The sequence below is a fragment of the Salvelinus fontinalis genome, chromosome 2, assembly GCF_029448725.1.
Source record: "Salvelinus fontinalis isolate EN_2023a chromosome 2, ASM2944872v1, whole genome shotgun sequence".
NCBI lineage: Eukaryota > Metazoa > Chordata > Actinopteri > Salmoniformes > Salmonidae > Salvelinus > Salvelinus fontinalis.
The window spans coordinates 95483514-95555602 of record NC_074666.1 but is presented as its reverse complement, the minus strand read 5'-3'; the positions used below and the strand labels follow the sequence as shown (position 1 = coordinate 95555602).

Sequence of the window (72089 nt, the reverse complement as noted above, 5' to 3'; positions counted from 1 at the left end):
GAGAGGATGGCTGAGGCTCGTTCCTTGTTACTAGAGTTCCGTCGGGTAAACGGTACGTAGCCTTGGTAAGATTTTGGTTGAGTAGGGCAGAGGAGAGGTTAGGAGAGGACGGCTGAGGCTCGTTCCTGGTTACTAGAGTTCCGTCTGGTAAACGGTACGTAGCCTTGGTAAGATTTTGGTTGAGTAGGGCAGAGGAGAGGTTAGGAGAGGACGGCTGAGGCTCGTTCCTGGTTACTAGAGTTCCGTCGGGTAAACGGTACGTAGCCTTGGTAAGATTTTGGTTGAGGAGGGCTGAGGAGAGGTTAGGAGAGGACGGCTGAGGAGTTTGTTCAGTCCTGGTTACTAGAGTTCCATCCGGTAATCTGTACGTAGCCTGACGGAGGTTTGGGTTGAGAAGAGCTGAGGAGAGATTCGGAGAGAAGGAGGGAGAGGGAATCGGTTGAGGCTCGTTCTGGGTTACTAGCGTCCCATCTGGTAATTTATACGTAGCCCGTTGCATGTTAGGGTTGAGGAGAGCGGAGGAGAGGTTCGGAGAGAAGGAGGACGGTTGAGGATTGGGTTCAGTCCTGGTGACCAGAGAACCGTCTGGTAGGCGGTAGGTAGCTCGTCTCATGCTGGTGTTCTGCAGAGCATTAGACATCAGAGAGACAGAACCAGGAGGACCACCACCTCCACTGCCCATGTTCCCCTCGGAACCCCCCGACATCATCACGGAACCGTCGGGGAGGCGGAATGCTGACCCCTGTAGGTGGTGGGAGGAGCTAAGAGTGGTGGACAGCGTGGGGGACGAGGGGGGAGGAGGTCTGTGAAGAGCTGGGGAGGCGTACGAAGCGTTGCGGAGCCGAGGGCTGAGCGCGGGGGTGTAGAGGGAGGCATTCCTCTGGAGAGGAGAGGAGGCCAGGGGGGAGGAGTAGGAGGCGTTATGCAGGTTAGTGTTCTGCTGTAGGGCGTTAGACCGCTGGGGGGAGGAACCCTGGCTAACCTGTCCATCATATGACATCATCAGCTGGCCACCAGGTGAGGGGGAGGGGCCTCGCTGTACAGGTGAACTATAGGACATGTTGCGCGGGTAAGAGTTCTGGAGGGGTGAGGAACGAGGATCGTAATGGAGGGAGGGATGGGGGGAGGAACGAGGATCGTAATGGAGGGAGGGATGGGGGGAGGTGGGCCGCTGCTGAGGGGAGGTGTAGTTTACTCCTCTAAGGTGAGCGTTGGTCAGTAAGGGAGAGGCTCCTGGCTCCATAGTGTGGTTGTACTGGGTCACGACCTGGGAGTGATGGGGGAGACTGGGGTGGTGGGGGGGTCTGAAGGAGGCTGGGGAGAAGTGGTGGAAGGGAGAGGGGGTACGGGGAGGCAGGGGGGAAGAGGGTTGCTTGTGTTGTGGGTGGTGGGGGGAGGAAGGGCGTCTAACAGAGTGCTGTGGAGCGAGAGGACCACCCTGCTGCTTCATGGAGGGCTGGGGGGAGAGAGGACGGCTAGGTCCGGGGGGATGGGGAGGGCCTCTGAACGACTGCCTGCCAGGAGGGTTCCTGGGCATGCGGACGAGAGGGTGGCCCCTCCCTACGGGGCGATGGAAACCTCCCTGGGGGGTCCGCTGCGACTCCCTGACACCTCCCGGCCGGGACACTGAGCGTGCCAACATGGGGGGGCCGGGGCCCTGCAGCTGTCCTGCTGGGGGGGGTTGGCCCTCGGGGACGCTGTGAACCGACGACCTGAAGGGAGCCACGTTCTGGGTGAGAGGGGTGCCGTGCCGACTACGTCTCTGCAGGTAGGGGTTACCTGGCGAGGGCTTCACCGCCCCCATGGGCACTTGGCCACGACCCCCTCTGAGGTGCCGTGTGGAGGTGCGGGAAGGGAGGGGGCGGCTGGACATACGGGAGGGGGTGGGGGAGGAGAGTCGGCGTGGGGAGGAGAGGTTAGGGGAGGGGGAGGCAGGACGGAATGTTGGAGACAGGGGTCTGTATTCCCCGAGGGGGGGGTTCCTTCTGAGAGGGGAGGCGGAGGGGGAGGAGGGGCGAGACAAGGTGCTTTGTTGCTTCCTTCCTCCAATCAGACGAGCTCTGGAGAGAGGAGGGGAGGGGGAGGAATGAGGAGGGCTCCTTTTCCTCAGGGATCCTCGGGGGGAGGAGGGGGGACTGGCCAGGGGGGAGCATGGGGGAGGGGGGGGAGACGGGAGTCTCCTGGACGGCTGAGCCCTGAGGGAAGGGCCTCGTCTGGATGGGAGGGGCGAGGAGGGGGGGGAGGTGCGCCTCCTGGAGACCCGAGGGGAGAGGTGGGGGTCCATGGGGTGAGTGGGACGAGGGACGCGGCCCATACCTGGAGAACCAGGCCTTAGAGAGAGTTGAGGGGAGAGGTGGGGGTCCATGGGGTGAGTGGGACGAGGGATGCGCCCCATACCTGGAGAACCAGGCCTTAGAGAGAGTTGAGGGGAGAGGTGGGGGTCCATGGGGTGAGTGGGACGAGGGACGAACCCCATACTTGGAGAACCAGGCCTTAGAGAGAGTTGAGGGGAGAGGTGGGGGTCCATGGGGTGAGTGGGACGAGGGACGAACCCCATACTTGGAGAGCCAGGCCTTAGAGAGAGCTGAGGGGACGGGTGGGGGCCAAGACGACGCACTGGCATTGGGGAAAACATGGGGGGAAATGGGGTGGCCATCTGTGGAGCCATCGATGGATAAGGTGAAGCCATGGGTGGATAGGGTCCCATCCCTGATATCTCGCCCATCTGTGGAGCCATCGATGGATAAGGTGAAGCCATGGGTGGATAGGGTCCCATCCCTGATATCTCGCCCATCTGTGGGGTGTATTGCTGGAACACGGGCTCTAGAGGTATGGGGGAGTGGTGATAGAGGGGGGAGGCATGAGGGTGGAGCTGTGTCACCCCAACAGGGGTGAGGGAGATCCGGCTGGGGGAGGCAGAGAGAGGGGTGCGGCCGTGGGCCTGCTGGATGAGCTTGGCTGTGGGGGTGGGGGAGGGAGGCCGGGGGTGAGATGTGGGGGTGTACTGGGCGAGGGGGAGCGGCTCGTACTGGATCTCTGACATAACGTCCAGGTCTTTGAGGGCCAGGTGACGGGAGGAGGGGGCGTGGCCGACCTCTAATCTCTCCTTGCCAAACAGCCTGACCTGCGGCCGCGGCAGCCGGAACTGGTCTGATCCCGGGACAGCTGCTGGGTAGGACAGCTGGTCAGCCCCGTACACCACCCCCGGCTGCACTGACTCCAGAACAGCTTCCATGGGGAAAGGGTAGGGCTGAGGGTAGGCTTGGTGGAGCGGGTAGTGGGGATAGAGGTTGAACTGATCAATAGCAGCGTAGCCCATAATCCCAGCAGCAGGGTCGGTGTGGTACAGGAGGGACTGGTCTGGCAGATAGAAACCATCGTAACCCGGCAACATCCCATACTGCTCAGACATCCCATAATCCAGGTACTGCGGGTTGTAATACCCCAACTGGTCGTCGTAGTAATCCAACATCTCGTTAGTGTCGTAGTAGTAACCGTATTCCCCCGTCTCCGTCGGATACAGCAGTCCATCATCGCCATAGTAGTACTCCAGACCATCGTCGCCGTAGTAACAATACTCCTCCGGCGTCAGCCCCTGCCTGTGGTCGAGGTAGTAACTGTACGGGTCGTAGTATTCCACCTCATCGTCTTGGTACTCATAGTCGTCCTCGCTGTAGTAGTCGTAGTAGTTGCCCTTGTCGTCGTAGTAACCGTACTTGTCCTCGTAGTATTCTGTGACCTCTCCGTAGGGGTCGTAGGAGGCGTAGGTTAAAGGTCGTCCGTAACGACCTTGGGACCTCTGGTCGTACTCATCTTCATCATAGCTGAATTCTTCCTCTTCCTCATCATCCTCATAGTCCTCGTTGTAGTAGCCCCCCGTCAGCCTGGCACGGGGGTCTCGGGTGGCGAACGACAGCTTCTTAGTTGCCTGTAGCCGCCCCTGGCCCTTAGAGGACAGGAATCTCCCAGTCAGCCAGTTTGTAGCTCCTGCTATCCTCCCCAGCATCCAGCCTTTACTCTTAAACCCAGACTCAAAGCTCTCGTCCTTCTTCTTGACAAACATGCCTTTAAACTTCCCCCCCAGTCCTTTAGCCTGCTCTGAGGCGGCGGGGCCGCGGGCCCCCAGGTTAGACAGCAGCAGACCCTTCTTACCAGGAGGCTCTTTGGGCTTCTCCTCCTTCCTGGTGAACATGGAGAACTTGGAGGCGCTGGGCAGCGCTGGCTTGTCTTTCTCTGGAGGAGGAGATTTGGATTTCCCGAAGCCAGCGAAGAACTTAGTGGTGCCTAGGATCTGCTTGGTGTTGGTGGGAGGCTTGGTCTTCTTATGTCCTGACATCCTGAGGAACAGACGAGACGTGCTCTTCATGTTCCTCTTGGGCTGGGTCTTCACCGGCGGCGGGGGATCTTTAGGTGTGGAGGCAGAGAAGGGCGAGGCCTTACCTGTCAGACCGCTCAGAGCCTTCAGGTGAGACTTGGCTTCCTGTTTCTTCTGGACCTTCTGGGCGGCGACGGCCTTCTTCTGTCCCTCGGCAGAGAACCCCATCATGGCCTTGGTTCCCTTGATGTTCCCCTGCGTCATCTTCTTCAGGTTCAACATTCCCATCTTCTTCATCTGCGGCTTCCTCGCCTCCTCTTCCTCCTCCTCGTCGTCCTCGGGGGGCGGGGGCTGGCCTCGTTTGGGGGGCGGCTTGACCATAGCCTTCATGGCTACGGCTTTAGAGGCTCCCTTCAGAGCGACCTTCCCCTTCCCTTTCTGTGGCGGTGGAGCTTTCTGCTCTTCCTCACTCTGTTCATCCTCCTCTTCCTCCTCGCTTGGCACCTCCTCCTCCTCCTCCTCCTCCTCTGACTTCTTTCCTTTACCTTTCTTCCCATCATCCTTTGCTTTATCTTTAGCCGGCTCCTCTTTCTTCCCCCCTTTCTTGTCCTCCTTCCCTCCTTTCTTGTCCTCTTTTCCTCCTCCTTTCTTGTCCTCTTTTCCTCCTCCTTTCTTGGCTGCTGCTCCTTTCTTAGGTGGCATGTTGTCTCAGGCCAGGGATCATGCTAGAGGGAGATGGAGCCGGTTAGAGGGTTGCTGTCCACCCGGCAGTCAAACACAGCAGCATCTCCTCCTGTCTGTCTCTGTCTGAATGGAGCTACGCCTCAGGCCCACTCTTCTCTGTGAAGACTCTGTAATGTGAACTGAAACAGCCGAACCAAACCAATACCATCCAAAACACCATCTAGTAACGGAGTCTGAATCACAGCGGGTCAGCGGTTGGTCACATTACTTCTCAGAGTCAGACAGTTCTGTAGTCTAGCAGACTGATCCAGACTGGGGCTCCTTACAGTACAGCTCTGTAGTCTAGCAGACTGATCCAGACTGGGGCTCCTTACAGTACACAGCACAGCTCTGTAGTCTAGCAGACTGATCCAGACAGGGGCTCCTTACAGCACAGTTCTGTAGTCTAGCAGACTGATCCAGACTGGGGCACCTTACAGTACACAGCACAGCTCTGTAGTCTAGCAGACTGATCCAGACTGGGGCTCTTTACAGTACAGCTCTGTAGTCTAGCAGACTGATCCAGACTGGGGCTCCTGACAGTACACAGTACAGTTCTGTAGTCTAGCAGACTGATCCAGACTGGGGCTCCTTACAGCACAGCTCCCACCGTTCACTACTGGCCTACTGTACACCAGGCTGATAACATCAGCCACACTTACCACACAGACTCAATAGACAAGTCCCCTTGAAAACAGCCCAAAAGGGACCAGACAGACTAACATAGCAGGAAAGATCATACAGGATATTTCCAAACCCAGGCAGGCAGAACGAATCAAAACGTGTTTCCTCTGTGGTTTAAAAATGCTCCAGATATGTCAGCTGTATCGTCCTCAGACTGTCTCCCATTGTCCCAGTGTTCTGTCTGTGTTCTGTCAGTGTTCTGTCTGTGTTCTGTCTGTGTTCTGTCTGTGTTCTGCCAGTGTTCTGCCAGTGTTCTGTCTGTGTTCTGCCAGTGTTCTGTCTGTGTTCTGTCAGTGTTCTGTCAGTGTTCTGTCAGTGTTCTGCCAGTGTTCTGCCAGTGTTCTGTCTGTGTTCTGTCTGTGTTCTGTCTGTGTTCTGTCTGTGTTCTGCCAGTGTTCTGCCAGTGTTCTGCCAGTGTTCTGTCTGTGTTCTGTCTGTGTTCTGCCAGTGTTCTGTCTGTGTTCTGTCAGTGTTCTGTCAGTGTTCTGTCAGTGTTCTGCCAGTGTTCTGCCAGTGTTCTGCCAGTGTTCTGTCTGTGTTCTGTCTGTGTTCTGTCTGTGTTCTGCCAGTGTTCTGCCAGTGTTCTGCCAGTGTTCTGTCTGTGTTCTGTCTGTGTTCTGCCAGTGTTCTGTCTGTGTTCTGTCAGTGTTCTGTCAGTGTTCTGTCAGTGTTCTGCCAGTGTTCTGTCTGTGTTCTGTCAGTGTTCTGCCAGTGTTCTGACTGTGTTCTGTCTGTGTTCTGTCTGTGTTCTGTCTGTGTTCTGTCTGTGTTCTGTCTGTGTTCTGCCAGTGTTCTGCCAGTGTTCTGCCAGTGTTCTGCCAGTGTTCTGTCAGTGTTCTGTCAGTGTTCTGCCAGTGTTCTGTCAGTGTTCTGCCAGTGTTCTGTCAGTGTTCTGTCTGTGTTCTGTCAATGTTCTGTCAGTGTTCTATCAGTGTTCTGTCAGTGTTCTGCCAGTGTTCTGCCAGTGTTCTGTCACTGTTCTGTCAGTGTTCTGTCAGTGTTCTATCAGTGTTCTGTCAGTGTTCTGTCAGTGTTCTGCCAGTGTTTTGTCAGTATTAATCCAGTGTTCTGTCAGTATTAATCCAGTGTTCTGTCAGTGTTCTGTCAGTGTTCTGCCAGTGTTCTGCCAGTGTTCTGTCAGTGTTCTGCCAGTGTTTTGTCAGTATTAATCCAGTGTTCTGTCAGTATTAATCCAGTGTTCTGTCAGTATTCTGTCAGTGTTCTGCCAGTGTTCTGCCAGTATTAATCCAGTGTTCTGCCAGTGTTCTGTCAGTATTAATCCAGTGTTCTGCCAGTGTTCTGTCAGTGCTCTGCCAGTGTTCTGCCAGTATTAATCCAGTGTTCTGCCAGTGTTCTGTCAGTGTTCTGCCAGTGTTCTGTCAGTATTAATCCAGTGTTCTGCCAGTGTTCTGTCAGTGTTCTGCCAGTGTTCTGCTAGTGTTCTGTCAGAATTAATCCAGTGTTCTGCCAGTGTTCTGTCAGTGTTCTGTCAGTGTTCTGCCAGTGTTCTGTCAGTATTAATCCAGTGTTCTGCCAGTGTTCTGCCAGTGTTCTGTCAGTGTTCTGCCAGTATTAATCCAGTGTTCTGCCAGTGTTCTGCCAGTGTTCTGCCAGTGTTCTGTCAGTGTTCTGCCAGTATTAATCCAGTGTTCTGCCAGTGTTCTGCCAGTGTTCTGCCAGTGTTCTGTCAGTATTAATCCAGTGTTCTGTCAGTGTTCTGCCAGTGTTCTGTCAGTATTAATCCAGTGTTCTGACAGTGTTCTGCCAGTGTTCTGTCAGTATTAATCCAGTGTTCTGCCAGTGTTCTGCCAGTATTAATCCAGTGTTAATCCAGTGTTCTGCCAGTGTTCTGCCAGTATTAATCCAGTGTTCTGCCAGTATTAATCCAGTGTTCTGCCAGTGTTCTGTCAGTATTAATCCAGTGTTCTGCCAGTATTAATCCAGTATTAATCCAGTGTTCTGCCAGTGTTCTGTCGGTGCTCTGCAGCTGTTGGTTGTCTTCTTGGCTGCAGCCTGAGTTTTGTCAGGAGTGTCCCCCCACACAGAGAGAAGTGCGTCTGAGAGACTCCCCGGCTCAGGGGTATCCTCTCCTACACACGGTGTGTCAGGTGTGTCAGGTGTGCGAGAAAGCATATCCCACGTCAGGGTTCCTTTGTGTCCCGCGGCGTTCCTTTGTGTCTCTCCCACTGAGTCGAGACGACACTCTCTCTGGTTATGGAGCCTCCGTCCCCCGTTCACCTCGGCCCTGGGACCTGTCACCGCCTCACAGCGTGTGTGTGTGTGTGCCAGGTGTGTGTAGTGTATGTGGCCCATTATAGTTGCAAAGGGCACCTTAATGTATCAGCTGTACTGCTTGGGGTAACCCTATCCTGGGGCTCAGTTGTGGCTGAATAATGCAGGCGGGCTGAGCTGCTGCTAAACTGTGTCTAAGAGCCCCAGCCTCATAGAGCCAAAACACATACAGCTGGCACACACACCTGATACAAACACAGCTGGCACACACACCTGATACAAACACAGCTGGCACACACACCTGATACAAACACAGCTGGCACACACACCTGATACAAACACAGCTGGCACACACACCTGATACAAACACAGCTGGCACACACACCTGATACAAACACAGCTGGCACACACACCTGATACAAACACAGCTGGCACACACACCTGATACAAACACAGCTTTCACACACCTGATACAAACACAGCTTTCACACACACCTGATACAAACACAGCTTTCACACACCTGATACAAACACAGCTGGCACACACTCCTGATACAAACACAGCTTTCACACTCCTGATACAAACACAGCTTTCATACAAACATGATACAAACACAGCTTTCACACACCTGATACAAACACAGCTGGCACACACACCTGATACAAACACAGCTTTCACACACCTGATACAAACACAGCTGGCACACACACCTGATACAAACACAGCTTTCACACTCCTGATACAAACACAGCTGGCACACACACCTGATACAAACACAGCTTTCACACACCTGATACAAACACAGCTGGCACACACACCTGATACAAACACAGCTTTCACACACCTGATACAAACACAGCTGGCACACACACCTGATACAAACACAGCTGGCACACACACCTGATACAAACACAGCTTTCACACACCTGATACAAACACAGCTTTCACACTCCTGATACAAACACAGCTGGCACACACACCTGATACAAACACAGCTTTCACACTCCTGATACAAACACAGCTTTCACACTCCTGATACAAGCACAGCTGGCACACACACCTGATACAAACACAGCTGGCACACACACCTGATACAAACACAGCTGGCACACACACCTGATACAAACACAGCTGGCACACACACCTGATACAAACACAGCTGGCACACACACCTGATACAAACACAGCTTTCACACACACCTGATACAAACACAGCTTTCACACACCTGATACAAACACAGCTGGCACACACTCCTGATACAAACACAGCTTTCACACTCCTGATACAAACACAGCTTTCATACAAACATGATACAAACACAGCTTTCACACACCTGATACAAACACAGCTGGCACACACACCTGATACAAACACAGCTTTCACACACCTGATACAAACACAGCTGGCACACACACCTGATACAAACACAGCTTTCACACTCCTGATACAAACACAGCTGGCACACACACCTGATACAAACACAGCTTTCACACACCTGATACAAACACAGCTGGCACACACACCTGATACAAACACAGCTTTCACACACCTGATACAAACACAGCTGGCACACACACCTGATACAAACACAGCTTTCACACACCTGATACAAACACAGCTTTCACACTCCTGATACAAACACAGCTGGCACACACACCTGATACAAACACAGCTTTCACACTCCTGATACAAACACAGCTTTCACACTCCTGATACAAGCACAGCTGGCACACACACCTGATACAAACACAGCTTTCACACTCCTGATACAAACACAGCTTTCACACTCCTGATACAAACACAGCTGAACCACGATACAGTGTGGTGAGTCACTGAAGCACGATACACAGTGTGGTGAGTCACTGAACCACGATACACAGTGTGGTGAGTCGCTGAACCACGATACACAGTGTGGTGAGTCACTGAACCACGATACACAGTGTGGTGAGTCACCGAACCACGATACACAGTGTGGTGAGTCGCTGAACCACGATACACTGTGTGGTGAGTCACTGAACCACGATACACAGTGTGGTGAGTCACTGAACCACGATACACAGTGTGGTGAGTCACTGAACCACGATACACAGTGTGGTGAGTCGCTGAACCACGATACACTGTGTGGTGAGTCACTGAACCACGATACACAGTGTGGTGAGTCACTGAACCACGATACACAGTGTGGTGAGTCACTGAACCACGATACACAGTGTGGTGAGTCACTGAACCACGATACACAGTGTGGTGAGTCACTGAACCACGATACACAGTGTGGTGAGTCACTGAACCACGATACACAGTGTGGTGAGTCACTGAACCCCGATACACAGTGTGGTGAGTCACTGAACCACGATACACAGTGTGGTGAGTCACTGAACCACGATACACAGTGTGGTGAGTCACTGAACCACGATACACAGTGTGGTGAGTCACTGAACCACGATACACAGTGTGGTGAGTCACTGAACCACGATACACAGTGTGGTGAGTCACTGAACCACGATACACAGTGTGGTGAGTTACTGAACCACGATACACAGTGTGGTGAGTCACTGAACCACGATACACAGTGTGGTGAGTTACTGAACCACGATACACAGTGTGGTGAGTCACTGAACCACGATACACAGTGTGGTGAGTCACTGAACCACGATACAGCAGATAGCACTAAACCAATACACAGAGGTGGGGTTTCACGCAAATAAGGAAAGATAAAAGGCAGAAAAATCTATTGTTGCAAGACCCAGAACTCTGTGTTGGTGTTGTGTTGTCAGAGAGCATTATGGAAATGAATCATGATAATTCATTGATGAATGGATGATACGCCAGGAGGTCATGACTGTGGCAGATATACATATTTAATAGCTGCCCTGCATTCAGCCCACGCTGCAGGATAAAACATTCATCACAACCAGCTAAATATACCACTTGGTTAACCTACTAAATATATAATATACCACTGGGTTAAACTGCTAAATAAATAATAAATATACCACTGGGTTAACCTGCTAAATATATAATACATATACCAATGGGTTAACCTGCTAAATATATAATAAATATACCACTGGGTTAAACTGCTAAATAAATAATAAATATACCACTGGGTTAACCTGCTAAATATATAATACATATACCAATGGGTTAACCTGCTAAATATATAATAAATATACCACTGGGTTAACCTGCTAAATATATAATACATATACCACTGGGTTAACCTGTTAAATATATAATAAATATACCACTGGGTTAACCTGTTAAATATATAATAAATATACCACTGGGTTAACCTGTTAAATATATAATAAATATACCACTGGGTTAACCTGTTAAATATATAATAAATATACCACTGGGTTAACCTGCTAAATATATAATAAATATACCACTGGGTTAAACTGCTAAATAAATAATAAATATACCACTGGGTTAACCTACTAAATATATAATAAATATACCACTGGGTTAACCTGTTAAATATATAAAAAATATACCACTGGGTTAACCTGCTAAATATATAATAAATATACCACTGGGTTAACCTGCTAAATATATAATAAATATACCACTGGGTTAACCTGTTAAATATATAATAAATATACCACTGGGTTAACCTGCTAAATATATAATAAATATACCACTGGGTTAACCTGCTAAATATATAATAAATATACCACTGGGTTAACCTGCTAAATATATAATAAATATACCACTGGGTTAACCTGCTAAATATATAATAAATATACCACTGGGTTAACCTGCTTGATATATAATAAATATACCACTGGGTTAACCTGCTAAATATATAATAAATATACCACTGGGTTAAACTGCTAAATATATAATAAATATACCACTGTGTTAACCTGCTAAATATATAATAAATATACCACTGGGTTAACCTGATAAATATATAATAAATATACCACTGGGTTAACCTACTAAATTTTTAATAAATATACCACTGGGTTAACCTGCTTGATATATAATAAATATAACCCCGGGGTTAAACTGCTAAATATAAAATAAATATACCACTGGGTTAACCTGTTAAATATATAATAAATATACCACTGGGTTAACCTGCTAAATATATAATAAACATACCACTGGGTTAAACTGCTAAATATATAATAAATATACCACTGGGTTAACCTGTTAAATATATAATAAATATACCACTGGGTTAACCTGTTAAATATATAATAAATATACCACTGGGTTAACCTGCTAAATATATAATAAATATACCACTGGGTTAACCTACTAAATATATAATAAATATACCACTGGATTAACCTGTTAAATATACCACTGGGTTAACCTGCTTGATATATAATAAATATACCACTGGGTTAACCTGCTTGATATATAATAAATATACCACTGGGTTAACCTGTTAAATATATAATAAATATACCACTGGGTTAACCTGTTAAATATATAATAAATATACCACTGGGTTAACCTGCTAAATATATAATAAATATACCACTGGGTTAAACTGTTAAATATATAATAAATATACCACTGGGTTAACCTGCTAAATTTTTAATAAATATACCACTGAGTTAAACTGCTAAATATATAATAAATATACCACTGGGTTAACCTGCTAAATATATAATAAATATACCACTGGGTTAACCTGCTAAATATATAATAAATATACCACTGGGTTAACCTGCTAAATATATAATAAATATACCACTGGGTTAACCTGCTAAATATATAATAAATATACCACTGGGTTAACCCGGTTAAATATACCACTGGGTTAAACTGCTAAATATATAATAAATATACCACTGGGTTAACCTGCAAAATATTTAATAAATATACCACTGTGTTAACCTGCTAAATATACCACTGGGTTAAACTGCTAAATATATAATAAATATACCACTGGGTTAAACTGCTAAATATATAATAAATATACCTTAAACTGATAAATATATAATAAATATACCACTGGGTTAACCTACTAAATTTTTAATAAATATACCACTGGGTTAACCTGCTAAATATATAATAAATATACCACTGGGTTAACCTACTAAATATATAATAAATATACCACTGGGTTAACCCGGTTAAATATACCACTGGGTTAAACTGCTAAATATATAATAAATATACCACTGGGTTAACCTGCAAAATATTTAATAAATATACCACTGTGTTAACCTGCTAAATATACCACTGGGTTAAACTGCTAAATATATAATAAATATACCACTGGGTTAAACTGCTAAATATATAATAAATATACCTTAAACTGCTAAATATATAATAAATATACCACTGGGTTAACCTGCTAAATATATAATAAATATACCACTGGGTTAACCTGCTAAATATATAATAAATATACCACTGGGTTAACCTGCTAAATATATAATAAATATACCACTGGGTTAAACTGCTAAATATATAATAAATATACCACAGTGTTAAACTGCTAAATATAAAATAAGTATACCACTGGGTTAACCTGCTAAATATATAATAAATATACCACTGGGTTAAACTGCTAAATAAATAATAAATATACCACTGGGTTAAACTGCTAAATATATAATAAATATACCACTGGGTTAACCTGCTAAATACACTGCTCAAAAAAATAAAGGGAACACTTAAACAACACAATGTAACTCCAAGTCAATCACACTTCTGTGAAATCAAACTGTCCACTTAGGAAGCAACACCGATTGACAATAAATTTCACATGCTGTTGTCCAAATCGAAAAGACAAAAGGTGGAAATTATAGGCAATTAGCAAGACACCCCCAATAAAAGAGTGATTCTGCAGGTGGTGACCACAGACCACTTCTCAGTTCCTATGCTTCCTGGCTGATGTTTTGGTCACTTTTGAATGCTGGCGGTGCTTTCACTCTAGTGGTAGCATGAGACGGAGTCTACAACCCACACAAGTGGCTCAGGTAGTGCAGCTCATCCAGGATGGCACATCAATGCGAGCTGTGGCAAGAAGTTTTGCTGTGTCTGTCAGCGTAGTGTCCAGAGCATGGAGGCGCTACCAGGAGACAGGCCAGTACATCAGGAGACGTGGAGGAGGCCGTAGGAGGGCAACAACCCAGCAGCAGGACCGCTACCTCCGCCTTTGTGCAAGGAGGAGCACTGCCAGAGCCCTGCAAAATGACCTCCAGCAGGCCACAAATGTGCATGTGTCTGCTCAAACGGTCAGAAACAGACTCCATGAGGGTGGTATGAGGGCCCAACGTCCACAGGTGGGGGTTGTGCTTACAGCCCAACACCGTGCAGGACGTTTGGCATTTGCCAGAGAACACCAAGATTGGCAAATTCGCCACTGGCGCCCTGTGCTCTTCACAGATGAAAGCAGGTTCACACTGAGCACATGAGCACATGTGACAGACGTGACAGAGTCTGGAGACGCCGTGGAGAACGTTCTGCTGCCTGCAACATCCTCCAGCATGACCGGTTTGGCGGTGGGTCAGTCATGGTGTGGGGTGGCATTTCTTTGTGGGGCCGCACAGCCCTCCATGTGCTCGCCAGAGGTAGCCTGACTGCCATTAGGTACCCGAGATGAGATCCTCAGAGCCCTTGTGAGACCATATGCTGACACATGCACATTTGTGGCCTGCTGGAGGTCATTTTGCAGGGCTCTGGCAGTGCTCCTCCTTGCACAAAGGCGGAGGTAGCGGTCCTGCTGCTGGGTTGTTGCCCTCCTACGGCCTCCTCCACGTCTCCTGATGTACTGGCCTGTCTCCTGGTAGCGCCTCCATGCTCTGGACACTACGCTGACAGACACAGCAAAACTTCTTGCCACAGCTCGCATTGATGTGCCATCCTGGATGAGCTGCACTACCTGAGCCACTTGTGTGGGTTGTAGACTCCGTCTCATGCTACCACTAGAGTGAGAGCACCGCCAGCATTCAAAAGTGACCAAAACATCAGCCAGGAAGCATAGGAACTGAGAAGTGGTCTGTGGTCACCACCTGCAGAATCACTCTTTTATTGGGGGTGTCTTGCTAATTGCCTATAATTTCCACCTTTTGTCTATTCCATTTGCACAACAGCATGTGAAATTTATTGTCAATCAGTGTTGCTTCCTAAGTGGACAGTTTGATTTCACAGAAGTGTGATTGACTTGGAGTTACATTGTGTTGTTTAAGTGTTCCCTTTATTTTTTTGAGCAGTGTATATAATAAATGTACCACTGGGTTAAACTGATAAATATATAATAAATATAACACTGGGTTAAACTGTTAAATATATAATAAATATACCACTGGGTTAACCTGCTAAATATATAATAAATATACCACTGGGTTAACCACATAGGTACGTGGTTGCAAAGAGCACGATTTGCCAAGGCAGGAAACTCTGAGCGAAGCCCAATCCAGAAATCTGGCAGTGGCTTCTGATTAAATTTCCTTTTCACAGAACCGCTTGTTGCAATTTTGATGAGGCTCTCTTTTGTTCAGAGTCACTGGTTTACAGGTGCTCTTTCATGCCGTCCCTAGGAGGGGTGCGTCACTTGAGTGGGTTGAGTCACTGGTTTACTGGTGCTCTTTCATGCCGTCCCTAGGAGGGGTGCGTCACTTGAGTGGGTTGAGTCATTGACGTGATCTTCCTTTCCGGGTTGGCGTCCCCCCTTGGGTTGTGCCGTGGCGGAGATCTTTGTGGGCTATACTCGGCCTTGTCTCAGGATGGTAAGTTGGTGGTTGAAGATATCCTCCTAGTGGTGTGGGGGCTGTGCTTTGGCAAAGTGGGTGGGGTTATATCCTGCCTGTTTGGCCCTGTCCGGGGGTATCATCGGATGGGGCCACAGTGTCTCCTGACCCCTCCTGTCTCAGTCTCCAGTATTTATGCTGCAGTAGTTTATGTGTCGGGGGGCTAGGGTCAGTTTGTTATATCTGGAGTATTTCTCCTGTCTTATACTGTGTCCTGTGTGAATTTAAGTGCGCTCTCTCTAACTCTCTCTCTCTTTCTTTCTTTCTTTCTTTCTCTCCCTCTGAGGACCATGCCTCAGGACTACCTGGCATTATGACTCCTTGCTGTCCCCAGTCCACTTGGCCGTGCTGCTGCTCCAGTTTCAACTGTTCTGCCAGCGGCTATGGAACCCTGACCTGTTCACCGGACATGCTACCTGTCCCAGACCTGCTGTTTTCAACTCTCTAGAGACAGCAGGAGCGGTAGAGATACTCTGAATGATCAGCTATGAAAAGCCAACTGACATTTACTCCTGAGGTGCTGACCTGTTGCACCCTCGACAACCACTGTGATTATTATTATTTAACCCTGCTGGTCACCTATGAACATTTGAACATCTTGGCCATGTTCTGTTATAATCTCCATCCGGCACAGCCAGAAGAGGACTGGCCACCCCTCATAGCCTGGTTCCTCTCTAGGTTTCTTCCTAGGTTCTGGCCTTTCTAGGGAGTTTTTCCTAGCCACCGTGCTTCTACACCTACATTGCTTGCTGTTTGGGGTTTTAGGCTGGGTTTCTGTACAGCACTTTGAGATATCAGCTGATGTAAGAAGGGCTATATAAATTTGAGATATCAGTAAGTGGACTGGAGGCAGGGCATGAAAGGGATAACGAATCCAGTTGTTTGTGTCGTTCGTTTCGAGAAAGTACCTGCGTAATTGCGCACCCAGCTCACTCAGGTGCTTCGCTATATCACATTTGACATTGTCCGTAAGCTTGAGTTCATTTGCACACAAAAAAATCATACAATGATGGAAAGACCTGTTTATTGTCCTTGTTAATGCAGACAGAAAAGAGCTCCAACTTCTTAATCATAGCCTCGATTTTGAATATAGTTGCGGAGAGTCCCTATAATCCTAGATTCAGATCATTCAGGTGAGAAAAAACATCACCCAGATAGTCCATTCGTGTGAGAAACTGGTCACCATGCAAGCGGTCAGACGAGTGAAAATTATGGTCAGTAAAGAAAACTTTAAGTAGGTCTCTCAATTCAAAAAAATGTGTCAATACTTTGCACCCAGCTTGTTGTAAAAGCGCTACATGGTCGCTGCCCATATCATTGCATATTGCAGAAAATACACAAGAGTTCAGGGGCCTTGCTTTAACAAAGTTAACCATTTTCACTGTAGTGTCCAAAACGTCTTTCAAGCTGTCAGGCATTCCCTTGGCAGCAAGAGCCTCTCGGTGGATGCTGCAGTGTACCCAAGTGGCGTCGGGAGCAACTGCTTGCACGCGCGTTACCACTCCACTATGTCTCTCTGTCGTGGCTTTTGCGCCATCAGTACAGATACCAACATGAGCAGCAGCTACGTTTGGCTACATACGGACCGTTAGTGGAATTCCTGCGAGAGAATAACGGTTAATGTGATTGGATGTTAATTATTTGACTTAGGCTACCTGTATTTGACATTGTGCTGTTATTTCGCTGAACACCAGATGGTTTAATTTTTATTTTTCGCAGTGAAACGAGGCTACTCAGGTGAAGAAAAAAAACTCACCCAAATGTATAGCCCCGTTGGAAAATAGAAAATGTACTGATTGAAATTGGGATTTTTTTTTTTTTTTTTTAATTTCATTTGGGAATACCTGATCTAAACCAATCATGGCTAGCGGGAAGGTTTCTGTCTTTTACTAATCCAACTAGGTTTGTAATTTTAAATGTTTTATTTCGTATTTATGGATGGAATACAAGTTTGTTATCACAGCACATGAAAGTTCACATGTTCCAGAAGTAATTTCTGCCCCCCAAAAAATGCATATTGATCCAAACAAATGTGTACGTTCAAATGCCGCTCCTGTGAAGTAGAGATGTGCAACATACACCTAGTCAGCTGAAACAAGTCACATTTCGTTACGTTACAGCCTTATTCTCAAATGGATTCAATTGGATTTTTTCCTCATCAATCTACACACAATACCCCATAATGACATCACAATACCCCATAATGACATCACAATACCCCATAATGACAAAGCAAAAACAGGTTTAGGAATTTTTGCACATTTATTAAAAATAAAAACCTGAAATATCACATTTACATAAGTATTCAGACCCTTTAATTGGTACTTTGTTGAAGCACCTTTGGCAGTGATTACATCCTCGAGTCTTCTTGGGTACGACGCTACAAGCTTGGCACACCTGTATTTGGGGAGTTTCTCCCATTCTTCTCTGCAGATCCTCTCAAGATCTGTCAGGTTGGATGGGGAGCATTGTTGCACAGCTATTTTCAGGTCTCTCCACAGATATTCGATCGGGTTCAAGTCTGCGCTCTGGCTGGGCCACTTAAGGCCATTCAGAGACTTAGGGTCATTGTCCTGTTGGAAGGTGAACCTTCACCCCAGTCTGAGGTCCTGAGCACTCTGGAGCAGGTTTTCATCAAGGATCTCTCTGTACTTTTCTCTGTTCATCTTTCCCTCGATCCTGACTAGTCTCCCAGTCCCTGCCGCTGAAAAACATCCCCATAGCATGATGCTGCCACCACCATGCTTCACCGTAGGGATGGTGCCAGGTTTCCTCCAGACATGACGCTTGGCATTGGTTTCATCAGACCAGAGAATCTTGTTTCTCATGGGCTGAGAGTCTTTAGGTGCCTATTGGCAAACTCCAAGCGGGCTGTCATGTGCCTTTTACTGAGGAGTGGCTTCCGTCTGGCCACTCTACCATAAAGGCCTGATTGGTGAAGTACTGCAGAGATGGTTGTCCTTCTGGAAGGTTCTCCCATCTCCACAGAGAAGGTCTGTCAGAGTTACCATCGGGTTCTTGGCCACCCTTTTCCCCCGATTACTCAGTTTGGCCGGGCGACCAGCTCTAGGAAGAGTCTTGGTGGTTCCAAACTTCTTCCATTTAAGAATGCTGGAGGCCACTGTGTTCTTGGGGACCTTCAAACCTACAGACATTTTTTGGTACCTTTCCCCAGATCTGTGCCTCGACACAATACTGTCTCGGAGCTCTACGGACAATGCCTTCAACCTCATGGCTTGTTTTTTGCTCTGACATTCACTGTCAACTGTGGGACCTTATATAGACAGGTGTGTGCCTTTCCAAATCAGGTCCAATCAATTGAACTTACTACAGGTGGACTCAATCGGTAGCCTAGTGGTTAGAGTGTTGGGCCAGTAACCAAAAGGAATTGAATCCCTGAGCTAACAACGTAAAAATCTGTCGTTCTGCCCCTGAGCAAGGCTGTTCCCCGGGCGCTGTGGTGTCGATTATGGCAGCCCCCCACACCTCTCTGATTCAGAGGGGTGGGGTTAAATGCAGAAGACACATTTCAGTTGAATGCATTCAGTTGTACAACTGACCAGGTATCCCCTCTTTCTCAATCAAGTTGTAGAAACATATCAAGGATGGTCAATGGAAACAGGATGTACCTGAGCTCAATTTCGAGTTTCATAGCAAAGGGTCTGAATACTTACAGAACCAGTCAAACCTTTGGACACCTACTCATTCAAGGGTTTTTCTATATTTTTACTATTTTCTACATTGTAGAATAATAGTGAAGAGATCAAAATTATGAAATAACACATATGGAATCAGGTAGTAACCAAAAAAGTGTTAAACAAATCCAAATATATTTTAGATTTTAGATTCTTCAAGGTAGCCACTCTTGGTATGTCCTTCGTTCTGAGCCATAGGCTAAATCAAAGCATTTTAGTTTTAAAATTAAATAACAATGGGAGACTTGAATAATTTGCCTAAACAATAAATAAACTGTTCCATGTCGGCCATTTTACATTCACAAATGCATTCAACTGTTTTTAGTCTTTGCTGTAATAAAGGCTGTTCCCCGCTAGAACAGACTCTCTGGTACACTGATAATTGAATTAGTGTTCTAGAACAGACTCTCTGCTACACTGATAATTGAATTAGTGTTCTAGAACAGACTCTCTGCTACACTGATAATTGAATTAGTGTTCTAGAACAGACTCTCTGGTACACTGATAATTGAATTAGTGTTCTAGAACAGACTCTCTGGAACACTGATAATTGAATTAGTGTTCTAGAACAGACTCTCTGGTACACTGATAATTGAATTAGTGTTCTAGAACAGACTCTCTGGTACACTGATAATTGAATTAGTGTTCTAGAACAGACTCTCTGGAACACTGATAATTGAATTAGTGTTCTAGAACAGACTCTCTGGTACACTTATAATTGAATTAGTGTTGTTTATAAACATGGACATTGAAATCTAAAAGCACCCGTGTCATAATAGTCCTGCAGCTCCTCCTCCTCCTGCTTTTTCTTCATCGCCAGTAGTTTCCACAACTACGTCACACGTCTTCCACACATCTGACTTTTGTCTTTCACGTCCTCCATTTTGCTTTCAATGTGTTCCCGAGTTGGTTATAACAAATGAATTGCTGTGATTATGATAGTCTATAGGGTCAGACCCTATTGTCACGTGAATGCGATGCATACATGTTTCAGGTGAAGAGAGCAAGGGGTTGAGGGAAAAAGGGAATGGTTTTTGTTTTCAGTAACCAAACTTTTCCATCTGAGAAACAACAAGAAAAGAAAGTAGAAATGTAATGATGTAGAAGCTTCAGCACCAGGGACAGCGTAATAAACACTATTGTTGTATTGTGGTGCCTGCTTGCTACAGCAGGGAGGAGAGAGACGTCTTTGTTTTCCTCGTGACAAGTCTAAGCCCGACCCAAATTTAATTGCTGTCGGGCTCCCTCTTAAGTCATTTGTGTGTCTTCATTTTTTACATCAAACAGTGCGCTTAAAGCATCAGACAAGCTCAGTGCATACAACTGATTTTATTGTGTATATCAGGGCCTAAAATTAACGTTTTGGACCACCAGTCACTGTGGCAGGTAGATTTAAAAAATCTACCAGCCACTCAAATTTTTCCCCTGCTAAAATTACACCAACAAAACACCAAAAAAAACAGATGAGCATGAATTGTAATGTTTCTAAAACAATACATGTATTAACTAATAAGAAGTAATGTGGTACATTGTTTAATTTAATGTGACCTGTAAAAAGTCGCCTGCCCCTTTAAGAGCGGGAGGTTACCGTGGTAACGCGGCTCATGTTTGTTCCTGTGAGAGGCTGACGAGTATCCGCGTTGCTTCTCTTCACTAGCTAGCAGTTGAAACGCAAACATTTAAATACAACCCAGCTTGTGAACAAAACAATGTAAACAGCCAAGAAAGACAACGATTTCAGTAGACGTTCGTTTCAAGTAAATTAGACCAACTTTTATGCCTGTTCACAGCGCTACTAACTATTAATCCTTCAACTCAGCTCTTGTCGTGCGCAAAGACCCAGTCGACTGGTGGAAAGAACAGACGACTCTCGGTGGGCTACAATGTCTGTTGTTGTCGGGGACAGACCTAAATACCGTATGCCATAGAGTTATAACCCTAGCCCTCAAGTGAGGATGGTCCCAACTCAACTGACTTCATCTCCTGATCTAATAGTAGTGATGAATAAAACGCTATAAAATGAGCCATTAGTTCAGTTGACCTTCCAGACAGACAGACAGCCATAAAGGCTAGCCAGTGTAGGTAGGTAGTGATGGATATATGGAGCTCTGACAGGTAGCAAAGCCTGGCCAGTGAGGAACAGCGGCCATGTTGGGAAACAGGCTCTTTTTAAACAGAGAGACGGGGTCAGGTTCCCTGTAAGCCTTTAAAAGGCCTCATCACGATACAGGAGTACAGAGACCTTTCAATACAGACAACAACCTGCTGTTAACACCAAGCTCCACTAACAAGAAGATACTATTGGAAAAAGCAACAGTTATAGCAAAATATCAACTTAATTCTTATCAAAACTTAATAAAATGTTTTCCGAAATAAAAAATAACAATTTGTCGCTTAAATAAAATGTGCAACCCTTTTCCAAAGTACAATCCACATAAGAACTAAAAAGCTGATTTACCATCATTTGATTGTACTATCATTTAGTTGTTGTTTTTAAATTCTGAAGTAAATACACATTTTGTAAAGTTATGTGGTAAAAACAACTGCATTTAAAGGGGCGGTACACCACCATTTTATTGACAAAAAGTGATTAATCCATTGATCCTGAGAGTCAACGACAAAAATTATGGCATATTTTTTTATTTGTTTTACTTAACCCCCAGCCAGCATTAGCATCGCTGCAGGTGAAACAATGGAAGTGATAGGACCTTTAGCAGGATGCTTCAGAAACCAAATCCTCAAAGTCACTTCAAACTAAATGTTATAGCAAACCAAATACCACAAAGGCTTCGCATCAGAAACAGTTCGGAACAGTTCGTGCATTTATTATTACAACGACATTTTGTGACGTTTTGGTCTTTGGCAAGGTTTTTTCCCCCGGCTGTTCGTGCACGCAACATTCTTTCTTGAGGCAAGATTAATTTCGATAGCCGAAGTCTACGCTCCTTCGTCGGTCATTCGTCAACAGTAGGGATTATTCAATGAAGTGTTTTGCTGTCATCCCTGCTGTCATCCCTGCTGTCATCCCTGCTGTCATCCCTGCTGTCATTGGTCAACAGTAGGGATTATTCAATGAAGTGTTTTGTTGTCATCCCTGCTGTCATCCCTGCTGTCATCCCTACTGTCATCCCTGCTGTCATCCCTACTGTCATCCCTACTGTCATTGGTCAACAGTAGGGATTATTCAATGAAGTGTTTTGTTGTCATCCCTACTGTCATCCCTGCTGTCATCCCTGCTGTCATCCCTGCTGTCATCCCTACTGTCATCCCTGCTGTCATTGGTCAACAGTAGGGATTATTCAATGAAGTGTTTTGTTGTCATCCCTGCTGCCATCCCTGCTGCCATCCCTGCTGTCATCCCTGCTGTCATCCCTGCTGTCATTGGTCAACAGTAGGGATTATTCAATGAAGTGTTTTGTTGTCATCCCTGCTGCCATCCCTGCTGTCATCCCTACTGTCATCCCTGCTGTCATCCCTGCTGTCATTGGTCAACAGTAGGGATTATTCAATGAAGTGTTTTGTTGTCATCCCTACTGTCATCCCTGCTGTCATCCCTGCTGTCATCCCTGCTGTCATCCCTACTGTCATCCCTGCTGTCATCCCTACTGTCATCCCTGCTGTCATCCCTGCTGTCATCCCTACTGTCATCCCTGCTGTCATCCCTGCTGTCATCCCTGCTGTCATCCCTGCTGTCATCCCTGCTGTCATTGGTCAACAGCAGGGATTATTCAATGAAGTGTTTTGTTGTCATCCCTAAATCAAATCAAATCAAATCAAATTTTATTAGTCACATACACATGGTTAGCAGATGTTAATGCGAGTGTAGCGAAATGCTTGTGCTTCTAGTTCCGACAATGCAGTAATAACCAACAGTAATCTAACCTAACAATTCCACACTACTACCTTACACACACACACAAGTGTAAAGGGATAAAGAATATGTACATAAAGATATATGAATGAGTGGTGGTACAGAACGGCATGGCAGATGCAGTAGATGGTATAGAGTACGGTATATACATATGAGATGAGTACTGTAGGGTATGTAAACATAAAGTGGCATAGTTTAAAGTGGCTAGTGGTACATGTATTGCATAAAGATGGCAAGATGCAGTAGATGATATAGAGTACAGTATATATACATATGAGATGGGTAATGTAGGGTATGTAAACATTGTATTAAGTGGCATTGCTTAAAGTGGCTAGTGGTACATTTTTACATAATTTCCATCAATTCCCATTTTTAAAGTGGCTGGAGTTGGGTCAGTATGTTGGCAGCGGCCGCTAAATGTTAGTGGTGGCTGTTTAACAGTCTGATGGCCTTGAGATAGAAGCTGTTTTTCAGTCTCTCGGTCCCTGCTTTGATGCACCTGTACTGACCTCGCCTTCTGGATGATAGCGGGGTGAACAGGCAGTGGCTTGGGTGGTTGTTGTCCTTGATGATCTTTATGGCCTTCCTGTGACATCGGGTGGTGTAGGTGTCCTGGAGGGCAGGTAGTTTGCCCCTGGTGATGCGTTCTGCAGACCTCACTACCCTCTGGAGAGCCTTACGGTTGTGGGCGGAGCAGTTGCCGTACCAGGCGGTGATACAGCCCGACAGGATGCTCTCGATTGTGCATCTGTAGAAGTTTGTGAGTGCTTTTGGTGACAAGCCGAATTTCTTCAGCCTCCTGAGGTTGAAGAGGCGCTGCTGCGCCTTCTTCACAACGCTGTCTGTGTGGGTGGACCAGTTCAGTTTGTCCGTGATGTGTACACCGAGGAACTTAAAACTTTCCACCTTCTCCACTACTGACCCGTCGATGTGGATAGGGGGGTGCTCCCTCTGCTGTTTCCTGAAGTCCACAATCATCTCCTTTGTTTTGTTGACGTTGAGTATGAGGTTATTTTCCTGACACCACACTCCGAGGGCCCTCACCTCCTCCCTGTAGGCCGTCTCGTCGTTGTTGGTGATCAAGCCTACCACTGTAGTGTCATCCGCAAACTTGATGATTGAGTTGGAGGCGTGCATGGCCACGCAGTCGTGGGTGAACAGGGAGTACAGGAGAGGGCTCAGAACGCACCCTTGTGGGGCCCCAGTGTTGAGGATCAGCGGGGTGGAGATGTTGTTACCTACCCTCACCACCTGGGGGCGGCCCGTCAGGAAGTCCAGGACCCAGTTGCACAGGGCGGGGTCGAGACCCAGGGTCTCGAGCTTGATGACGAGTTTGGAGGGTACTATGGTGTTAAATGCTGAGCTGTAATCGATGAACAGCATTCTCACATGGGTATTCCTCTTGTCCAGATGGGTTAGGGCAGTGTGCAGTGTGGTTGCGATTGCGTCGTCTGTGGACCTATTGGGTCGGTAAGCAAATTGGAGTGGGTCTAGGGTGTCCGGTAGGGTGGAGGTGATATGGTCCTTGACTAGTCTCTCAAAGCACTTCATGATGACGGAAGTGAGTGCTACGGGGCGGTAGTCGTTTAGCTCAGTTACCTTAGCTTTCTTGGGAACAGGAACAATGGTGGCCCTCTTGAAGCATGTGGGAACAGCAGACTGGGATAAGGATTGATTGAATATGTCCGTAAACACACCAGCCAGCTGGTCTGCGCATGCTCTGAGGACGCGGCTGGGAATGCCGTCTGGGCCTGCAGCCTTGCGAGGGTTAACACGTTTAAATGTTTTACTCACCTCGGCTGCAGTGAAGGAGAGCCCGCAGGTTTTGGTAGGGGGCCGTGTCAGTGGCACTGTATTGTCCTCAAAGCGGGCAAAAAAGTTGTTTAGCCTGTCTGGGAGCAAGACATCCTGGTCCTCGACGGGGCTGGTTTTCTTTTTGTAGTCCGTGATTGACTGTAGACCCTGCCACATACCTCTTGTGTCTGAGCTGTTGAATTTCGACTCGATTTTGTCTCTGTACTGAGACTTAGCCTGTTTGATTGCCTTGCGGAGAGAATAGCTACACTGTTTGTATTCGGTCATGCTTCCGGTCACCTTGCCCTGGTTAAAAGCAGTGGTTCGCGCTTTCAGTTTCACGCGAATGCTGCCGTCAATCCACGGTTTCTGGTTTGGGAATGTTTTTATCGTTGCTGTGGGTACGACATCGTCAATGCACTTCCTAATGAACTCGCTCACCGAATCAGCATATTCGTCAATATTGTTGTTGGACGCGATGCGGAACATATTCCAATCCGCGTGATCGAAGCAGTCTTGAAGCGTGGATTCAGATTGGTCGGACCAGCGTTGAACAGACCTGAGCGCGGGAGCTTGTTGTTTGAGTTTTTGTTTGTAGGCTGGAATCAACAAAATGGAGTCGTGGTCAGCTTTTCCGAAAGGGGGGCGGGGGAGGGCCTTATAAGCGTCGCGGAAATTAGTATAACAATGGTCTAGTGTTTTTCCAGCCCTGGTAGCACAATCGATATGCTGATAGAATTTAGGGAGTTTTGTTTTTAGATTAGCCTTGTTAAAATCCCCAGCTACGATGAATGCAGCCTCAGGGTGTGTGGTTTCCAGTTTACAAAGAGTCAGATAAAGTTCGTTCAGGGCCATCGATGTGTCTGCTTGGGGGGGAATGTATACGGCTGTGATTATGATTGACGAGAATTCCCTTGGTAGATAATGCGGTCGACATTTGATTGTGAGGTGTTCTAGATCAGGTGAACAGAACGACTTGAGTTCTTGTGTGTTGTTATGATGATCACACCACTTCTCGTTAATCATAAGGCATACCCCCCCGCCCCTCTTCTTACCGGAAAGATGTTTGTTTCTGTCGGCGCGATGCATGAAGAAACCAGCTGGCTGCACCGACTCCGTTAGCGTCCCTTGAGTTAGCCATGTTTCCGTGAAGCAGAGCACGTTGCAATCCCTGATGTCTCTCTGGAATGCTACCCGTGCTCGGATTTCATCAACCTTATTGTCAAGAGACTGGACATTGGCGAGTAGTATGCTAGGGAGTGGAGCGCGATGTGCCCGTCTCCGAAGCCTGACCACGAGACCGCCACGTTTTCCCCTTTTTCGGCGTCGCACAGGGTCGCCGGCTGGGATCAGATCCATTGTATTGTGTGGAAGGCAAAACACTGGATCCGTTTCGGGAAAGTCATATTCCTGGTAGGAACGATGATGAGTTGACGTTAATCGTATATTCAGTAGTTCCTCCCGACTGTATGTAATGAAACCTAAGATTACCCGGGGTACCGATGTAAGAAATAACACGTAAAAAAACAAAATACTGCATATTTTCCAAGGAACACGAAGCGAGGCAGCCATCTCTTTTCGGCGCCGGAACTGCTGTCATCCCTGCTGTCATCCCTGCTGTCATCCCTGCTGTCATCCCTACTGTCATCCCTGCTGTCATTGGTCAACAGCAGGGATTATTCAATGAAGTGTTTTGTTGTCATCCCTGCTGTCATCCCTGCTGTCATCCCTGCTGTCATTGGTCAACAGTAGGGATTATTCAATGAAGTGTTTTGTTGTCGTTCCACGAGAGACGACTCATTTTGATGCACATTTTTTCACTTGAGAAATACTGCATCAAACATCTTAGACGGAAAATTGTCCGACTAAGATCTCCTCGGCAAAAACTGCTACAACGGACGATCTCCTCGGCAAAAACTGCTACAACGGACGAATCTGGGTTTGGTGGATGCCAGGAGAACGCTACCTGCCCCAATGCATAGTGCCAACTGTAAAGTTTGGTGGAGAAGGAATAATGGTCTGGGGCTGTTTTTCATGGTTCGGGCCCTTTCCTGTTTCAACATGACAATGTTGCATAATGTTCCCATAACAGACAAACAACACTTTGACTGCATAATGTTCCAATAACAGACAAACACTCTTTTCACACTACGCTGTTGGACTAATACTGTGAAATGATGATGCCCTTTTAGTGTCAGAGCTGTTTTGAAAAGACAGCCTGAAATTTCAGCCTGTTTTGGTTGGATAGAGTTTTAGCCTGCCTGGTGACATCATTAGTTAACAGACCAATAAGAAAGAGAGATCCAAAACTCTCTGTCAACAACAGCTAGTTCTCATTTTTCCCCTCCCCACTCAGACAACTCCCAGACAGTCCAAGCAAAATTCTTGCTTGAGAAATTGCTCTTTGCTAAGAAGCCATTTTTTTTACATTTATTACCATTTTAATTTAAAACAATCACAAGTAGGTAGTTAATTGTTACCCAGAAATTATTTGATATTGAGATAAAAACAGCTACATTGGACCTTTAATCCCTGCTTCTGACCCATTACCTCTGACATCTCACCCTCAACAACAGACAGCGGGGGAGGTTAGTGGTAAATGTCTCTACCACTACATCACCATAGAAGATAAATGTCTCTGTAATGATCAGGTTAGTCCAGCAGGGGGCAGCAGAGTGTCTGTTTGGGAGGAGTGACCCGCATGTCAACACCAACTGACAGGAAATAAACTACAGGAGGATGGACACACAATTAGAGCCCACTGAGCTAACTCCAATGCCTTAGTATGGGGGAGCTAAATCCAAGGCCTTCGAATGGGGGAGCTAAATCCAAGGCCTTAGAATGGGGGAGCTAAATCCAAGGCCTTGGTATGGGGGAGCTAAATCCAAGGCCTTGGTATGGGGGAAATAATTCAAGGCCTTAGTATGGAGGAGCTAAATCCAAGGCCTTAGTATGGGGAGCTAAATCCAAGGCCTTAGTATGGGGGAGCTAAATCCAAGACCTTAGTATGGGGAGCTAAATCCAAGGCCTTAGTATGGGGAGCTAAATCCAAGGCCTTAGTATGGGGAGCTAAATCCAAGGCGTTAGTATGGGGAGCTAACTCCAAGGCCTTGGTATGGAGGAGCTAAATCCAAGGCCTTAGTATGGGGGAGCTAAATCCAAGACCTTAGTATGGGGGAGCTAAATCCAAGGCCTTAGTATGGGGGAGCTAAATCCAAGGCCTTAGTATGGGGGAGCTAAATCCAAGGCCTTAGTATGGGGGAGCTAAATCCAAGACCTTACTGTGGGGGAGCTAAATCCAAGGCCTTAGTATGGGGGAGCTAAATCCAAGGCCTTAGTATGGGGGAGCTAAATCCAAGGGCTTAGTATGGGGGACCTAAATCCAAGACCTTAGTATGGGGAGCTAAATCCAAGGTCTTATTATGGGGGAGCTAATCCAAGACCTTAGTATGGGGAGCTAAATCCAAGGTCTTAGTATGGGGGAGATAAATCCAAGGTCTTAGTATGGGGGAGCTAAATCCAAGGTCTTATTATGGGGGAGCTAATCCAAGACCTTAGTATGGGGGACCTAAATCCAAGGTCTTAGTATGGGGGAGATAAATCCAAGACCTTAGTATGGGGGAGCTAACTCCAAGACCTTAGTATGGGGGAGCTAAATCCAAGACCTTAGTATGGGGAGCTAAATCCAAGGCCTTAGTATGGGGGAGCTAAATCCAAGACCTTAGTATGGGGAGCTAAATACAAGGCCTTAGTATGGGGAGCTAAATCCAAGGCCTTAGTATGGGGGAGCTAAATCCAAGACCTTAGAATGGGGGAGCTAAATCCAAGGCCTTAGAATGGGGGAGCTAAATCCAAGACCTTAGAATGGGGGAGGTAAATCCAAGACCTTAGAATGGGGGAGCTAAATCCAAGACCTTAGAATGGGGAGCTAAATCCAAGGCCTTAGTATGGGGAGCTAAATCCAAGGCCTTAGAATGGGGGAGCTAAATCCAAGGCCTTAGAATGGGGGAGCTAAATCCAAGGCCTTAGAATGGGGGAGCTAAATCCAAGACCTTAGAATGGGGGAGCTAAATCCAAGGCCTTAGAATGGGGGAGCTAAATCCAAGGCCTTAGAATGGGGGAGCTAAATCCAAGACCTTAGAATGGGGGAGCTAAATCCAAGACCTTAGAATGGGGGAGCTAAATCCAAGACCTTAGAATGGGGGAGCTAAATCCAAGACCTTAGAATGGGGGAGCTAAATCCAAGACCTTAGAATGGGGGAGCTAAATCCAACCTTCAGGTCTCAGACAAGGTTATTGATCAGGTGAGCGCAGAACAGCTAGAGGTCAAATGTTATTCCTGTGTGGTGTTAACATGGGTTGCAGACAGGGTCTAAATAAGGAATCTGTCTGATAGCCTGCAGATAGGGTCTAAATAAGGAATCTGTCTGATAGCCTGCAGACAGGGTCTAAATAAGGAATCTGTCTGATAGCCTGCAGACAGGGTCTAAATAAGGAATCTGTCTGATAGCCTGCAGACAGGGTCTAAATAAGGAATCTGTCTGATAGCCTGCAGACAGGGTCTAAATAAGGAATCTGTCTGATAGCCTGCAGACAGGGTCTAAATAAGGAATCTGTCTGATAGCCTCCAGACAGGGTCTAAATAAGGAATCTGTCTGATAGCCTCCAGACAGGGTCTAAATAAGGAATCTGTCTGATAGCCTGCAGACAGGGTCTAAATAAGGAATCTGTCTGATAGCCTGCAGACAGGGTCTAAATAAGGAATCTGTCTGATAGCCTGCAGACAGGGTCTAAATAAGGAATCTGTCTGATAGCCTGCAGACAGGGTCTAAATAAGGAATCTGTCTGATAGCCTGCAGACAGGGTCTAAATAAGGAATCTGTCTGATAGCCTCCAGACAGGGTCTAAATAAGGAATCTGTCTGATAGCCTGCAGACAGGGTCTAAATAAGGAATCTGTCTGATAGCCTGCAGACAGGGTCTAAATAAGGAATCTGTCTGATAGCCTGCAGACAGGGTCTAAATAAGGAATCTGTCTGATAGCCTCCAGACAGGGTCTAAATAAGGAATCTGTCTGATAGCCTGCAGACAGGGTCTAAATAAGGAATCTGTCTGATAGCCTGCAGGCTAGACAATATAGGATGATTTATAAAGAGTCTCACTTCTCTTGTTATCAGACAAGCTGATGGCTGCCACTTTAAAACAGGACTGTAGTTCAGCTCTAAATAACACACACACAGGCTTCCGTAGATTTAACAGGGACTCAAACTGGATTTATAAATACTGCAGTCTACTACTAAATTATACACAGTAAACTAAATCAAATATATGCTGATACAATAGTGGTGTTGATACTTTATAAAATACAAGCATAACAGTTACTAAACAAACTGTAAACTGAGCTGAGCTAAAGCCTATGCATTAGTGTGGGGAGCTAACTAAAATCTTCAGGTCTCAGCCAAGGTTATTGATCAACATCTAATGATGTTCCTGTTGTGAGACAGGCAGGCAGGCAGGCAGACAGAGACAGACAGACAGACAGACAGACAGACAGACAGACAGACAGACAGACAGACAGACAGACAGACAGACACAGGCAGACAGACAGACAGACAGACAGACAGACAGACAGACAGACAGGGCCTACATGAGTACTACTAGCTAGCTACTTACATACAGTAAACACACACAGCATCCAGCGTCAAGTGTCATGCCTACCCCATAACGCTACAACACAATGCGCCCTGGTGCTCTCCCTTGTTCCTCTCTCTCTCTCCTATGTCACAGTCCCTCCATCTTCTCTCCTCATCATCTCTGGTTATTCCAAAACACAATCTCTCCATCCATTCCTCTCTCCCGACCAACATGGTGGCATCTTTAAACTCTGCGAACTAACTCTTCACACCTGTTAATATAACCACTATCACTAGTAAACTCCCTCTTCCTCTCTCTCTCTCTCTCTCTCTCTCTCTTCCTCTCCTCCCTCTTTGCCATGAATGGATGTGTTTGCATTTTTTATGTCTCTATTATGCCGGTGTTGTGTTGTCTGGTGAATGGAGCAGCCGGTAACCGGTCTACCTGAGAGGCAGAAATGGAACAGCCGGTAACCGGTCTACCTGAGAGGCAGAAATGGAGCAGCCGGTAACCGGTCTACCTGAGAGGCAGAAATGGAGCAGCCGGTAACCGGTCTACCTGAGGCAGAAATGGAGCAGCCGGTAACCGGTCTACCTGAGAGGCAGATATGGAGCAGCCGGTAACCGGTCTACCTGAGAAGCAGAAATGGAGCAGCTGGTAACCGGTCTACCTGAGAGGCAGAAATGGAGCAGCCGGTAACCGGTCTACCTGAGAGGCAGAAATGGAGCAGCCGGTAACCGGTCTACCTGAGAGGCAGAAATGGAGCAGCCGGTAACCGGTCTACCTGAGAGGCAGAAATGGAGCAGCCGGTAACCGGTCTACCTGAGAGGCAGAAAGCAGGGCGACCGTTGGTAAAGGCGCCAACAGCAGCTCCAGATCCGCGAGGAGAAGGTCAAAGGTGGAGGGTCAAGGAGAGCGGGCGTTACCGTGGCGACTCACAATTCATTGATTATTTTATCCATTCATCCACTACTGGAGAGAAAAGAGGGAACAGGAAGTAGGTATTTATCCATTCATCCACTACTGGAGAGAAAAGAGGGAACAGGAAGTAGGTATTTCACTGAGTTTCATTCATACGGTGGAACCATATAATTTGTCATTAGAAAACTAGAATGGACATGAACCTTGTTGTGATTGTCTAAAGGTCGGCCATGTTGGTCAGGGAGGTGGGGAAACCATGGCGTTGCCAGTGAGCTGTGATAAGATAGTGGTAAAACAATAATGAAGGGGAATCATTTATCTGCCCTGTATGATAGTGGTAAAACAATAATGGAGGTGAATCATTTATCTGCCCTGTAAGATAGTGGTAAAACAATAATGAAGGGGAATCATTTATCTGCCCTGTAAGATAGTGGTAAAACAATAATGAAGGGGAATCATTTATCTGCCCTGTATGATAGTGGTAAAACAATAATGAAGGGGAATCATTTATCTGCCCTGTATGATAGTGGTAAAACAATAATGGAGGGGAATCATTTATCTGCCCTGTATGATAGTGGTAAAACAATAATGGAGGGGAGTCATTTATCTGCCCTGTATGATAGTGGTAAAACAATAATGGAGGGGAATCATTTATCTGCCCTGTATGATAGTGGTAAAACAATAATGGAGGGGAATCATTTATCTGCCCTGTAAGATAGTGGTAAAACAATAATGAAGGGGAATCATTTATCTGCCCTGTATGATAGTGGTAAAACAATAATGAAGGGGAATCATTTATCTGCCCTGTAAGATAGTGGTAAAACAATAATGAAGGGGAATCATTTATCTGCCCTGTATGATAGTGGTAAAACAATAATGGAGGTGAATCATTTATCTGCCCTGTAAGATAGTGGTAAAACAATAATGAAGGGGAATCATTTATCTGCCCTGTATGATAGTGGTAAAACAATAATGAAGGGGAATCATTTATCTGCCCTGTATGATAGTGGTAAAACAATAATGAAGGGGAATCATTTATCTGCCCTGTATGATAGTGGTAAAACAATAATGGAGGTGAATCATTTATCTGCCCTGTAAGATAGTGGTAAAACAATAATGAAGGGGAATCATTTATCTGCCCTGTATGATAGTGGTAAAACAATAATGAAGGGGAATCATTTATCTGCCCTGTAAGATAGTGGTAAAACAATAATGAAGGGGAATCATTTATCTGCCCTGTATGATAGTGGTAAAACAATAATGAAGGGGAATCATTTATCTGCCCTGTAAGATAGTGGTAAAACAATAATGAAGGGGAATCATTTATCTGCCCTGTATGATAGTGGTAAAACAATAATGGAGGTGAATCATTTATCTGCCCTGTATGATAGTGGTAAAACAATAATGAAGGGGAATCATTTATCTGCCCTGTATGATAGTGGTAAAACAATAATGAAGGGGAATCATTTATCTGCCCTGTATGATAGTGGTAAAACAATAATGAAGGGGAATCATTTATCTGCCCTGTATGATAGTGGTAAAACAATAATGAAGGGGAATCATTTATCTGCCCTGTATGATAGTGGTAAAACAATAATGAAGGGGAATCATTTATCTGCCCTGTATGATAGTGGTAAAACAATAATGGAGGGGAATCATTTATCTGCCCTGTATGATAGTGGTAAAACAATAATGAAGGGGAATCATTTATCTGCCCTGTATGATAGTGGTAAAACAATAATGAAGGGGAATCATTTATCTGCCCTGTATGATAGTGGTAAAACAATAATGGAGGTGAATCATTTATCTGCCCTGTATGATAGTGGTAAAACAATAATGGAGGGGAATCATTTATCTGCCCTGTATGATAGTGGTAAAACAATAATGAAGGGGAATCATTTATCTGCCCTGTATGATAGTGGTAAAACAATAATGGAGGGGAATCATTTATCTGCCCTGTATGATAGTGGTAAAACAATAATGGAGGTGAATCATTTATCTGCCCTGTATGATAGTGGTAAAACAATAATGGAGGGGAATCATTTATCTGCCCTGTATGATAGTGGTAAAACAATAATGAAGGGGAATCATTTATCTGCCCTGTATGATAGTGGTAAAACAATAATGGAGGGGAATCATTTATCTGCCCTGTATGATAGTGGTAAAACAATAATGGAGGTGAATCATTTATCTGCCCTGTATGATAGTGGTAAAACAATAATGAAGGGGAATCATTTATCTGCCCTGTATGATAGTGGTAAAACAATAATGGAGGGGAATCATTTATCTGCCCTGTATGATAGTGGTAAAACAATAATGAAGGGGAATCATTTATCTGCCCTGTATGATAGTGGTAAAACAATAATGGAGGGGAATCATTTATCTGCCCTGTATGATAGTGGTAAAACAATAATGGAGGTGAATCATTTATCTGCCCTGTATGATAGTGGTAAAACAATAATGAAGGGGAATCATTTATCTGCCCTGTAAGATAGTGGTAAAACAATAATGGAGGTGAATCATTTATCTGCCCTGTATGATAGTGGTAAAACAATAATGGAGGGGAATCATTTATCTGCCCTGTATGATAGTGGTAAAACAATAATGAAGGGGAATCATTTATCTGCCCTGTATGATAGTGGTAAAACAATAATGGAGGGGAATCATTTATCTGCCCTGTAAGATAGTGGTAAAACAATAATGGAGGTGAATCATTTATCTGCCCTGTATGATAGTGGTAAAACAATAATGAAGGGGAATCATTTATCTGCCCTGTATGATAGTGGTAAAACAATAATGGAGGGGAATCATTTATCTGCCCTGTATGATAGTGGTAAAACAATAATGGAGGGGAATCATTTATCTGCCCTGTAAGATAGTGGTAAAACAATAATGGAGGTGAATCATTTATCTGCCCTGTATGATAGTGGTAAAACAATAATGAAGGGGAATCATTTATCTGCCCTGTATGATAGTGGTAAAACAATAATGGAGGGGAATCATTTATCTGCCCTGTATGATAGTGGTAAAACAATAATGAAGGGGAATCATTTATCTGCCCTGTATGATAGTGGTAAAACAATAATGGAGGGGAATCATTTATCTGCCCTGTATGATAGTGGTAAAACAATAATGGAGGTGAATCATTTATCTGCCCTGTATGATAGTGGTAAAACAATAATGAAGGGGAATCATTTATCTGCCCTGTAAGATAGTGGTAAAACAATAATGGAGGTGAATCATTTATCTGCCCTGTATGATAGTGGTAAAACAATAATGGAGGGGAATCATTTATCTGCCCTGTATGATAGTGGTAAAACAATAATGAAGGGGAATCATTTATCTGCCCTGTATGATAGTGGTAAAACAATAATGGAGGGGAATCATTTATCTGCCCTGTAAGATAGTGGTAAAACAATAATGGAGGTGAATCATTTATCTGCCCTGTATGATAGTGGTAAAACAATAATGAAGGGGAATCATTTATCTGCCCTGTATGATAGTGGTAAAACAATAATGGAGGGGAATCATTTATCTGCCCTGTATGATAGTGGTAAAACAATAATGGAGGGGAATCATTTATCTGCCCTGTAAGATAGTGGTAAAACAATAATGGAGGTGAATCATTTATCTGCCCTGTATGATAGTGGTAAAACATTAATGGAGGGGAATCATTTATCTGCCCTGTAAGATAGTGGTAAAACAATAATGGAGGTGAATCATTTATCTGCCCTGTATGATAGTGGTAAAACAATAATGAAGGGGAATCATTTATCTGCCCTGTATGATAGTGGTAAAACAATAATGAAGGGGAATCATTTATCTGCCCTGTATGAGTTGTTAGATAACTATCCAGACAGTTATACAGGAACGGTTCCATACATTTATCAAATTAAATACCAATATGCCATTCAAACAATGAAGTCAATCCACAGCCATACATTCACTGGCTGTAACCGGTTGATAAGACTTAGATACGTTGTAAATACTGATATGATATCATATTATAGCACTCAGCTTTCTAATGAACTACATCTGAGACACGTATGGCCTGTTTATATATAGAGGCTATTTATATGGAACGTGTATAAAAACCTGTGTAGACTGTATTTATAATTATATGACTATATTTTCGGTTGACTATAATTCCATTACACAGTTTCTGATACATCACATGGCTTTACATGTATTTTCCTGCATAAATCAAAAGCAGGAAATGCATCACCTATCCCTCTGCTGCCATTCATTCCTATTAGACTGGTTTTGGATTTCTCCCTGACCAAGATGGCCGCCATGTGCACCCCGATTATTAGAACCAGAGAGGATAAGGTGAAGCAAGAGGGATAACTGGGCCGCAAAGAAATCTGTCTTCTCCAGCATGTGGCGTTTTTTCGCTCACCAAGCGAGGAGTTTTAGTATGGAGGTTAATGAGTGTCGAATTTCGTGAACAAAAAAAATGTTCATGGATTATTTGCTCTAATAGAAGTTTCGTAATGATTAGGTTGTTCCCGAGTGTACTGATATAAGTAGGACACGTGACATCCCGGGAACTTTGAGAAAAACACTTCATAACGGAGTTGTGCTTGGTCGTCACTAGTTACCACAGCCACAAAGTCATTAACCCCGCATTTTTCTAAAATGTGTCTTTAAACCTAACCTTAACCATACTGCTCACCTTACGCCTAACCCTGAACAAAAAAAACCAAAAAAGCAACGTTTCATTGTACATTTTTTAACGATATTTTGACTTTGTGGCTGTGGTAACTATTGGAAGACATTTATTTTCATTGTTAGACCAGCCACTAGAGTTTATGGTCAATATAATGGAAGCAATAAGACACGAGGGGGTGTGATATATGGCCAATATACCACAGCTAAGGGCTGTTCTTATGCAAGACTCAACGCGGTGTGCCTGGATACAGCCCTTATTGGCCATATATCACACCCCCTCGTGCCTTACTGGTATTATAAACCGGTTAACAACTTAATCAGAGCAGTAAGAATACCCGTGCTATACGGTCTGATATACCATGGCTTTCAGCCAAATCAGCATTCATGGCTCGAACCACCCAGTTTATTATAGATAATGTGTGTAAGAACCAGCGATGTGTAATAAACCCCTAGATTGCATGATGCTACGAATTGGCCAATGAGAGGCTTTGAAGCCACCGGTCCTATCAGTCATCTAGTGTATATACACACACACACACACACACACACACACACACACACACACACACACACACACACACACACACACACACACACACACACACACACACACACACACACACACACACACACACACACACATCGCTGTTTAAAACCATACTGAAGGTCGGATACATTGGAGCCATTAAAAGTGCTCCAGGATTTAGACTCTGCTGGGATTCAGCGTTCTGTTATAGCTCCTGAAACGGAGCATATTAAACATAACGTTGAACGTTACTATCTAGCTCAGAAACTGGAGATATTTTTTAATAAAGATCTTTATTAAGACACCTTTTTATAGCTGTGTTTTTACTTAGGGGGTACGTTTAGTTATCCTATCTATTTTATCTCACTCTATATAGTATATTACTGTAAAGGTGTAAAGCATTAGTCTCTCAGGTTATTGTTTTAACATTTTAAATGTCTAATTTAAAAAAATGTACTGTTTTAATCTTTCTCACCTTTTTTTAATCATTTGTTAAAAGCACTTTGAAATGCCTGCCCAGTAAGGTGCTCTGTAAATAGTTCTGATTTGATTCTCCAAGAGAGAAACGGTTTAATTTACTTACCTCCAGACTGAAACCAACGTCTTCAAAGCGTCCAACCCTCTCGACACAGCTCCCTTCTGGCTGCACTGTGAACCCTCCTCGCCTCCGTTTAACATTACATTTCCCCCGACACACTATATGGGAGTTTAGCTGTTAATGTTCAACCAGTCAGAGGTGAAGATCACCAAAGATAATCAAAATCTGTTCCTGACACTTGTAAAAGTGATTGTAAAAAAACAACATTAAAACGTGATGAAACCACACCCAGATCTATCACAAAAGGGCTCGTCACACCTTTCAGTAATCCACTCTAGCCGTCTCTCCTCTGCCGCTGGTTTTAACAGGAGGGTGAAGTTGCCCCGAGATGATGATCTTGGGACAGTTTTGTATTTTCCCACTAATGGTTCAGGATCGGGGGAAGCTGATCCTAGATCTGTACCTAACAAGGCTGAGGTCAATTCCAATTGAAGGCAGTCAATTCAGGAAGTGATTTTTAATTAAACATTTCAAAAAGGAAAAAGGTATATAAAATAAATAGTTTCTACTGCTCAGTTTGAGGTCATTGAAAATATATTGTTTTTCAAATTTTGATTTGTTATTTAAAGTTCACTTCCTGAATTGACGGCCTTGAATTTGAATTGCCACCAGCCCTCGTACCTGCGGAGAAACTTCCCCTTGGAGCATTTTATAATAGCTGTTATGTCAACACCTCCGTCTCTGCTGTCCGTCTCCTTACTTCTGCAGACCACAGAACCTGCTGGGTTGGAATTCAAAAAACAACACAAATTGTAACCAACGGAAAAAACAAAACCACAGAAGCAAACCGTGTCCTTTTCAAGTTCTTGGAATTTATTGAGTTTCCCTTTTTCATTCTGGATGAGTTTCAATGTCAACAAAGATAAAATATGCTGCTTCCTGTCCTCTTGTAACTCAGATCTCATCTGGTTCTTGATTGGTTATTTTGTTTTTGTTGTTTCAAACACGAAATAAGAATCAGGACTTTAGAATCTACTGTACACCGGTTCTGGATAAATCAACTTCCTGTTTTTAACTCCTCCCACCCATCCTGTATTCTGTCCAATCAGAAGGCCTGTTTTACTAACTCGTCCCACCCATCCCGTCATCGGTCCTATCCCGAAGAGCTGTTTCACTTCTTAACAATCTGGATGACGTCCTCGTGCTCCATGATGTGTGTTAGCCCCACCCGCTGGGGGTCGAACTTGGTGCTGGTGCCCTGGAACACAACAGGAAGACAGTCACACAAAATGGAGTCATGAAAGAAAGATACAGTGTTTTATAAACGCAGAGAGAGAGCAAACCCAACGTTGCTAGCATGCTAGCACGGGATGCTGCTAACTTACCCAGACCAGGGAGTACTTAAACTGGCTGGCTAACGTTCTGTGGATCCGATGGCACTGCAGGGAGAAGAGGGAGACCGTCGTTAAGGCTTTAGCTCAGCGGGTTAAAACACGGTCTGGTGCCGACGACCTGGGGTTCAAAGCCAGGATGTCAGTGTGTTCAGCTCACCACATGTTCTACAGATGCTCCTCTCCTCATGATGATGGCATCGCTGAAGTCAGGCCTCTCTGAAACAACAAGACCACAATTCAACAGGAGACACCAGGGGTTCTAAACACAGCGTGGGAGACACCAGGGGTTCTAAACACAGCGTGGGAGAGACACCAGGGGTTCTAAACACAGCGTGGGAGAGACACCAGGGGTTCTAAACACAGCGTGGGAGAGACACCAGGGGTTCTAAACACAGCGTGGGAGACACCAGGGGTTCTAAACACAGCGTGGGAGAGACACCAGGGGTTCTAAACACAGCGTGGGAGAGACACCAGGGGTTCTAAACACAGCGTGGGAGAGACACCAGGGGTTCTAAACACAGCGTGGGAGAGACACCAGGGGTTCTAAACACAGCGTGGGAGAGACACCAGGGGTTCTAAACACAGCGTGGGAGAGACACCAGGGGTTCTAAACACAGCGTGGGAGAGACACCAGGGGTTCTAAACACAGCGTGGGAGAGACACCAGGGGTTCTAAACACAGCGTGGGAGAGACACCAGGGGTTCTAAACACAGCGTGGGAGAGACACCAGGGGTTCTAAACACAGCGTGGGAGAGACACCAGGGGTTCTAAACACAGCGTGGGAGAGACACCAGGGGTTCTAAACACAGCGTGGGAGACACCAGGGGTTCTAAACACAGCGTGGGAGAGACACCAGGGGTTCTAAACACAGCGTGGGAGACACCAGGGGTTTAAACACAGCGTGGGAGACACCAGGGGTTCTAAACACAGCGTGGGAGAGACACCAGGGGTTCTAAACACAGCGTGGGAGAGACACCAGGGGTTCTAAACACAGCGTGGGAGAGACACCAGGGGTTCTAAACACAGCGTGGGAGAGACACCAGGGGTTCTAAACACAGCGTGGGAGAGACACCGGGGGTTCTAAACACAGCGTGGGAGAGACACCAGGGGTTCTAAACACAGCGTGGGAGAGACCAGGGGTTCTAAACACAGCGTGGGAGAGACACCAGGGGTTCTAAACACAGCGTGGGAGAGACACCAGGGGTTCTAAACACAGCGTGGGAGAGACACCAGGGGTTCTAAACACAGCGTGGGAGAGACACCAGGGGTTCTAAACACAGCGTGGGAGACACCAGGGGTTCTAAACACAGCGTGGGAGAGACACCAGGGGTTCTAAACACAGCGTGGGAGAGACACCAGGGGTTCTAAACACAGCGTGGGAGAGACCAGGGGTTCTAAACACAGCGTGGGAGAGACACCAGGGGTTCTAAACACAGCGTGGGAGAGACACCAGGGGTTCTAAACACAGCGTGGGAGAGACACCAGGGGTTCTAAACACAGCGTGGGAGAGACACCAGGGGTTCTAAACACAGCGTGGGAGACACCAGGGGTTCTAAACACAGCGTGGGAGACACCAGGGGTTCTAAACACAGCGTGGGAGAGACACCAGGGGTTCTAAACACAGCGTGGGAGACACCAGGGGTTCTAAACACAGCGTGGGGGAGACACCAGGGGTTCTAAACACAGCGTGGGAGAGACACCAGGGGTTCTAAACACAGCGTGGGGGAGACACCAGGGGTTCTAAACACAGCGTGGGAGACACCAGGGGTTCTAAACACAGCGTGGGAGAGACACCAGGGGTTCTAAACACAGCGTGGGAGAGACACCAGGGGTTCTAAACACAGCGTGGGAGAGACACCAGGGGTTCTAAACACAGCGTGGGAGAGACACCAGGGGTTCTAAACACAGCGTGGGAGAGACACCAGGGGTTCTAAACACAGGGTGGGAGAGTGTGTGTGTGTGTGTGTGTGTGTGTGTGTGTGTGTGTATGTGTGTGTACCTCCTCTCTTCTTAGTGTAAAGACAGATGAGCGCCAGGTATTCCCACAGCCTCTCTAGCAGGTAGTCCAGGTTCAGCTTCATCCCACAGCTAACAGGGAGAACACAGTCAGACAGAGAGACACAGTCAGACAGAGAGAACACAGTCAGACAGAGAGAACACAGTCAGACAGAGACACACAGTCAGACAGAGACACACAGTCAGACAGAGACACACAGTCAGACAGAGACACACAGTCAGACAGAGAGAACACAGTCAGACAGAGAGAGACACAGTCAGACAGAGAGAGACACAGTCAGACAGAGACACACAGCCAGACAGAGACACAGTCAGACAGAGACACACAGTCAAACAGAGACACAGTCAAACAGAGACACAGTCAGACAGAGACACAGTCAGACAGAGACACACAGTCAAACAGAGACACAGTCAGACAGAGAGAACACACAGTCAGACAGAGACACAGTCAGACAGAGACACAGTCAGGCAGAGAGAACACACAGTCAGACAGAGACACAGTCAGACAGAGAGAACACACAGTCAGACAGAGACAGTCAGACAGAGAGAACACACACAGACAGACAGACAGAGACAGAGACACAGACAGACAGACAGACAGGGTAGTTTCTGACCTGATGACGACGCTGTGGGGTTCATGAGCCAGTCTGTCCACCTCCTCTATAGAGATCTGATCCACCTTGTTGTACACCTACACACACACACACACACACACACACACACACACAACTACATATTCATTGGTCTGGTACAGATATAGAACAGGTACGTATAAACATAGAGCTAGATCATAGATCAGGTACGTATAAACATAGCGCTAGATCATAGATCAGTTACGTATAGACATAGATCATAGATCAGGTACGTATAGACATAGAGCTAGATCATAGATCAGGTACGTATAAACATAGAGCTAGATCATAGATCAGGTACGTATTAACATAGAGCTAGATCATAGATCAGGTACGTATTAACATAGAGCTAGAATATAGATCAGGTACGTATTAACATAGAGCTAGATCATAGATCAGGTACATATTAACATAGAGTTAGATCATAGAACAGGTGCGTATAAACATAGAGCTAGATCATAGAACATGTACGTACGTATAAACAGGGCATGTAAACTCGGTTCCCAACAATGACGTCGATGAAGTCATCAGGAGTGCTGTCTTCTCGGAACAGAACCTCCGCATTGAAGATTTCTGAGGTGGATCGTTAAGGTTCTACCTACTGTTCTGAGGTGGTCCGTTAAGGTTCTACCTACTGTTCTGAGGTGGTCCGTTAAGGTTCTACCTACTGTTCTGAGGTGGTCCGTTAAGGTCCCACCTACTGTTCTGAGGTGGTCCGTTAAGGTTCCACCTACTGTTCTGAGGTGGACCGTTAAGGTTCTACCTACTGTTCTGAGGTGGATCGTTAAGGTTCTACCTACTGTTCTGAGGTGGATCGCTAAGGTTCTACCTACAGTTCTGAGGTGGACCGTTAAGGTTCTACCTACTGTTCTGAGGTGGTCCGTTAAGGTTCTACCTACTGTTCTGAGGTGGATCGTTAAGGTTCTGTCTGTAGTTAAGGTTAAGTTAAGGTTGTGTCTGTAGTTGGTGCTGGTATTGTGTCTGTAGTTGGTGCTGGTATTGTGTCTGTAGTTGGTGCTGGTATTGTGTCTGTAGTTGGTGCTGATATTGTGTCTGTAGTCAGTGCTGGTATTGTGTATGTAGTTTGTGCTGGTATTGTGTCTGTAGTTGGTATTGTGTATGTAGTTTGTGCTGGTATTGTGTCTGTAGTCAGTGCTGGTACTGTGTCTGTAGTTGGTATTGTGTCTGTAGTGGGTGCCGGTATTGTGTCTGTAGTGGGTGCCGGTATTGTGTCTGTAGTGGGTGCCGGTATTGTGTCTGTAGTGGGTGCCGGTATTGTGTCTGTAGTTGGTGCTGGTACTGTGTCTGTAGGCAGTGCTGGTACTGTGTCTGTAGGCAGTGCTGGTACTGTGTCTGTAGTTGGTATTGTGTCTGTGGTTGGTGCTGGTATTGCGTCTGTAGTTAGTGCTGGTAATGTGTCTGTAGTTGGTGGTGTGTCTGTAGCTGGTGTTGTGTCTGTAGTTGGTGCTGGTATCGTGTCTGTAGTCAGTGCTGGTACTGTGTCTGTAGTTGGTATTGTGTCTGTAGTTGATGCTGGTACTGTGTCTGTAGTTGATGCTGGTACTGTGTCTGTGGTTGATGCTGGTACTGTGTCTGTAGTTGGTGTTGTGTCTGTAGTTGGTGCTTGTATTGTGTCTGTAGCTGGTATTGTGTCTGTAGTTAGTGCTGGTATTGTGTCTGTAGTTAGTGCTGGTATTGTGTCTGTAGTTAGTGCTGGTATTGTGTCTGTAGCGGGTATTGTGTCTGTAGTTAGTAGTGGTATTGTGTCTGTAGCTAATGCTGGTATTGTGTCTGTAGTTGGTATTGTGTCTGTAGCTGGCACTGGTATTGTGTCTGTAGTTGGTATTGTGTCTGTGGTTGGTGCTGGTATCGTGTCTGTAGCTGGTATTGTGTCTGTAGTTGGTGCTGGTATTGCGCCTGTAGTTGGTGCTGGTATTGCGTCTGTAGTTGGTGTTGTGTCTGTGGTTGGTGCTGGTATTGTGTCTGTAGTTGGTGCTGGTGATGTGTCTGTGGTTGGTGCTGATATTGTGTCTGTGGTTGGTGCTGGTATTGTGTCTGTGGTTGGTGCTGGTATCGTGTCTGTAGCTGGTATTGTGTCTGTAGTTGGTGCTGGTATTGTGTCTGTAGCGGGTGCTGGTATTGCGTCTGTAGTTGGTGTTGTGTCTGTGGTTGGTGCTGGTATTGTGTCTGTAGTTGGTGCTGGTGCTGTGGTCAGGGCTGGTATTGTGTCTGTGGTTGGTGCTGGTATTGTGTCTGTAGTTGGTATTGTGTCTGTGGTTGGTGCTGGTATTGTGTCTGTAGTTGGTATTGTGTCTGTGGTTGGTGCTGGTATTGTGTCTGTGGTTGGTGCTGGTATTGTGTCTGTGGCTGGTATTGTGTCTGTGGTTGGTGCTGGTATTGTGTCTGTAGTTGGTATTGTGTATGTGGCTGGTGCTGGTATTGTGTCTGTGGTTGGTGCTGGTATCGCGTCTGTAGCTGGCATTGCGTCTGTAGTTGGTGCTGGTATTGTGTCTGTGGTTGGTGCTGGTATCGCGTCTGTAGCTGGTATTGTGTCTGTAGTTGGTGCTGGTATTGTGTCTGTAGTTGGTGCTGGTATTGCGTCTGTAGTTGGTGTTGTGTCTGTGGTCAGTGCTGGTATTGTGTCTGTGGTTGGTGCTGGTATTGTGTCTGTGGTTGGCGCTGGTATTGTGTCTGTGGTTGGCGCTGGTATTGTGTCTGTGGTTGGCGCTGGTATTGTGTCTGTGGTTGGCGCTGGTATTGTGTCTGTGGTTGGTGCTGGTATTGTGTCTGTGGTTGGTGCTGGTATTGTGTCTGTAGTTGGTATTGTGTCTGTGGTTGGTGCTGGTATTGTGTCTGTAGTTGGTATTGTGTCTGTGGTTGGTGCTGGTATTGCGTCTGTAGTTGGTATTGTGTCTGTAGTTGGTATTGTGTCTGTGGTTGGTGCTGGTATTGTGTCTGTAGTTGGTATTGTGTCTGTGGTTGGTGCTGGTATCGTGTCTGTAGCTGGTATTGCGTCTGTAGTTGGTGCTGGTATTGTGTCTGTGGTTGGTGCTGGTATCGTGTCTGTAGCTGGTGTTGTGTCTGTAGTTGGTGCTGGTATTGTGTCTGTAGTTGGTGCTGGTATTGCGTCTGTAGTTGGTGTTGTGTCTGTGGTCAGTGCTGGTATTGTGTCTGTGGTTGGTGCTGGTATTGTGTCTGTGGTTGGTGCTGGTATTGTGTCTGTGGTTGGCGCTGGTATTGTGTCTGTGGTTGGCGCTGGTATTGTGTCTGTGGTTGGCGCTGGTATTGTGTCTGTGGTTGGTGCTGGTATTGTGTCTGTGGTTGGTGCTGGTATTGTGTCTGTGGTTGGTGCCGGTATTGTGTCTGTAGTTGGTGCTGGTATTGTGTCTGTAGTCAGTGCTGGTACTGTGTCTGTAGTTGGTATTGTGTCTGTAGTGGGTGCCGGTATTGTGTCTGTGGTTGTGCTGGTATTGTGTCGGTGGTTGGTGCTGGTATTGTGTCTGTAGTTGGTGCTGGTATTGTTTCTGTAGTTGGTGCTGGTATTGTGTCTGTAGTTGGTGCTGGTATCGTGTCTGTAGTCAGTGCTGGTACTGTGTCTGTAGTTGGTACTGTGTCTGTAGTGGGTGCCGGTATTGTGTCTGTAGTTGGTGCTGGTATTGTGTCTGTAGTTGATGCTGGTACTGTGTATGTAGTTGGTGTTGTGTCTGTAGCTGGTATTGTGTCTGTAGCTGGTATTGTGTCTGTAGCGGGTATTGTGTCTGTAGTTAGTAGTGGTATTGTGTCTGTAGTTGGCATTGTGTCTGTAGCTGGCACTGGTATTGTGTCTGTAGTTGGTGCTGGTATTGTGTCTGTAGTTTGTATTGTGTCTGTGGTTGGTGCTGGTATTGTGTCTGTAGTTGGTATTGTGTCTGTATCTGGCACTGGTATTGTGTCTGTAGTTGGTGCTGGTATTGTGTCTGTAGTTGGTATTGTGTCTGTAGTTGGTGCTGGTATTGTGTCTGTAGTTGGTATTGTGTCTGTGGTTGGTGCTGGTATTGTGTCTGTAGTTGGTATTGTGTCTGTGGTTGGTGCTGGTATTGTGTCTGTAGTTGGTATTGTGTCTGTAGCTGGCACTGGTATTGTGTCTGTAGTTGGTGCTGGTATTGTGTCTGTAGTTGGTATTGTGTCTGTGGTTGGTGCTGGTATTGTGTCTGTAGTTGGTATTGTGTCTGTGGTTGGTGCTGGTATTGCGTCTGTAGTTGGTATTGTGTCTGTAGTCGGTATTGTGTATGTGGTTGGTGCTGGTATTGTGTCTGTAGTTGGTATTGTGTCTGTGGTTGGTGCTGGTATTGTATCTGTAGTTGGTATTGCGTCTGTGGTTGGTGCTGGTATCGTGTCTGTAGCTGGTATTGCGTCTGTAGTTGGTGCTGGTATTGCGTCTGTAGTTGGTGTTGTGTCTGTGGTTGGTCCTGGCATTGTGTCTGTAGTTGGTACTGGTGCTGTGTTTGTGGTTGGTGCTGGTATTGTGTCTGTGGTCAGTGCTGGTATTGTGTCTGAGGTTGGTGCTGGTATTGTGTCTGTGGTTGGTGCTGGTATTGTGTCTGCGGTTGGTGCTGGTATGGTGTCTGCGGTTGGTGCTGGTAGTGTGTCTGTAGTTGGTGCTGGTATTGTGTCTGTGGTTGGTGCTGGTATGGTGTCTGCGGTTGGTGCTGGTATTGTGTCTGTAGTTGGTGCTGGTATGGTGTCTGTAGTTGGTGCTGGTATGGTGTCTGCGGTTGGTGCTGGTAGTGTGTCTGTAGTTGGTATGGTGTCTGTAGTTGGTGCTGGTATGGTGGCTGTGGTTGGTGCTGGTATTGTGTCTGTAGTTGGTGCTGGTATGGTGTCTGTAGTTGGTGCTGGTATGGTGTCTGTAGTTGGTGCTGGTAATGTGTCTGTAGTTGGTATGGTGTCTGTAGTTGGTGCTGGTATGGTGTCTGTAGTTGGTGCTGGTATGGTGTCTGTAGTTGGTGCTGGTATGGTGTCTGTAGTTGGTGCTGGTATTGTGTCTGTAGTTGGTGCTGGTATTGTGTCTGTGGTTGGTGCTGGTATGGTGTCTGTAGTTGGTGCTGGTATTGTGTCTGTAGTTGGTATGGTGTCTGTATGTCAGAAGGATACTGTATTCGTGGAGGATGAGCTGAACCAGTTTCTCAGAACACATCGTCAGAGGCACCATGGAGTTATAGGACAGACCTCCTCCTTTCTTGGGCTGAACACAAACACACCGTTGTCACAACACTACATACTAGCATCATACATGCATACTAGCATCATACATACATACTAGCATCATACATACATACTAGCATCATACATACATACTACCATCGTACATACATACTACCATCATACATACATACTAGCATCATACATACATACTAGCATCATACATACATACTACCATCATACATACATACTAGCATCATACATACATACTACCATCATACATACATACTAGCATCATACATACATACATACCAGCATCATACATACAGTGGGGCAAAAAGTATTTAGTCAGCCACCAATTGTGCAAGTTCTCCCACTTAATTAATTAAAATTAAATTCATTAAAAATCCTACAATGTGATTTTCTGGAATTTTTTTTCTCATTTTGTCTGTCATAGTTGAAGTGTACCTATGATGAAAATTACAGGCCTCTCTCATCTTTTTAAGTGGGAGAACTTACACAATTGGTGGCTGACTAAATACTTATTTGCCCCACTGTACATACATACTAGCATCATACATACATACATACTAGCATCATACATACACTATATGACCAACAGTATGTGGACACCTGCTTGTCCAACATCTCATTCCAAAATCATGGTCATTAATATGGAGTTGGTTCCCCCATTGCTGCTATAACAGCCTCCACTCTTCTGGGAAGGCTTTCCACTAGATGTTGGAACATTGCTGCAATAACAGCCTCCACTCTTCTGGGAAGGCTTTCCACTAGATGTTGGAACATTGCTGCTATAACGGCCTCCACTCTTCTGGGAAGGCTTTCCACTAGATGTTGGAACATTGCTGCTGTAACAGCCTCCACTCTTCTGGGAAGGCTTTCCACTAGATGTTGGAACATTGCTGCTATAACAGCCTCCACTCTTCTGGGAAGGCTTTCCACTAGATGTTGGAACATTGCTGCTATAACAGCCTCCACTCTTCTGGGAAGGCTTTCCACTAGATGTTGGAACATTGCTGCTGTAACAGCCTCCACTCTTCTGGGAAGGCTTTCCACTAGATGTTGGAACATTGCTGCTATAACAGCCTCCACTCTTCTGGGAAGGCTTTCCACTAGATGTTGGAACATTGCTGCTATAACAGCCTCCACTCTTCTGGGAAGGCTTTCCACTAGATGTTGGAACATTGCTGCTATAACAGCCTCCACTCTTCTGGGAAGGCTTTCCACTAGATGTTGGAACATTGCTGCTGTAACAGCCTCCACTCTTCTGGGAAGGCTTTCCACTAGATGTTGGAACATTGCTGCTATAACAGCCTCCACTCTTCTGGGAAGGCTTTCCACTAGATGTTGGAACATTGCTGCTGTAACAGCCCCCACTCTTCAGGGAAGGCTTTCCACTAGATGTTGGAACATTGCTGCTATAACAGCCTCCAGTCTTCTGGGAAGGCTTTCCACTAGATGTTGGAACATTGCTGCTATAACAGCCTCCACTCTTCTGGGAAGGCTTTCCACTAGATGTTGGAACATTGCTGCTATAACAGCCTCCAGTCTTCTGGGAAGGCTTTCCTCTAGATGTTGGAACATTGCTGCTATAACAGCCTCCAGTCTTCTGGGAAGGCTTTCCACTAGATGTTGGAACATTGCTGCTATAACAGCCTCCACTCTTCTGGGAAGGCTTTCCACTAGATGTTGGAACATTGCTGCTATAACAGCCTCCAGTCTTCTGGGAAGGCTTTCCACTAGATGTTGGAACATTGCTGCTATAACAGCCTCCACTCTTCAGGGAAGGCTTTCCACTAGATGTTGGAACATTGCTGCTATAACAGCCTCCACTCTTCAGGGAAGGCTTTCCACTAGATGTTGGAACATTGCTGCTATAACAGCCTCCACTCTTCTGGGAAGGCTTTCCACTAGATGTTGGAACATTGCTGCTATAACAGCCTCCACTCTTCTGGGAAGGCTTTCCACTAGATGTTGGAACATTGCTGCTATAACAGCCTCCACTCTTCTGGGAAGGCTTTCCACTAGATGTTGGAACATTGCTGCTATAACAGCCTCCACTCTTCTGGGAAGGCTTTCCACTAGATGTTGGAACATTGCTGCTATAACAGCCTCCACTCTTCTGGGAAGGCTTTCCACTAGATGTTGGAACATTGCTGCTATAACAGCCTCCACTCTTCTGGGAAGGCTTTCCACTAGATGTTGGAACATTGCTGCTATAACAGCCTCCACTCTTCTGGGAAGGCTTTCCACTAGATGTTGGAACATTGCTGCTATAACAGCCGCCACTCTTCAGGGAAGGCTTTCCACTAGATGTTGGAACATTGCTGTTATAACAGCCTCCACTCTTCTGGGAAGGCTTTCCACTAGATGTTGGAACATTGCTGCTATAACAACCTCCACTCTTCTGGGAAGGCTTTCCACTAGATGTTGGAACATTGCTGCTATAACAGCCTCCACTCTTCTGGGAAGGCTTTCCACTAGATGTTGGAATATTGCTGCTATAACAGCCTCCAGTCTTCTGGGAAGGCTTTCCACTAGATGTTGGAATATTGCTGCTATAACAGCCTCCACTCTTCTGGGAAGGCTTTCCACTAGATGTTGGAACATTGCTGCTATAACAGCCTCCAGTCTTCTGGGAAGGCTTTCCACTAGATGTTGGAACATTGCTGCTATAACAGCCTCCAGTCTTCTGGGAAGGCTTTCCACTAGATGTTGGAACATTGCTGCTATAACAACCTCCACTCTTCTGGGAAGGCTTTCCACTAGATGTTGGAACATTGCTGCTATAACAGCCTCCACTCTTCTGGGAAGGCTTTCCGCTAGATGTTGGAACATTGCTGCTATAACAGCCTCCACTCTTCTGGGAAGGCTTTCCACTAGATGTTGGAACATTGCTGCTATAACAGCCTCCAGTCTTCTGGGAAGGCTTTCCACTAGATGTTGGATCATTGCTGCGGGGACTTGCTTCCATTCAGCCACAAGAGCATTAGTGAGGTCGGGTACTGATGTTGGGTGATTAGGCCTGGCTCGCAGTCGGCGTTCCAATTCATCCCAAAGGTGTTCGATGGGGTTGAGGTCAGGGCTCTGTGCAGGCCAGTCAAGTTCTTCCACACAGATCGACAAACCGTTTCTGTATGGACCTCGCTATGTGCATGCTGAAACAGGAAAGGGCCTTCCCCAAACTGTTGCCACAAAGTTGTAAACACAGAATCGTCAAGAATGTCATTGTATGCTGTAGCGTTAAGATTTCCCTTCATTGGAACTAAGGGGCCCGAACCATGTAAAACAGACCCAGACCATTATTCCTCCTCCACCCAACTTTACAGTTGGCACTATGCATTGGGGCACGTAACGTTCTCCTAGCAACCACAAAAACCCAGATTCATCCGTCGGACTGCCAGATAGTGAAGTGTGATTCATCACTCCAGAGAACATGTTTCCACTGCTCCAGAGTCCAATGGCAGCGAGGTTCACACCACCCCAGCCGACGCTTGGCATTGCGCATGGTGATCTTAGGCTTGTGTGCGGCTGCTCAGCCATGGAAACCCATTTCATGAAGCTCCCAACGATGTTGCATCCATAGGCAGTTTGGAACTCGGTAAGAAACTTTTGCAACCGAGGAAAGATGATTTTTACGCGTTTCAGAACTCGCCGGTCCCGTTCTGTAAGCTTGTGCGGTCTACCACTTTGCGGCTGAGCCGTTGTTGCTCCTAGACGTTTCCACTTCATAATAACAGCACTTACAGTCGACCGGGGGACAGCTCTAGCAGGGCAGAAATTTGACACACTGACTTGTTGGTAAAGGTGGCATCCTATGACGGTGCCTTGTTGAAAGTCACTGAGCTCTTCAGTAAGGCCATTCTACTGCCGATGTTTGTCTATGGAGATTGCATGGCTGTGTGCTAGATTCTATCCACTTATCAGCAGCGGGTGTGGCTGAAAAAGAATCCACTCATTAGGAGGGTATCCATATACACACTACAGTCCCTGGTTCGAGTCCAGGCTGTATCACATCAATATACACATGGGTTCCCGAGTGGCGCAGCGGTCTGAGACACTGCATCTCAGTGCAAGAGGCGTCACTACAGTCCCTGGTTCGAGTCCAGGCTGTATCACATCCATATACACATGGGTTCCCGAGTGGCGCAGCGGTCTGAGACACTGCATCTCAGTGCAAGAGGCGTCACTACAGTCCCTGGTTCGAGTCCAGGCTGTATCACATCCATATACACATGGGTTCCCGAGTGGCGCAGCGGTCTGAGACACTGCATCTCAGTGCAAGAGGCGTCACTACAGTCCCTGGTTCGAGTCCAGGCTGTATCACATCCATATACACATGGGTTCCCGAGTGGCGCAGCGGTCTGAGACACTGCATCTCAGTGCAAGAGGCGTCACTACAGTCCCTGGTTCGAGTCCAGGCTGTATCACATCCGGCCGTGATTGGGAGTCCCATAGGGCGGCGCACAGCGTCGTCATGGTTTGGCCGGGGTAGCCGTCATTGTAATGAAGAATTTGTTCTTAAATGACTTGTTAAATAAAAGGTTAAATGTAAAATAATGTGATGTAGAAACTGACCTTAAAATAGATGTTGGGTTTGGAGCGGTTGAGTCTGATGCCGACGGACTCTAACTCTTTCTCCAGGAGTTTCCTGAGGAGACACAACACACTAACTAACTAACCAACCACACACAACTAACTAACCAACCACACTAACTAACTAACTAACTAACCAACCACACACAACTAACTAACTAACTAACTAACCAACCACACACAACTAACTAACCAACCACACTAACTAACCAACCACACACAACTAACTAACTAACCTGGGGAGACAGAACACACTAACTAACTGAACACACTAATTAACTAACTAACCTGGGGAGACAGAACACACTAACTAACTAACCTGAGGAGACAGAACACACTAACTAACTAACCTGAGGAGACAGAACACACTAACTAACTAACCAACCACACACAACTAACTAACTAACCTGAGGAGACACAACACACTAACTAACTGAACACACTAACTAACTAACTAACCTGGGGAGACAGAACACACTAACTAACTAACCAACCACACACAACTAACTAACCAACCACACTAACTAACTAACCAACCACACACAACTAACTAACTAACCTGGGGAGACAGAACACACTAACTAACTGAACACACTAATTAACTAACTAACCTGGGGAGACAGAACACACTAACTAACTAACCAACCACACTAACCAACCTGGGGAGACAGACAGAACACACTAACTAACCTGGGGAGACACAACACACTAACTAACTAACCAACCACACTAACCAACCTGGGGAGACAGACAGAACACACTAACTAACTAACCGAACACACTAACTAACCTGAGGAGACAGAACACACTAACTAACTAACTAACTAACCTGAGACAGAACACACTAACTAACTAACCTGAGACAGAACACACTAACTAACCTGAGACAGAACACACTAACTAACTAACTAACCTGAGACAGAACACACTAACTAACCTGAGACAGAACACACTAACTAACTAACTAACTAACCTGAGACAGAACACACTAACTAACTAACTAACCTGAGGAGACAGAACACACTAACTAACTAACCTGGGGAGACAGAACACACTAACTAACTAACCTGGGGAGACAGAACACACTAACTAACTAACCTGGGGAGACAGAACACACTAACTAACTAACCTGGGGAGACAGAACACACTAACTAACTAACCTGGGGAGACAGAACACACTAACTAACTAACCTGGGGAGAGAGACAGAACACACTAACTAACTAACTAACCTGAGGAGACAGACAGAACACACTAACTAACCTGGGGAGACACAACACACTAACTAACTAACCAACCACACTAACCAACCTGGGGAGACAGACAGAACACACTAACTAACTAACTAACCTGAGGAGACAGAACACACTAACTAACTAACTAACCTGAGGAGACAGAACACACTAACTAACCTGAGGAGACAGAACACACTAACTAACTAACCTGGGGAGACAGAACACAAACTAACTAACTAACCTGGGGAGACAGAACACAAACTAACTAACTAACCTGGGGAGACAGAACACACTAACTAACTAACCTGGGAAGACAGACAGAACACACTAACTAACTAACCTGGGAAGACAGAACACACTAACTAACTAACCTGGGGAGACACAACACACTAACTAACCTGAGGAGACAGAACACACTAACTAACTAACTAACCTGGGGAGACACAACACACTAACTAACTAACCTGAGGAGACAGAACACACTAACTAACTAACCTGAGGAGACAAAACACACTAACTAACTAACCTGGGGAGACAGAACACACTAACTAACCAGCTGGGACAGACAGAACCCACTAACTAACCAGCTGGGACAGACAGAACCCACTAACTAACCAGCTGGGACAGACAGAACCCACTAACTAACCAGCTGGGACAGACAGAACACACTAACTAACCAGCTGGGACAGACAGAACACACTAACTAACCAGCTGGGACAGACAGAACACACTAACTAACCAGCTGGGACAGACAGAACAGTACCTAACTAGTAACTAACTAGCTGCTAGTACTAAGAACAGAACACACACCTCTGTACGTCTCCCTTGGTGGCGTCCAGCATCATGATGACCACGTCTGCTGTCCTGGCAACAGCAATGACCTGCCGACCTCGACCCTTACCTACGAAACACACACAAAGGTCAGAGGTCACCCAATCACAACAATGAGTTAAAATCATCATCCAATCATAAAAGGCCTCTATATTAATAGCCCAGAGATAACACAGCGCTCTATATTAATAGCTCAGAGATAACACAGCGCTCTATATTAATAGCTGAGATAACAGTGCTCTATATTAATAGATCAGAGATAACACAGCGCTCTATATTAATAGCTGAGATAACAGTGCTCTATATTAATAGCTCAGAGATAACACAGTGCTCTATATTAATAGCCCAGAGATAACACAGTGCTCTATATTAATAGCTCAGAGATAACACAACTCTCTATATTAATAGCTCAGAGATAACACAGCGCTCTATATTAATAGCTCAGAGATAACACAGTGCTCTATATTAATAGCTCAGAGATAACACAGCGCTCTATATTAATAGCTCAGAGATAACACAGCGCTCTATATTAATAGCTCGGAGATAACACAGTGCTCTATATTAATAGCTCGGAGATAACACATCGCTCTATATTAATAGCTCAGAGATAACGCAGTGCTCTATATTAATAGCTCAGAGATAACACAACACTCTATATTAATAGCTCAGAGATAACACAGCGCTCTATATTAATAGCTCAGAGATAACACAGCGCTCTATATTAATAGCTCAGAGATAACACAGCGCTCTATATTAATAGCTCAGAGATAACACAGAGCTCTATATTAATAGCTCAGAGATAACACAGTGCTCTATATTAATAGCTCAGAGATAACACAGCGCTCTATATTAATAGCTCAGAGATAACACAGCGCTCTATATTAATAGCTCAGAGATAACACAGCGCTCTACATTAATAGCTCAGAGATAACACAGTGCTCTACATTAATAGCTCAGAGATAACACAGAGCTCTACATTAATAGCTCAGAGATAACACAGAGCTCTATATTAATAGCTCAGAGATAACACATCGCTCTATATTAATAGCTCAGAGATAACACAGCGCTCTATATTAATAGCTCAGAGATAACACAGCGCTCTATATTAATAGCTCAGAGATAACACAGCGATCTATATTAATAGCTCAGAGATAACACAGGGCTGAACGTGGCAGCAACCCCCTAACCCTCACGGTAACCCTAACCCTCACGGTAACCCTAACCCTCACGGTAACCCTAACCCTCACGGTAACCCTAACCCTCACGGTAACCCTAACCCTCACGGTAACCCTAACCCTCACGGTAACCCTAACCCTCCCGGTAACCCTAACCCTCACGGTAACCCCAACCCTCACGGTAACCCTAACGGTAACCCTAACCCTCACGGTAACCCTAACCCTCACGGTAACCCTAACCCTCACGGTAACCCTAACCATCACGTACCTTGGGAAGCTCCTTCTATGATTCCTGGCAGATCCAGAAGCTGGATGTTGGCTCCATTATACTGCAGGACAACAGGATGGGTTATTATACACTACTGTCAGCTGGATGTGGGCTCCATTATACTGCAGGACAACACGATGGGTTATTATACACTACTGTCAGCTGGATGTTGGCTCCATTATACTGCAGGACAACAGGATGGGTTATTATACACTACTGTCAGCTGGATGTTGGCTCCATTATACTGCAGGACAACAGGATGGGTTATTATACACTACTGTCAGCTGGATGTGGGCTCCATTATACTGCAGGACAACAGGATGGGTTATTATACACTACTGTCAGCTGGATGTGGGCTCCATTATACTGCAGGACAACAGGATGGGTTATTATACACTACTGTCAGCTGGATGTTGGCTCCATTATACTGCAGGACAACAGGATGGGTTATTATACACTACTGTCAGCTGGATGTGGGCTCCATTATACTGCAGGACAACAGGATGGGTTATTATACACTACTGTCAGCTGGATGTGGGCTCCATTATACTGCAGGACAACACGATGGGTTATTATACACTACTGTCAGCTGGATGTTGGCTCCATTATACTGCAGGACAACAGGATGGGTTATTATACACTACTGTCAGCTGGATGTGGGCTCCATTATACTGCAGGACAACAGGATGGGTTATTATACACTACTGTCAGCTGGATGTGGGCTCCATTATACTGCAGGACAACAGGATGGGTTATTATACACTACTGTCAGCTGGATGTTGGCTCCATTATACTGCAGGACAACAGGATGGGTTATTATACACTACTGTCAGCTGGATGTTGGCTCCATTATACTGCTGGACAACACGATGGGTTATTATACACTACTGTCAGCTGGATGTGGGCTCCATTATACTGCAGGACAACAGGATGGGTTATTATACACTACTGTCAGCTGGATGTTGGCTCCATTATACTGCAGGACAACAGGATGGGTTATTATACACTACTGTCAGCTGGATGTTGGCTCCATTATACTGCTGGACAACACGATGGGTTATTATACACTACTGTCAGCTGGATGTTGGCTCCATTATACTGCAGGACAACAGGATGGGTTATTATACACTACTGTCAGCTGGATGTTGGCTCCATTATACTGCAGGACAACAGGATGGGTTATTATACACTACTGTCAGCTGGATGTTGGCTCCATTATACTGCAGGACAACAGGATGGGTTATTATACACTACTGTCAGCTGGATGTTGGCTCCATTATACTGCAGGACAACAGGATGGGTTATTATACACTACTGTCAGCTGGATGTTGGCTCCATTATACTGCAGGACAACAGGATGGGTTATTATACACTACTGTCAGCTGGATGTTGGCTCCATTATACTGCAGGACAACAGGATGGGTTATTATACACTACTGTCAGCTGGATGTTGGCTCCATTATACTGCAGGACAACAGGATGGGTTATTATACACTACTGTCAGCTGGATGTGGGCTCCATTATACTGTGTGTGGCATGGGGTGGTGTGTGGTATATGGTATGGGCTGGTGTGTGGTATGGCGTGTGGCATGGGGTGGTGTGTGGTATGGTATAGTGTGTGGTATGGGGTGTGGTATGGGGTGGTGTGTGGTATATGGGGTGGTGTGTGGTATATGGGGTGGTGTGTGGTATATGGGGTGGTGTGTGGTATATGGGGTGGTGTGTGGTATGGGGTGGTGTGTGGTATATGGGGTGGTGTGTGGTATGGTGGTGTGTGGTATGGTGTGTGGTATGGTGTGTGGTATGGGGTGGTGTGTGGTATGGAGTGTGGCATGGGGTGGTGTGTTGTATGGGGTGGTGTGTGGTTTGGTGGTGTGTGGTTTGGGGTGGTGTGTGGTTTGGGGGTGGTGTGTGGTATGGGGTGGTGTGTGGGGTGGTGTGTGGTATGGGGTGTGGTATGGGGTGGTGTGTGGTATGGGGTGTGGTATGGGGTGGTGTGTGGTATGGAGTGGTGTGTGGTATGGGGTGGTGTGTGGTATGGGGTGTGGTATGGGGTGGTGTGTGGTATGGAGTGGTGTGTGGTATATGGGGTGGTGTGTGGTATGGGGTGGTGTGTGGTATGGGGTGGTGTGTGGTATATGGGGTGGTGTGTGGTATATGGGGTGGTGTGTGGTATGGGGTGGTGTGTGGTATGGGGTGGTGTGTGGTATATGGGGTGGTGTGTGGTATGGGGTGGTGTGTGGTATGGGGTGGTGTGTGGTATGGGGTGGTGTGTGGTATATGGGGTGGTGTGTGGTATGGGGTGTGGTATGGGGTGGTGTGTGGTATGGGGTGGTGTGTGGTATGGTGTGTGGTATGGTATAGTGTGTGGTATGGTATAGTGTGTGGTATGGGGTGGTGTATGGTATGGGGTGGTGTGTGGTATGGGGTGGTGTGTGGTATGGGGTGGTGTGTGGTATGGGGTGGTGTGTGGTATGGTGTGTGGTATGGTATAGTGTGTGGTATGGTGTGTGGTATGGGGTGGTGTGGTATGGTGTGTGGTATGGGGTGGTGTGTGGTATGGTGTGTGGTATGGGGTGGTGTGTGGTATGGGGTGGTGTGTGGTATGGGGTAGTGTGTGGTATGGGGTAGTGTGTGGTATGGGGTAGTGTGTGGTATGGGGTAGTGTGTGGTATGGGGTAGTGTGTGGTATGGGGTGGTGTGTGGTATGGGGTAGTGTGTGGTATGGGGTAGTGTGTGGTATGGGGTAGTGTGTGGTATGGGGTGGTGTGTGGTATGGGGTGGTGTGTGGTATGAGGGTGGTGTGTGGTATGGGGTGGTGTGTGGTGGTGTGTGGTATGGGGTGGTGTGTGGTATGGGGGTGGTGTGTGGTATGGGGTGGGGTGGTATGGGGGTGGTGTGTGGTATGGGGTGGTGTGTGCTATGGGGTGGTGTGTGCTATGGGGTGTGGTATGGGGTGGTGTGTGGTATGGGGTGGTGTGTGGTATGGGGTGGTGTGTGCTATGGGGTGGTGTGTGGTATGGGGTGGTGTGTGGTATGGGGTGGTGTGTGGTATGGGGTGGTGTGTGGTATGGGGTGGTGTGTGCTATGGGGTGTGGTATGGGGTGGTGTGTGCTATGGGGTGGTGTGTGGTATGGGGTGGTGTGTGGTATGGGGTGGTGTGTGGTATGGGGTGGTGTGTGTTATGGGGTGGGTTGTGGTATGGGGTGGTGTGTGCTATGGGGTGTGGTATGGGGTGGTGTGTGGTATGGGGTGGTGTGTGGTATGGGGTATATGGTGTGGTGTGGTGTGTGGTGTATATGTACCTCTATAACTCCAGGGATACAGGTCAGGGTGGTGTGTGGTATGGTGTGTGGTATGGGGTGGTGTGTGGTATGGTGTGGTGTGATATGGTTCGGTGTGTGGTATGGGATGGTGTGTGGTACGGGGTGTGTGGTACGGGGTGTATGGTGTGGATGTACCTCTATAACTCCAGGGATACAGGTCAGGGTGGTGTGTGGTATGGTGTGTGGTATGGGGTGGTGTGTGGTATGGTGTGGTATGGTACGGTGTGTGGTGTGGGGTGGTGTGTGGTATGGGGTGTGTGGTACGGGGTGTGTGGTACGGGGTGTATGGTGTGGATGTACCTCTATAACTCCAGGGATACAGGTCAGGGTGGTGTGTGGTACGGGGTGGTGTGTGGTATGGGATGGTGTGTGGTATGGGGTGGTGTGTGGTATGGGGTATATGGTGTGGTGTATATGTACCTCTATAACTCCAGGGATACAGGTCAGGGTGGTGTGTGGTATGGTATGGGGTGGTGTGTGGTATGGTGTGGTGTGGTATGGTACGGTGTGTGGTGTGGGGTGGTGTGTGGTATGGGGTGTGTGGTACGGGGTGTATGGTGTGCATGTACCTCTATAACTCCAGGGATACAGGTCAGGGTGGTGTGTGGTATGTGGTGGTGTGTGGTATGGGGTGGTGTATGGGGTGGTGTGTGGTATGGGGTGGTGTGTGGTATATGGTGTGTGGTATGGTATGGTGTGTGGTATGGGGTGTATGGTATGGATGTACCTCTATAACTCCAGGGATACAGGTCAGGGTGGTGTGTGGTATATGGTGTGTGGTGTGGGGTGGTGTGTGGTACGGGGTGTATGGTGTGGATGTACCTCTATAACTCCAGGGATACAGGTCAGGGTGGTGTGTGGTATGGGGTGGTGTGTGTGGTATGGTGTGGTGTGTGGTATGGGGTGGTGTGTGGTACGGGGTGTATGGTGTGGATGTACCTCTATAACTCCAGGGATACAGGTCAGGGTGGTGTGTGGTACGGGGTGGTGTGTGGTATGGGATGGTGTGTGGTATGGGGTGGTGTGTGGTATGGGGTATATGGTGTGGTGTATATGTACCTCTATAACTCCAGGGATACAGGTCAGGGTGGTGTGTGGTATGGTATGGGGTGGTGTGTGGTATGGTGTGGTGTGGTATGGTACGGTGTGTGGTATGGGGTGTGTGGTACGGGGTGTATGGTGTGGATGTACCTCTATAACTCCAGGGATACAGGTCAGGGTGGTGTGTGGTATGTGGTGGTGTGTGGTATGGGGTGGTGTATGGGGTGGTGTGTGGTATGGGGTGGTGTGTGGTATGGGGTGTATGGTGTGGATGTACCTCTATAACTCAAGGGATACAGGTCAGGGTGGTGTGTGGTACGGGGTGGTGTGTGGTATGGGATGGTGTGTGGTATGGGGTGGTGTGTGGTATGGGGTATATGGTGTGGTGTATATGTACCTCTATAACTCCAGGGATACAGGTCAGGGTGGTGTGTGGTATGGTATGGGGTGGTGTGTGGTATGGTGTGGTGTGGTATGGTACGGTGTGTGGTGTGGGGTGGTGTGTGGTATGGGGTGTGTGGTACGGGGTGTATGGTGTGCATGTACCTCTATAACTCCAGGGATACAGGTCAGGGTGGTGTGTGGTATGTGGTGGTGTGTGGTATGGGGTGGTGTATGGGGTGGTGTGTGGTATGGGGTGGTGTGTGGTATATGGTGTGTGGTATGGTATGGTGTGTGGTATGGGGTGTATGGTATGGATGTACCTCTATAACTCCAGGGATACAGGTCAGGGTGGTGTGTGGTATATGGTGTGTGGTGTGGGGTGGTGTGTGGTACGGGGTGTATGGTGTGGATGTACCTCTATAACTCCAGGGATACAGGTCAGGGTGGTGTGTGGTATGGGGTGGTGTGTGTGGTATGGTGTGGTGTGTGGTATGGGGTGGTGTGTGGTACGGGGTGTATGGTGTGGATGTACCTCTATAACTCCAGGGATACAGGTCAGGGTGGTGTGTGGTACGGGGTGGTGTGTGGTATGGGATGGTGTGTGGTATGGGGTGGTGTGTGGTATGGGGTATATGGTGTGGTGTATATGTACCTCTATAACTCCAGGGATACAGGTCAGGGTGGTGTGTGGTATGGTATGGGGTGGTGTGTGGTATGGTGTGGTGTGGTATGGTACGGTGTGTGGTATGGGGTGTGTGGTACGGGGTGTATGGTGTGGATGTACCTCTATAACTCCAGGGATACAGGTCAGGGTGGTGTGTGGTATGTGGTGGTGTGTGGTATGGGGTGGTGTATGGGGTGGTGTGTGGTATGGGGTGGTGTGTGGTATGGGGTGTATGGTATGGATGTACCTCTATAACTCCAGGGATACAGGTCAGGGTGGTGTGTGGTATATGGTGTGTGGTGTGGGGTGGTGTGTGGTATGGGGTGGTGTGTGTGGTATGGTGTGGTGTGTGGTATGGGGTGTGTGGTACGGGGTGTGTGGTATGGTATGGGGTGGTGTGGATGTACCTCTATAACTCCAGGGATACAGGTCAGGGTGGTGTGTGGTATGGGGTGTGGTATGGGGTGGTGTGTGGTATGGGGTGGTATATGGTGTGGTGTATATGTACCTCTATAACTCCAGGGATACAGGTCAGGGTGGTGTGTGGTATGGGGTGTGGTATGGGGTGGTGTGTGGTATGGGGTGGTATATGGTGTGGTGTATATGTACCTCTATAACTCCAGGGATACAGGTCAGGGTGGTGTGTGGTATGGGGTATATGGTGTGTGGTATGGTGTGTGTGGTGTGGATGTACCTCTATAACTCCAGGGATGCAGGTCAGGGTGGTGTGTGGTATGGGGTATATGGTGTGTGGTATGGTGTGTGTGGTGTGGATGTACCTCTATAACTCCAGGGATATAGGTCAGGGTGGTGTGTGGTATGGGGTATATGGTGTGTGGTATGGTGTGTGTGGTGTGGATGTACCTCTATAACTCCAGGGATGCAGGTCAGGGTGGTGTGTGGTATGGGGTGTGTGGTGTGGATGTACCTCTATAACTCCAGGGATGCAGGTCAGGGTGGTGTGTGGTATGGGGTATATGGTGTGTGGTATGGTGTGTGTGGTGTGGATGTACCTCTATAACTCCAGGGATGCAGGTCAGGGTGGTGTGTGGTATGGGGTATATGGTGTGTGGTATGGTGTGTGTGGTGTGGATGTACCTCTATAACTCCAGGGATATAGGTCAGGGTGGTGTGTGGTATGGGGTATATGGTGTGTGGTATGGTGTGTGTGGTGTGGATGTACCTCTATAACTCCAGGGATATAGGTCAGGGTGGTGTGTGGTATGGGGTATATGGTGTGTGGTATGGTGTGTGTGGTGTGGATGTACCTCTATAACTCCAGGGATATAGGTCAGGGTGGTGTGTGGTATGGGGTATATGGTGTGTGGTATGGTGTGTGTGGTGTGGATGTACCTCTATAACTCCAGGGATGCAGGTCAGGGTGGTGAACTCGTAGGAAGCTGCTTCACTGGCTGTTGCTGTCATCAGACTGAGGAAGGTGGACTAGAGGACAGAGACAGAGACACGAGTTAACACACAGGACTAGAGGACAGAGACACGAGTTAACATTTACATTTTACATTTAAGTCATTTAGCAGACGCTCTTATCCAGAGCGACTTACAAATTGGTGCATTCACCTTATGATATCCAGTGGAACAGCCACTTTACAATAGTGCATCTAAATCTTTTAAGGGGGGGGGGGGTGAGAAGGATTACTTTATCCTATCCTAGGTATTCCTTAAAGAGGTGGGGTTTCAGGTGTCTCCGGAAGGTGGTGATTGACTCACAGGACTAGAGGACAGAGACAGACACGAGTTAACACACAGGACTAGAGGACAGAGACACGAGTTAACACACAGGACTAGAGGACAGAGACAGAGACACGAGTTAACACACAGGACTAGAGGACAGAGACACGAGTTAACACACAGGACTAGAGGACAGAGACACGAGTTAACACACAGGACTAGAGGACAGAGACATGGGTTAACACACAGGACTAGAGGACAGAGACACGGGTTAACACACAGGACTAGAGGACAGAGACAGAGACACGAGTTAACACACAGGACTAGAGGACAGAGACACGGGTTAACACACAGGACTAGAGGACAGAGACACGGGTTAACACACAGGACTAGAGGACAGAGACAGAGACACGAGTTAACACACAGGACTAGAGGACAGAGACATGGGTTAACACACAGGACTAGAGGACAGGGACATGGGTTAACACACAGGACTAGAGACAGACACGGGTTAACACACAGGACTAGAGGACAGAGACATGGGTTAACACACAGGACTAGAGGACAGAGACATGGGTTAACACACAGGACTAGAGGACAGAGACAGAGACACGAGTTAAAACACAGGACTAGAGAAGAGAGACACGAGTTAACACACAGGACTAGAGGACAGGGACATGGGTTAACACGCAGGACTAGAGGACAGGGACATGGGTTAACACACAGGACTAGAGGACAGAGACACGAGTTAACACACAGGACTAGAGGACAGAGACACGAGTTAACACACAGGACTAGAGGACAGAGACATGGGTTAACACACAGGACTAGAGGACAGAGACATGGGTTAACACACAGGACTAGAGGACAGAGACAGAGACACGGGTTAACACACAGGACTAGAGGACAGAGACAGAGACATGGGTTAACACACAGGACTAGAGGACAGAGACATGGGTTAACACACAGGACTAGAGGACAGAGACACGAGTTAACATACAGGACTAGAGGACAGAGACATGGGTTAACACACAGGACTAGAGGACAGAGACATGGGTTAACACACATGACTAGAGGACAGAGACAGAGACACGAGTTAAAACACAGGACTAGAGAAGAGAGACACGAGTTAACACACAGGACTAGAGGACAGAGACATGGGTTAACACACAGGACTAGAGGACAGGGACATGGGTTAACACGCAGGACTAGAGGACAGGGACATGGGTTAACACACAGGACTAGAGGACAGAGACACGAGTTAACATACAGGACTAGAGGACAGAGACACGGGTTAACACACAGGACTAGAGGACAGGATGTGAGCAGTCTGTTTCCTGTCTGACCCACCTAGAGGACAGGATGTGAGCAGTCTGTTTCCTGTCTGACCCACCTAGAGGACAGGATGTGAGCAGTCTGTTTCCTGTCTGACCCACCTAGAGGACAGGATGTGAGCAGTCTGTTTCCTGTCTGACCCACCTAGAGGACAGGATGTGAGCAGTCTGTTTCCTGTCTGACCCACCTAGAGGACAGGATGTGAGCAGTCTGTTTCCTGTCTGACCCACCTAGAGGACAGGATGTGAGCAGTGTGAGTGTGTGAGTGTGACAGAGACACGAGTTAACACACAGGACTAGAGGACAGAGACAGAGACACGAGTTAACACACAGGACTAGAGGACAGAGACACGGGTTAACACACAGGACTAGAGGACAGAGACAGAGACACGAGTTAACACACAGGACTAGAGGACAGAGACACGAGTTAACACACAGGACTAGAGGACAGAGACACGGGTTAACACACAGGACTAGAGGACAGAGACACGGGTTAACACACAGGACTAGAGGACAGAGACAGAGACACGAGTTAACACACAGGACTAGAGGACAGAGACACGGGTTAACACACAGGACTAGAGGACAGAGACACGGGTTAACACACAGGACTAGAGGACAGAGACAGAGACACGAGTTAACACACAGGACTAGAGGACAGAGACATGGGTTAACACACAGGACTAGAGGACAGGGACATGGGTTAACACACAGGACTAGAGACAGACACGGGTTAACACACAGGACTAGAGGACAGAGACATGGGTTAACACACAGGACTAGAGGACAGAGACATGGGTTAACACACAGGACTAGAGGACAGAGACACGGGTTAACACACAGGACTAGAGGACAGAGACATGGGTTAACACACAGGACTAGAGGACAGAGACATGGGTTAACACACAGGACTAGAGGACAGGGACATGGGTTAACACGCAGGACTAGAGGACAGGGACATGGGTTAACACACAGGACTAGAGACAGACACGGGTTAACACACAGGACTAGAGGACAGAGACATGGGTTAACACACAGGACTAGAGGACAGGGACATGGGTTAACACACAGGACTAGAGGACAGAGACATGAGTTAACACACAGGACTAGAGGACAGAGACATGGGTTAACACACAGGACTAGAGGACAGAGACATGGGTTAACACACAGGACTAGAGGACAGAGACAGAGACACGAGTTAAAACACAGGACTAGAGGACAGAGACACGAGTTAACATACAGGACTAGAGGACAGAGACACGGGTTAACACACAGGACTAGAGGACAGGATGTGAGCAGTCTGTTTCCTGTCTGACCCACCTAGAGGACAGGATGTGAGCAGTCTGTTTCCTGTCTGACCCACCTAGAGGACAGGATGTGAGCAGTCTGTTTCCTGTCTGACCCACCTAGAGGACAGGATGTGAGCAGTCTGTTTCCTGTCTGACCCACCTAGAGGACAGGATGTGAGCAGTCTGTTTCCTGTCTGACCCACCTAGAGGACAGGATGTGAGCAGTCTGTTTCCTGTCTGACCCACCTAGAGGACAGGATGTGAGCAGTCTGTTTCCTGTCTGACCCACCTAGAGGACAGGATGTGAGCAGTCTGTTTCCTGTCTGACCCACCTAGAGGACAGGATGTGAGCAGTCTGTTTCCTGTCTGACCCACCTTTCCGACGGAGGGGAAGCCAATCAGAGCGACACGTGCGTCTCCAGACTTCATGACATCGAAGCCCTCTCCTTTGGCTCCTGCGGTCTTGGAAGGTTCCAGCAGCTGGGCGCGGTACTTCGCTAGCTTAGCCTTCAACAGGCCCAGATGGTACTCCGTGGCTACACACACAGGGGGAATACTGGGACTTAGCTAGCTTAGCCTTCAACAGGCCCAGATGGTACTCCGTGGCTACACACACAGGGGGAATACTGGGACTTAGCTAGCTTAGCCTTCAGCAGGCCCAGATGGTACTCCGTGGCTACACACACAGGGGGAATACTGGGACTTAGCTAGCTTAGCCTTCAGCAGGCCCAGATGGTACTCCGTGGCTACACACACAGGGGGAATACTGGGACTTAGCTAGCTTAGCCTTCAGCAGGCCCAGATGGTACTCCGTGGCTACACACACAGGGGGAATACTGGGACTTAGCTAGCTTAGCCTTCAACAGGCCCAGATGGTACTCCGTGGCTACACACACAGGGGGAATACTGGGACTTAGCTAGCTTAGCCTTCAGCAGGCCCAGATGGTACTCCGTGGCTACACACACAGGGGGAATACTGGGACTTAGCTAGCTTAGCCTTCAGCAGGCCCAGTTGGTACTCCGTGGATACACACACAGGGGGAACATTAGGTTGGTTCAACAACGTATCCTTTCTCAGCTACTGGCTAACAACAGCAAGGTAGAGAAGAGACCAGGCAGTCAGCCTGCTAATTAGTGTTCACAGAGACCAGGCAGTCAGCCTGCTAATTAGTGTTCACAGAGACCAGGCAGTCAGCCTGCTAATTAGTGTTCACAGAGACCAGGCAGTCAGCCCACTAATTAGTGTTCACAGAGACCAGGCAGTCAGCCTGCTAATTAGTGTTCACAGAGAACCAGGCAGTCAGCCCACTAATTAGTGTTCACAGAGACCAGGCAGTCAGCCTGCTAATTAGTGTTCACAGAGACCAGGCAGTCAGCCCACGAATTAGTGTTCACAGAGACCAGGCAGTCAGCCTGCTAATTAGTGTTCACAGAGACCAGGCAGTCAGCCCACTAATTAGTGTTCACGGAGACCAGGCAGTCAGCCTGCTAATTAGTGTTCACAGAGACCAGGCAGTCAGCCCACTAATTAGTGTTCACAGAGAACCAGGCAGTCAGCCTGCTAATTAGTGTTCACAGAGACCAGGCAGTCAGCCTGCTAATTAGTGTTCACAGAGACCAGGCAGTCAGCCCACTAATTAGTGTTCACAGAGACCAGGCAGTCAGCCCGCTAATTAGTGTTCACAGAGACCAGGCAGTCAGCCCGCTAATTAGTGTTCACAGAGAACCAGGCAGTCAGCCCGCTAATTAGTGTTCACAGAGACCAGGCAGTCAGCCTGCTAATTAGTGTTCACAGAGACCAGGCAGTCAGCCCGCTAATTAGTGTTCACAGAGACCAGGCAGTCAGCCTGCTAATTAGTGTTCACAGAGACCAGGCAGTCAGCCTGCTAATTAGTGTTCACAGAGAACCAGGCAGTCAGCCTGCTAATTAGTGTTCACAGAGACCAGGCAGTCAGCCTGCTAATTAGTGTTCACAGAGAACCAGGCAGTCAGCCTGCTAATTAGTGTTCACAGACAACCAGGCAGTCAGCCTGCTAATTAGTGTTCACAGAGACCAGGCAGTCAGCCTGCTAATTAGTGTTCACAGAGAACCAGGCAGTCAGCCTGCTAATTAGTGTTCACAGAGACCAGGCAGTCAGGCCAATAAGAGGTCTCTTCACAGTCCCCAAGTCCAGATCAGACTATGGGAGGTGCACAGTACTACATAGAGCCATGACTACATGGAACTCTATTCCACAGCAGGTAACTGATGCAGCAGGAGAATCAGATTTAAAAACAGGTTAAAGTACACCTTATGGAGCAGCGGGGACTGTGAAGAGACACACACAGACACCTGCATACACACATAACATACATACACACTATTCACACACGTACACATGGATGTAGTGTTGTAGATATGTGGTAGTGGAGTAGGGGCCTGAGGGCAAACACACCGTGTGTTGTAGATATGTAGGGGCCTGAGGGCAAACACACCGTGTGTTGTAGATATGTAGGGGCCTGAGGGCAAACACATAGTGTGTTGTAGATATGTAGGGGCCTGAGGGCAAACACATAGTGTGTTGTAGATATGTAGGGGCCTGAGGGCAAACACATAGTGTGTTGTAGATATGTAGGGGCCTGAGGGCAAACACATAGTGTGTTGTAGATATGTAGGGGCCTGAGGGCAAACACATAGTGTGTTGTAGATATGTAGGGGCCTGAGGGCAAACACACCGTGTGTTGTAGATATGTAGGGGCCTGAGGGCAAACACACCGTGTGTTGTAGATATGTAGGGGCCTGAGGGCAAACACATAGTGTGTTGTAGATATGTAGGGGCCTGAGGGCAAACACATAGTGTGTTGTAGATATGTAGGGGCCTGAGGGCAAACACATAGTGTGTTGTAGATATGTAGGGGCCTGAGGGCAAACACATAGTGTGTTGTAGATATGTAGGGGCCTGAGGGCAAACACATAGTGTGTTGTAGATATGTAGGGGCCTGAGGGCAAACACATAGTGTGTTGTAGATATGTAGGGGCCTGAGGGCAAACACATAGTGTGTTGTAGATATGTAGGGGCCTGAGGGCAAACACATAGTGTGTTGTGAATTCTGCAATGAAAGTATTGTAATGTTTTTTAAATTGTGTAACTGCTTAATTTAGCTGGACCCCAGGAAGAGTAGCTGAGCTAATGGGGATCCATAAAAAATAAAAATACACAAATTCGTGCTGACACTCTCACTGTGACATAAGTTGATATAAATGTCCTGAGTAAGAGTAACTGGCTAGCTAACCAGCCGGCCACTCTCAGCACACCTCTCTGTCTTACCTTTGTTTTTCTGTGTTCGAGAGATCTCTCTCTCTATCTCTCCTATCTTCTCCAGGATACCCATGTTGTCACAGCGGGCAGGTTACACTTCTAGTCTGGTTACTGTCTGGAGAAACAGACATAACAGACTGGTTACTGCCTGGAGAAACAGACACATCAGACTGGTTACTGCCTGGAGAAACAGACACAACAGACTGGTTACTGCCTGGAGAGAGACAGACACACACAACAGACTGGTTACTGCCTGGAGAAACAGACACACATCAGACTGGTTACTGTCTGGAGAAACAGACACACAACAGACTGGTTACTGCCTGGAGAAACAGACACATCAGACTGGTTACTGCCTGGAGAGAGACAGACACACACATCAGACTGGTTACTGTCTGGAGAGACACACTACATCAGACTGGTTACTGTCTGGAGAGAGACAGACACACACATCAGACTGGTTACTGTCTGGAGAGACACACTACATCAGACTGGTTACTGTCTGGAGAGAGACAGACACACACATCAGACTGGTTACTGTCTGGAGAGACACACTACATCAGACTGGTTACTGTCTGGAGAGAGACAGACACACAACAGACTGGTTACTGCCTGGAGAGAGACAGACACACACAACAGACTGGTTACTGCCTGGAGAGACAGACACACACAACAGACTGGTTACTGCCTGGAGAGAGACAGACACACTACATCAGACTGGTTACTGCCTGGAGAGAGACAGACACACACAGCAGACTGGTTACTGCCTGGAGAGAGACAGACACACACAACAGACTGGTTACTGTCTGGAGAGAGACAGACACACACAACAGACTGGTTACTGTCTGGAGAGAGACAGACACACACAACAGACTGGTTACTGTCTGGAGAGAGACAGACACACTACATCAGACTGGTTACTGTCTGGAGAGAGACAGACACACACATCAGACTGGTTACTGCCTGGAGAGAGACAGACACACACATCAGACTGGTTACTGCCTGGAGAAACAGACACATCAGACTGGTTACTGCCTGGAGAGAGACAGACACACACATCAGACTGGTTACTGCCTGGAGAAACAGACACATCAGACTGGTTACTGCCTGGAGAGAGACAGACACACTACATCAGACTGGTTACTGCCTGGAGAGAGACAGACATCAGACTGGTTACTGCCTGGAGAGAGACAGACACACACATCAGACTGGTTACTGCCTGGAGAGAGACAGACATCAGACTGGTTACTGCCTGGAGAGAGACAGACACACACAACAGACTGGTTACTGTCTGGAGAGAGACAGACACACACAACAGACTGGTTACTGTCTGGAGAGAGACAGACACACACAACAGACTGGTTACTGCCGGGAGAAACAGACACATCAGACTGGTTACTGCCTGGAGAGAGACAGACACACACAACAGACTGGTTACTGTCTGGAGAGAGACAGACACACACAACAGACTGGTTACTGTCTGGAGAGAGACACACAACAGACTGGTTACTGTCTGGAGAAACAGACACATCAGACTGGTTACTGCCTGGAGAGAGACAGACACACACAACAGACTGGTTACTGCCTGGAGAGAGACAGACACACACATCAGACTGGTTACTGCCTGGAGAAACAGACACATCAGACTGGTTACTGCCTGGAGAGAGACAGACACACACAACAGACTGGTTACTGCCTGGAGAGAGACAGACACACAACAGACTGGTTACTGTCTGGAGAGAGACAGACACACACATCAGACTGGTTACTGTCTGGAGAGAGACAGACACACTACATCAGACTGGTTACTGCCTGGAGAGAGACACACACACTACATCAGACTGGTTACTGTCTGGAGAGAGACACACACACTACATCAGACTGGTTACTGCCTGGAGAAACAGACACATCAGACTGGTTACTGTCTGGAGAGAGACAGACACACACAACAGACTGGTTACTGCCTGGAGAGAGACACACACACTACATCAGACTGGTTACTGCCTGGAGAAACAGACACATCAGACTGGTTACTGTCTGGAGAGAGACAGACACACACAACAGACTGGTTACTGTCTGGAGAGAGACAGACACACACAACAGACTGGTTACTGTCTGGAGAGAGACAGACACACACAACAGACTGGTTACTGCCTGGAGAGACACACATCAGACTGGTTACTGTCTGGAGAGAGACAGACACATCAGACTGGTTACTGTCTGGAGAGAGACAGACACATCAGACTGGTTACTGTCTGGAGAGAGACAGACACACACAACAGACTGGTTACTGCCTGGAGAGAGACAGACACACACACAACAGACTGGTTACTGCCTGGAGAGAGACAGACACACACAACAGACTGGTTACTGCCTGGAGAGAGACAGACACACACACAACAGACTGGTTACTGCCTGGAGAGAGACAGACACACACAACAGACTGGTTACTGCCTGGAGAGAGACAGACACACACACAACAGACTGGTTACTGCCTGGAGAGAGACAGACACACACACAACAGACTGGTTACTGCCTGGAGAGAGACAGACACACACACAACAGACTGGTTACTGCCTGGAGAGAGACAGACACACACACAACAGACTGGTTACTGCCTGGAGAGAGACAGACACACACACAACAGACTGGTTACTGCCTGGAGAGACACACACATCAGACTGGTTACTGCCTGGAGAGAGACAGACACACACAACAGACTGGTTACTGCCTGGAGAGAGACAGACACACACAACAGACTGGTTACTGCCTGGAGAGAGACAGACACACACACAACAGACTGGTTACTGTCTGGAGAGAGACACACACACATCAGACTGGTTACTGCCTGGAGAGAGACACACATCAGACTGGTTACTGCCTGGAGAGAGACAGACACACACAACAGACTGGTTACTGCCTGGAGAGAGACAGACACACACAACAGACTGGTTACTGTCTGGAGAGAGACAGACACACACAACAGACTGGTTACTGCCTGGAGAGAGACAGACACACACATCAGACTGGTTACTGCCTGGAGAGAGACAGACACACACAACAGACTGGTTACTGCCTGGAGAGAGACAGACACACACATCAGACTGGTTACTGCCTGGAGAGAGACAGACACACACATCAGACTGGTTACTGCCTGGAGAGAGACAGACACACTACAACAGACTGGTTACTGCCTGGAGAGAGACAGACACAATACATCAGACTGGTTACTGCCTGGAGAGAGACAGACACACACACAACAGACTGGTTACTGCCTGGAGAGAGACACACACACAACAGACTGGTTACTGCCTGGAGAAACAGACACACACAACAGACTGGTTACTGTCTGGAGAGACACACACACAACAGACTGGTTACTGTCTGGAGAGAGACAGACACACACAACAGACTGGTTACTGCCTGGAGAGAGACAGACACACTACATCAGACTGGTTACTGTCTGGAGAGAGACACACAACAGACTGGTTACTGTCTGGAGAGAGACAGACACAATACATCAGACTGGTTACTGCCTGGAGAGAGACAGACACACTACATCAGACTGGTTACTGTCTGGAGAGAGACAGACACACTACATCAGACTGGTTACTGCCTGGAGAGAGACAGACACACACAACAGACTGGTTACTGCCTGGAGAGAGACAGACACAATACATCAGACTGGTTACTGCCTGGAGAGAGACAGACACACTACATCAGACTGGTTACTGTCTGGAGAGAGACAGACACACTACATCAGACTGGTTACTGCCTGGAGAGAGACAGACACACTACATCAGACTGGTTACTGTCTGGAGAGAGACAGACACACTACATCAGACTGGTTACTGCCTGGAGAGAGACAGACACACACAACAGACTGGTTACTGCCTGGAGAGAGACAGACACAATACATCAGACTGGTTACTGCCTGGAGAGAGACAGACACACATCAGACTGGTTACTGCCTGGAGAGAGACACACATCAGACTGGTTACTGCCTGGAGAGAGACAGACACACTACATCAGACTGGTTACTGTCTGGAGAGAGACAGACACACTACATCAGACTGGTTACTGCCTGGAGAGAGACAGACACACACAACAGACTGGTTACTGCCTGGAGAGAGACAGACACACACAACAGACTGGTTACTGCCTGGAGAGAGACAGACACACTACATCAGACTGGTTACTGCCTGGAGAGAGACAGACACACTACATCAGACTGGTTACTGCCTGGAGAGAGACACACATCAGACTGGTTACTGTCTGGAGAGAGACAGACACACACAACAGACTGGTTACTGCCTGGAGAGAGACAGACACACACAACAGACTGGTTACTGCCTGGAGAGAGACAGACACACACAACAGACTGGTTAC

The 72089-nt window shown here is 46.9% G+C and overlaps 1 protein-coding gene across 1 annotated transcript; it reads right to left on the bottom strand.

The window, feature by feature from the left end:
- Positions 1–38392: 38392 nt before the first annotated feature.
- On the bottom strand, positions 38393–67808 carry LOC129832448 (developmentally-regulated GTP-binding protein 2-like). Its single transcript, XM_055896524.1, has 13 exons — positions 67710–67808; positions 64777–64937; positions 61442–61531; positions 54674–54734; positions 53210–53300; positions 51149–51221; positions 46502–46592; positions 41844–41941; positions 41351–41427; positions 40720–40808; positions 38878–38936; positions 38712–38765; positions 38393–38584 (listed from the first exon to the last, which is right to left on the bottom strand). The coding sequence occupies exons 1-13, from the start codon at positions 67771–67773 to the stop codon at positions 38498–38500; spliced, it is 1095 nt and encodes a 364-aa protein (XP_055752499.1). The 5' UTR covers positions 67774–67808; the 3' UTR covers positions 38393–38497.
- Positions 67809–72089: the final 4281 nt, after the last annotated feature.

Bases quoted from the DNA above. Each gene is read 5' to 3' on its own strand.
- LOC129832448 (XM_055896524.1), bottom strand. From the start codon at position 67,773: ATGGGTATCCTGGAGAAGATAGGAGAGATAGAGAGAGAGATCTCTCGA. The intron at 41,428-41,843 runs GTACGTACATGT...GTGTGTGTGTAG, and splicing joins TTTACATGCCCTGTTTATAC to GTGTACAACAAGGTGGATCA. The intron at 40,809-41,350 runs GTCAGAAACTAC...TCTCCCTGTTAG, and splicing joins CCCCACAGCGTCGTCATCAG to CTGTGGGATGAAGCTGAACC.